Source organism: Siphateles boraxobius, unplaced genomic scaffold (assembly GCF_051911475.1).
Source record: "Siphateles boraxobius isolate OS27281-9 unplaced genomic scaffold, OSU_SipBor_1 7, whole genome shotgun sequence".
Lineage (NCBI taxonomy): Eukaryota > Metazoa > Chordata > Actinopteri > Cypriniformes > Leuciscidae > Siphateles > Siphateles boraxobius.
In genome coordinates, this window is record NW_027509197.1 from 13,493,213 (window position 1) to 13,565,301 (window position 72,089).

Sequence of the window (72,089 nt, forward strand, 5' to 3'; positions counted from 1 at the left end):
ATGATGTGTGTACACCAACTTTAATTTCCCTCTTTTTCAACATCTGTTTATTTTGTACAGGTCATCAACTTAAAAAAAATCAAGTTATATTGCTTTGAAGAACATGTTCCAAGAGCCTAATTTCTATGCAGCTCTATTAGCTCTATAAACTAATCTGTTTAGTGTGCTGGCCCTCGTGACCTGCCATTTTATTGTTCTTTCTTTTAGGGTGCCACCCTGCAATGTTGTAAGTTACTTGCGTTTTCGCTTTGCACAGCACCGTTATACGAGCAGATGGCAAGGTTATATATTTACTGTCAGATATTATTAAGGCCTGGACATGTGGTCAGCTGAGATAGCAAGCATATGTTTGTGCCACAAAACAGTGCCCTCCAAAGGAGGCTGATTGAGCTGACACCAACAAGGGCAAATTCTCCTTCGTTGTCACTTCTTTTTCACTTCAGTGCTAGCAGATAATGCACAAGTCTTGACTTCAAAAAGCCATATCCAATGTGCTTATTCAAAATGTATTTTTAAATGTCTACAGATTATAGCTAATGTCAGTCTTTATTTTCATGCTTTCATATGTCTCTTCCATCCCTGGCAAATCGAACAGTTAGGATGCTATTTTTGTTTTCATGACGATGTGGGCAAAGTTCCAAGCTTTATAGTGTGAAAAATCATATCGTTTTCAGTCATTACTAAATCTTCTTTTGAAAAGCCATAACAGATCAGGCCATAACTTGGGTTCACTTTACAAAAACCCAAACAGAATATGATTTAAAATTCATTTGATGGGGAAAGCTTAATAATTAACAGGAAATTTCGAGTTCCATTTCCAATGCATGGAGCAAATGATTTAGACAGATCACCCTCTTAACTGGCTGCATTTGGGCTCAGTTGTTAAAAATGATTCAATCTGTGATAATTAGCAAAATGGTTGAGGAGCTCCCTTCTGCTGCAGTATTCAGAGCCATGACTCATGCATTCAGACGCTGAATATGAAAATGATCTTTATGCACTGAGAAAAATGTCTCTGACAAATCTAACTGCACGTACGTGCGCGCCCAAATTCACAGTCAAGATCTCACGTCTCTCGTGTTCATTCTTACAAACAAAACAACAGAGGAGTTTGACAATAACAAAGGGAGGCGAAGACTCGCAATTTAAGATGAGCGTGTAAACAGGCCTTCGTGAATGCTGAAGAGCAGCTCACCTCCAGACTGTCAGTTTCCCAGGGGGGTTCAGATTCTCAGTAAAGCAAACCCCACTCATTACGCCAACTTCTGTTTTTACTATCTGTCCCTCACACAAACTGGAGGTCTATTTCAGCTCCCAATGTTTTCCTTCTCGAGTGCTCATGAATGCTGGTAGACTGTCGCTATGCGTTGTCTCTTTGAATTTGTTGTATTTCAGGAGCGGTGCTTGGCGAACCAAATACCTTTCATTATTGTGTACCGTCTAAGCCTCCTGGAACACAGGGCCTATTATGTGGTATCTCCCTTACTAAAGACATAAAAACAGTATGTAATGGCTCTCACATTCCAGGGTCCATTGAACACAGTCCTTTCGGAGTATAAAGTATAGAACCTCACGTCTTATATTCAGACGGGGTGTATTCTTAGAGGAAGAGGTGCGGAGTACAGTGCATTATGGAATTTATGTAGCATTACCTCCCTCTGTAATTTAAGTCGCTAGGCGCGAAAATGTTTGACAAGTGTGTAGTGTAGCGGGGAGAGCAAAGACAGACACATATGTGAATATATAGCCTATGTGATCTTGTTAGCAAACCATTTTTCATACTGTAATATGAAGTACATTTTAAACCATTTTACTGTTATTTTGTTACTTTTATGCCCAGTTTCACAGACAAGGCTTAAGCCTTGTCCCAGAATAAAATGCATGTTTGAGCTATTTTAACTGAAAGCAACTTGCACTGACATGTCTTAAAATATGTCACTGGCATTGTTTTGTCTCAAGATGCACACCAGTAATGTTTTTTTTTTAAAGGCAAATTTATAAAAGCTACTTAAAAGTCCTAGGGGCCTGTACGACAAAAAGACAAAATCGTCTGTTTTTTAGTGATGCTTATTTAGAATAATAAATTTGTATGATTTAGATATTATTTATGTAATTATTATACCCTTAATCAATCACACATGTACAATTTTAGTTCATCAATTATTATTACGCAGTTTAAATGAATACATATATAAAGGTAAAATAAATACGCTTGAGCATCAATAGATGAAGCTATAAAATAACCACATGTGAGCTTAAATGTTCAATTCTCTCTATACCTTTATCAGCTATATAAAATTACTTCACAACTTTTACTTGCACTGATATACAGTAGCGAGACTTTTTCTTTTAGTTGTCCTCTTTCATAGACAGCTGTTCCCTTTCGTCCTGGGAACTCCGACGTGTCGTCGGGGGAGTTCCCTGACGAATTGGGATCACGCTAGGGAGACCAATTGCCTTCGAGTGAATTAAAACGAGCCAATGAAAATTGGCATGCAAGATTTGCATTCCGTGACCCGCCTACCAGCGCGGGTATAAAAGGCGGAAGTAAACATTGCGCAATGCTTTTAGCTTCGGAGCCGACCGATTGTGTCCTCTCTGAGTGAGTGAGCTTTAAGATTGTATTTTTCTTACGCTCTACGAGTCTGCTGTTTCGGGAGGGGATCTCTCTGTGTTGGTGAGATGGCGTTTCAGCGACCGCGCGGTTTCCTGTCTGCCGGCTGCGTCTATATGCTGTTAATTCAAAAGCTGTTTTCACAGCTGGTAAACGGTTGAGTGCGCACAGCGGGCTTGCAGTTTCCCCGCTGTGTTGCCGCGTTGGGTCCCTGTGTGCTTCAGCACGATAGAGAGAGTACTTTCTTCCTGAAAGAGCAACACGAGTGAAGATCGCGTCCTTTTCAGGATGACGTTTCACTCGTGTGTTTCTGGATGCGATCGTTTCCTGTCCTTATTTGACGGCCACGTTCATTGTTTCACATGCCTAATCAGTGTGTGAGACTACGTTCGTGGGTAGTTCATGTTCTCTCAGGAGTGCATGACCACGTCGGCACGTTGTTCGTCTCCCCTTTCTCGTAAAGGCTTGAGCCGCTCAGCGTGCCGTGTGCCGTCGAGCGCCGGCTGACAGCGCTCAAGATGCGCGGTCAAGATCGAGACTCGTGTGCCTCTATGAGGTGAGTCCCTTTGCTTATTTCCCGATCTAGTTTCTCTTCTGGTGCACCAGAGGAGGGCTACTTTGGCGAATAACATTGGTGATCTGAGGGTTTCAGTGAGCACGAACCACTCACTCCTCTAGCGCATCGTAAACATGCTGAGACTGTGTTCGTGGGTGGTTTATGCTTTCTTATGAGAGCATGACCACGTCGGCACGCTGTTCGCCTTGCCTGAAGGCTTGAGCGCCCAGCGTGCCGTGTGTCATCGAAGCGATGGCCACGTTCACTATCTTGCATGCCTGGTTGACGGCCACGATCACTGTTTCACATGCCTAATTAGTGTGTTGAGACTGCGTTCGTGGGTGGTTCATGTTCTCTCAGGAGTGCATGACCACGTCGGCACGCTGCTCGTCTCCCCTTTCTCGTAAAGGCTTGAGCCGCTCAGCGTGCCGTGTGCCGTCGAGGCTTTCGGATGGGATTCTGGTCCTTCTCATGAGGGACCAAGCATTTCATTCGGGGCCCCAGGGAGGACAGATGTCGATCGCTACATCGGAGAGAGGGCTGTTATACTCTGAAAATGATGCTGAGTTCCTACTATAATGTCGTGTTCTCATGCTGAAGTTTCAGACTTAACAGCCACACTTTCCTGGGCTGTTCTAAAGTGCCTGGATGTGTGTGAAGAATTTTGGCAGTATGGAAGCATTTTGGTGCCAATATGGCAAGCCAAACATGCCTAAATCTGCAGAAGTTTTTCCTCTCTCACTACCACTGCACGCGCGTAGTTCTAACTCGGGGTTGAGCTGTGCTTAGTGACTGACCGTGATTAGTCACAGCGCTGGCCCTCGGTTAGACGATGTCCACACTGGTGGTCCAGAAGCACCTCAAAACCAGCCCACTCAGAGTTTGTTTTTCCCCAGCAAGGGAAGGGAAGCAACCCTGAGAGGAGCGACCAGAGTATGTGATGATCTGCTCTTTGGGAGTGCGTGTCATCACCACTCCTTCCCCCGGGGGAGGGCCGGGTGAGAATTTCGTTTCTGTTCCGCCGCTGGTTATCCAGTAATCAGCGGTACCCAAAGTTTGAGCAGTCCACTTCCTCTGAGTCGTTCACGGGCCCCAGCGCTCAGATGGCAGTGAGGGCTACGGCCTTGTCACTCTCGTCTCTCGCTGGGTGAGGGGAAACCAGGACTCGATGCCCCCGGGCCTCGTCCCTCGTTTCCCCTCACGGTCGAGACTGGCAGTGTAATAAGACCAGTTTCCTCCGTCCGAGAGGGTCAGAATGGCAGTGCGTGCCGCCCCCGAGCTGCACCACTCCCGTTCCCCTCTCCCCAGCTTGCAGATAGCAGTGACGCAGCCTCGGCTGCGTCGCTCCGGTCTGCAGCTGGGCCCGGAGGCGCAGAGACCAGCATACGAGGAGGCAGGGCCTCGTTCCTCGTCTCTCCCCCTCCCCTCGCCACCGGGCAGTCCGCAGCAGAAGGCCCACGAGCCTTCTCTGCCGTCTGCTCCTCGGTGGAAGCAGGTTGGTGTCAAGCACGCCCTGACCCCGCTCTTGGTCGCTACAACGCCACCAGACCCGGGTCCCTGTCTTCCACCTCGCTGCCCCTCCGCGGGTACGCAGGTGGTTCGGGTGGGTTCATTGGGACGCTATCTGGAAGCCTGGCTAGCGCTTCCGGGTCGGTCCCGATGGCTCATCCGCACCGTCCGGTTCGGCTATGCAATTCAGTTTGCACGCCGGCCCCCCAAGTTCAGGGGCATCCACTTCACCCGTGTGCGGTCGGTGGACGCCCCTGTCTTGCGGAAAGAGATCGATGTCCTGCTGGCGAAGGACGCGATCGAGCCGGTCCCTCCTGCCGAGATGAGGTCCGGGTTTTACAGCCCCTACTTCATTGTACCCAAGAAAGGAGGGGGGTTACGACCTATCCTGGCTGCGAGTCTTGAATCGGGCCCTGCACAAACTCCCGTTCAAGATGCTTACGCAGAAAAGCATTTTCGAATGCATCCGTCCCCAGGACTGGTTTGCAGCGATCGACCTGAAGGACGCGTACTTTCACGTCTCGATTCTTCCTCGACAGAGACCATTTCTTCGGTTTGCTTTCGAGGGTCGGGCGTATCAGTACAAGTCCTACCCTTCGGGCTGGCCCTGTCACCCCGCGTCTTCACGAAAGTTGCGGAGGCGGCCATTGTTCCCATGAGAGAACAAGGCGTTCGCATCCTCAACTACCTCGACGACTGGCTCATTTTAGCTCACTCGCGAGATGTATTGTGCGATCACAGGGACATGGTGCTTCGGCACCTCAGCCGGTTGGGGCTTCAGGTCAACTGAGACAAGAGCAAACTTTGCCCCGTGTAGAGGATCTCTTATCTCGGTATGGAGCTGGACTCGGTCGCCCGGACTGCGCGCCTCACGGAGGAACGCGTCCAGTCAGTGCTCACCTGCCTCAGGTCTTTTCGAGGCAGGACAGCGGTTCCACTGAAACAATTTCAGAGGCTCCTGGGGCATATGGCAGCCGCAGTAACGCCGCTCGGCCTGTTACATATGAGACCGCTTCAGCGCTGGCTTCACGATCGAGTCCCGAGGTGGGCGTGGCACAGCGGCACGTTCCGGGTCAAAGTGACCCCGCACTGCCGCCAAACCTTCTCCCCGTGGTCGGATCCTGTGTTTCTACGGGCCGGAGTGCCCTTAGTCCAGGTTTCCAGGCATGCTGTGGTTTTCACAGATGCCTCTGCCACCGGGTGGGGGACCACGTACAACGGGCATACAGTTTCAGGTCTGTGGACGGGGCCTCAACTGCATTGGCATATCAACTGCCTAGAGTTGCAAGCAGTACGCTTAGCCTTGCGTCGCCTCAAAGGGGTTCTCAGACACAAGCACGTACTGGTCCGTACGGACAGCACTGCGACCGTTGCGTACATCAACCATCAAGGTGGTCTACGCTCCCGTCGTATGTCGCGACTCGCCTCCCACCTCCTCCTATGGAGTCAGAAGCATCTGAGGTCTCTTCGTGCCATTCACATTCCAGGGGAGCTCAACCGTGTGGCAGACGAGCTCTCACGGATGCCTCCCCTGCCAGGAGAATGGCGACTCCATCCCCAGTCCGTCCAGCTGATTTGGAGTGTCTTCGGAGTCGCACAGGTAGACCTGTTTGCCTCTCCGGACACGTCCCATTGCCAGTGGTTTACTCCCTGTCCGAGGGGACCCTCGGCACGGACGCCCTGGCTCACAGCTGGCCTCTCGCCGTATTGGCCCACCAGGACTTGGTTCACCGAACTCATGCTCCTCGCGACAGCCCCTCCTTGGCCGATTCCTCTGACGAAGGATCTTCTTTCTCAGAGACGGGGCACTCTATGGCACCCGCGTCCAGACCTCTGGAAACTCCATGTCTGGTCCCTGGACGGGACGCGGAGGTTCTAGGTGGTCTACCACAGGCAGTGGTAGACACCATCACTTCCGCTAGAGCCCCCTCTACGAGGCGCCTCTATGCGTTGAAGTGGAACCTGTTCGTCGATTGGTGTTCCTCCCGTCAGGAGGACCCCCGGACTTGCCCGATCGGTGTCGTGCTTTCCTTCCTGCAGGATGGGTTGGAGCGGAGGCTGTCCCCCTCCACCCTCAAAGTGTATGTCGCCGCAATAGCTGCGCATCATGATGCAGTGGAAGGTAAGTCCTAGGGAGGCACGACCTGGTCATCAGATTCCTTAAGGGTGCCAGGTGGTTAAATCCACCTCGTGTTTCGCACTCTGTACCCTCTTGGGACCTTGCTCTGGTACTTAGAGCTCTTCAAAGTCCTCCCTTTGAGCCTTTGCTGATGGTAGAGATAATATCCTGTCCATTAAGACAGCGCTCCTGTTGGCATTGGCCTCTTTCAAGAGGGTCGGGGATCTGCAGGCTTTTTCGGTCGACGAATCGTGCCTAGAGTTTGGGCCGGGCCTTTCTCACGTTGTGTTGAGACCCCGGCTCGGATATGTGCCCAAGGTTCCTACCCCTCCCTTCGTGGACCAGGTAGTGAACCTGCAAGCGCTGCCCGAGGAGGAGGCAGACCCAGCCCTGGCTTTTCTCTGTCCCGTCCGTGCCCTGTGGGTTTATATTGACAGAACGCAAAGCTTCAGAACCTCAGATCAGCTCTTTGTCTGTTACGGAGGCCAGCAGAAGGGGAAGGCCGTCTCCAAGCAGAGGTTAGCCCACTGGTTAGTGGATGCTATCACCCGAGCATATGAGTCTCTGGGTGAGCCTTGTCCTCCCAGTTTGCGCGCTCACTCCACTAGAGGTGTTGCCGCTTCCTGGGCTTTGGCTCAAGGCGCCTCGCTGACAGACATCTGTAGAGCTGCGGGCTGGGCGACACCTAACACGTTCGCTAGGTTCTATAGCCTTCGTGTGGAACCTGTTTCCTCCCGAGTTCTGGCTACGGCCAGTGGGTCGAGGGAATAGGTTGTGTCGGCTTGCTGCGCCATTCCGCCTCAAACAGCGGATACGTGCGTTCTTTGCTCCGTATGGCGCCCTACGTTGGTGAGCCTCGTGAGTTCCTCCTTCACCCCTCCGGTGCTGGGCGTGGCGGACCGCCCGGCACCAGGTCTGCTACCTCTAGTAAGGAGTTGCTAGTGGACTGGGTGCTCCAGTGGTTTCTATCGTGACCCATGATGCCACGTGCAGTTCAGCCGTGTCTTCCCCTTGACGGACTCGTTCGTCGTCCCTGTTGAGTACGCTCCCACTTCCCTTGGATTGGGACTACCTCAGGGACTGCCATATGTTTCACTATTCCTTCGGGCTAGTACATATGTGTATTCCTGGCCTTCCTCAGTCAGGCTGGGGCTTCCACAGCGTTCCCTCCTCTCTTGAGGGAACGCTTTCCCAGTGTTATCCAATATCCACTGTGCGGGTCTTGCGGAACAGCAGTGTGTTTCCCTTGCTAGCTCCCGCAACTTATTTCAAGAAACTGCTGCAGGGTAGCTTTGCCGGGCGCTGGAAGGGGCCAGCACCATGGCGTTTTATTAGGGATCCCAATTCGTCAGGGAACTCCCCCGACGACACGTCGGAGTTCCCAGGACGAAAGGGAACGTCTCGGTTACGTATGTAACCCTCGTTCCCTGAGTACAGGGAACGGAGACGTGTCGTCCCTTCGCCATGTTGCTGTACCTTCGCGGAGGACTGGACACCGTTCGGCTCCTCAGCGAAAAGCATTGCGCAATGTTTACTTCCGCCTTTTATACCCGCGATGGTAGGCGGGTCGCGGAATGCAAATCTTGCATGCCAATTTTCATTGGCTCGTTTTAATTCACTCGAAGGCAATTGGTCTCCCTAGCGTGATCCCAATTCGTCAGGGAACTCCCCCGACGACACGTCTCCGTTCCCTGTACTCAGGGAACGAGGGTTACATACGTAACCGAGACGTTTTCTTCTTGCTATGTAAATTTGTTTAAATTCTTCCTATTTTAATACTTTTATTTAATAAGTGAATTGCGCTTCTTCTCTCACGAGAAATTAATCTCAGTTTCACTCTTTCTCAACGTGTGATTGACTGTTCGATACTGATGTCACACCTAAACTCCTAAACTCAGGATCAAAGCCTGAGTTGACAGAGAAAGTTGATGATCAGCATCATGGTACCAACAAAGCCTGGTTGGATTGGTTTGGTTTTGTCAACTCAAAACTAATCCTGTAACCCTGAGTTTGTTCAACTACCATCATGGTACAGGCCCCTGGTTTAGTCTAAACCCTGTCTGTGAAACCCGGCCTTAGTGTTTTATTGTTTATTTAAATAGTATAGAATTTCAATTTCAAACATTTAGCAGTTATTCACCATAAAATCTAATACATAACATTTGTTATCTTATTAGTGTTATTGGTCTCTGCCAGAGTGTTAATGCTGCATCCCTAAAATGTTTAGAGCTAACTTGATTTTTAAATAAAGTTATTATTAGTAAATTTGTCCACTCTTTATATTAAATGCCTTTAACTACTAGGCTATGTACTAACATGTAAATTAATCATCTGATGCAGAGTATTTTGCACATACAGGTTTTTACATTGCACTTATATTCAAAAACATACCTGCATGTAAGTACAGCTGTAATTCATTTCTGTAATTACATTTATAATAACAATGTTGACCCTTTCCATTACCCCTTATCACCACCCATTTTTGTATATGAGAACATAGTAGTTAATGACACCTAATATAAAGTTTGACCAGACATTTTTACTCAGGATTTAAATCTCTAATTTTTTTATTTGACCTCATTTATTACCTTTTGTGATGAATTCCCTATTCACATTATATGCAATGGTCTACCAACCTGATCTCATGAAATGCTATTTATCGTGCAATTTATATGCGAAAATGGGTTTTCACATGCATACGATACAGCGTTTTCACGTGTATGATACACACTTTATGGCGTGTAATACGCATGTATCCCACACCACTAATCCTACTCAAACGTATAAAATGCATGGATCCCACACCACTAATCCTACGCAAGAGGTTTACAGTGTGTGTCATATGCACGTAAAAACTAATTTTCATGTATAAATTCCACGATGAGTACAATGCGTGCTATAGAGACACATTTCATGAGATCGAGCTGAATGCATAATATTTATTTACAAAACAAGATCTTTCTTACAGCTGCTGGGCTTAATGTCAGATTTGCGTGTCTTTAGAAGTCATAGTCATTTTGTGGATCGTTTTGTGGACCGTCTATCAGAAAGGGAAAAGTCTTTTGTTTTCTAAGTTCTGGTCATGGTGAGCCGGGCTGCAGAGAAGATCAATGGCCAAGACTGTGAGAGGACTGGTGCTGTGTGCAGGTCAGACTGAGAGGCGGTGTGAAGCCTTTTCATAGTGACAGAACCCCTGCCAGCTTCAACAACAGAAACACAGCGCTCGTGGGGAGACAACAACAAGGCACTCACAATTTCAAGCAATACACACAGAGAAATGGATTTGTATTGTGACATTGAGGAAATCATCAATACCTGTTGTGCGTGATGGGGAAAATATCAAGGAGAGTTGTCGATACATGATGAAAGGGCAAACTCTTTGTATTAACGTCTTTCTCAAAGTCATAAAAAGTATTTGTTTCTCACTTTCTTTCTAAAAGGGCCATTTAACTTTTGTTAAATTGTTCAACATACAAAGGGTTGTAAAAGGAAACAGTGTTCTTAAAAAAGGTGAATGAGTCCAGGAGGGGCACCATTTCTCGACCTTGTTTTATTAAATGCTGATGTTCCTAGTGAAGTTAAAAAAAATGTATGTGGAGAGAAGAGGGAGCAAAAATAGAGACTGTTCACAATGACCACATGCGTACAGTCCAAATAAAAGATTGAAGGTAAAGGGCCAGACCATTGGTGAAATTATAGGCCAGAAACATGCACTACATGCCATGTCATGTCAGACAACTATCTTGAGTTTAATACTAGCAGCCAGCTAGGCTTGCCGTGTCCTTTTTTAACTGATCACAATTTTTTTGTGGGGAAATTGTTAAGGGAAATTTAACCGTAGTAGTAAATGCCATCAAAAGCACTTTGTCGTGTCTCCACTTCCTGTGTGGTAGGGAGAAGCAAGGGAGAAATACTCTGGTGGGTAGTCCAATGTTGGCACCAAACTGGTCCATTATTTAGCACTCAAAATGATCCTAGACAGACTCAGCGGCCGACACCGTGGACCGCTGAATCGAATCTCACTCAGGACAACTGAAGAGGATCTGTTCTGGAGCGCGCAGTTTGCAGTATTCACACAAACTTACACAAAAGATTATAATCTAATGAGCATAATTGGTCGCTTTAGAGTGGAGGGGTAAAAGCCAGGAATGACTTGTCATTTTACTAAAGAAACAGTTTGGAAAAAAAAAATTCTGTCATCATTTACTCACCTTCATGTCACCTTATCATGCGCAGATTCGTAAACATCACATTTTTGGGATTTTAAAGAAGCTCTGGTCATGTTGACATTGTTGCGCCAACTGTGAACAGTGGCCAATAACAGAAGTACTGCATGTGAGTTCATCATTTACGCTGTGCATTGGGGTATGTGAATAATGGTGGTAAAAATAACGTCCTAGTTGCGTATGCAACCCACCGTTCCCTGAAGGAGGGAACGGAGGACGTAGTCGACGTAGTCGATGGCTTGCATTCTGTACACGTCCAAGCGAACGGACAGAGAAGCCAGGGCTGGATCTGCCTCCTCCAGGGCAGCGCTTGCAGGCTCACCACCTGCTCCTATTACGGGAGAGGTAGGAACCTTGGGCACAATCAGAGCCGGGGTCTCAGCTTGTGAGAGTTAGCCGGCCCAGACTCCAGGCACAATACATTGACCGAAAGCGAGCAAGTCCCTACCCTCTAGTAGAGACCCCGCGAGCAGGAGAACTGATATAACAGAATTTTTAACTCACTGCCTGCAGTGGCTCAGGGGCGGTCCCTGCAGTGCAGTCGCACCAGGGACAAGGCCCAAGAGGATAAAGAGGGACGCAAGGATTTACAAGACCTTGCTCCTCAGGAACCTGACGATCAGAACGTTCTTCTGCACACTTCTGCAACACGATGAGCGTCGTTTAAACACCGAGGCAACATCATTTTGAGGGTGAAGGGAAACAGCCTACTTCAACCCATTTTGCAGGAAAGAAAGCACTGAAGTGATCGAAAGCTTTCAGGATCTCCTCTGGAGAGAAGACGCACTCAACGACTAGGTTCCACTTCTAAAGGCGTAAGCACGCTACCCATTTCTAGGGGTGCTCGCAGAAGTGATGGTAACTATCACATGTCCCTGTGATAGCCACCTGAACCTCCGCGTTCAGATGTAATACCACCCGGGATCGCCGGGGGAAGAACGCGGGTGCCATCGTGCCCCGTCCCCGAAAAAGTTCTCAGGGGAAGTCCGGAAGGCTGTCGATGGGAACCAGGTCTAGTTGGGCCAATAAGGGGCAACTATGAAGACCTGTTCCTCTCCTGACTTGGCACGTAGGTGCAAGCGACGGGCGCAAAAAGACAGGAGCATTGCTCAACAACATGTGAAGATCACTGGGCTTCAGGAGCATTTTCTGCTCAGCACTTGAGTGTGATAAGTTCACTGAGCTTCAGGAGCATTCCTGCTCAACACCTGAGTGTGATAAACTCACTGAGCTTCAGGAGCATTTCTGCTCAACACTTGAGTGCGAAGAACTTCACTGAGCACCAGGAGCATTTCTGCTCAACACTTGAGTGCGAAGAACTTCACTGAGCTTCAGGAGCATTTCTGCTCAACACTTGAGTACGAAGAACTTCACTGAGCTTCAGGAGCATTTCTGCTCAACACTTGAGTGCGAAGAACTTCACTGAGCACCAGGAGTATTTCTGCTCAGCACTGCGTGTGACGAATTCACTGAGCTACAGGAGCATTTCTGCTCAACACCTGAGTGTGATGAACTCACTGAGTTTCAGGAGCATTTCTGCTCAACATGAAGTGTGATGATTTCACTGACTTGAGCAGGCGTAAGGCGACCATGAGTCGCAGTCACTTTTAGAAGGCTCACTGGGGTTAAACGCATTTCTGCGGGCCCCTGGGGCAGCTGAGACCCAGTGTTTGTCCAAGGGTAGTCCGCTCGGCTTACACAAACACTGGCGGGAAGATGAAACCGGGGGAGCAATGAGCGGCCCCGGAATGGTCATGACCCAGCTGGACCCAGGGGATGGAGTCTCCACTTGCCCTGGCTATAACTGTCGTGAGGCTCGACGGCGTCACGATTGAGTAAAGCGGGAAGAGTGGAAAAGCGTCCCCAGAAGCTTCTGACTCCAAGGAGGAGGCGACGGGTGAGTTGTGACATGCAAGGGAAGCTTGCGCAACGGTCGCAATGTCTAACAACTCGAGGCACGAATGCCCGTGTAGTCGGGGGTCGCCCAGGCCCCCGTTAAAACACGCCCTTTGTACATGGCCCCTCTGTTGAAGAGGGTTTGGCAGCAGACCTGGATGAACTTCAGTCACACAGGGTGAGCTGCTCTGCCACGGTCACCTCGGGACTCGATCATGAAGCTAGCGCTGAAGCGCTCCACATATGGAGGAAGCCAAAGGCTGCGACTACCAAATACCCCAGGAGCCTCTGAAAGTTCTTTCAGTGGGACCCTTTCTCACTTCAACACCAGCTGAACACATTCTCATTGGAGAGACGTGTTAGACCGAGTCCATCGCCAAAACTGAAAAAGAGATACTCAGCCCGTGGGCGAGACTACTCTCTTCCAGTTGACCTGAAGACCCAACGGGCTCTGGAGCACTCGAGGGGAAGGACACTGTACTGATACTCCACCCTTACACGCCACACACAGGATGGCCTGCGGTGCGGAAGGTAGAGATCTAAAGCACATGTCTTTCAGGTCGGAGCTGCAGACCAATCTTGGGCCAAGATGGTCACGACCCACACCTAGTAGCACGAAGAACGAGTTTACAACTGGCCTTCGTACCGGCTGGAGGAGCGGCTATATCAAATCCTTCGCCAGCAGGATAAGATAAGCACGCACAAGTCAGGAGCACTGCTCCACACTCGGTGCGATGAATATCACTGAATTTTCAGGAGCACGTCTGCTCAACACCTAATGTGATGATTATCACTGACTTGAGCGGGGTAGCCGAGCCAGCAGCAAAGTAGAGATAGTGATGTTAGTGTGCAGTGCAACACTTACCTGTCTCCACTAGCGGCAGGGGGACGTGAGAAGGCGGATGACCGGGTCCTCGAACGCCCCAAGCTGCCTGCTGGCGACCAAGGGAAGCTGGGGGATGTAAGGCTATTACAGGGTCATACCGCCAGACTGGTCCACTTGGGACTCAGGAACAGAAAATTTGCTCTTTTTCTGAATATGTGGGTACCGCTGACCCCGTTTTTATAGGGGCCAGCGGCGGAACAGACACACACATAACAAAAAACTCCAGCCGGCCCTCCAACCAGCCAGAGGGAGTGGATCGGCGACCACTCCACGAGCAACTCCTCCATCCCTGAGAGCCCGTCCAGGTTCAGCGTTTCCTTTTGCGCTGATGCTTACCACCTGGCTTGGCAGCGCCTGGAGCAGGCTGGGCGCCCCTTCCGCGGCCGGCTCCACGCCGGAACCTGGGTGAAGGCTGCTGCGATGGTCCGGCGGGAGCTGAGGCGGCTGCGGGCGGACGCCCTCGGCGACGAACAGGCAGAGGATCTGACCTCGGCGGGCGGGTGAAGGCAGCAGCGTCCCTCCGAGGCAGGATGTGCCGGATGGCCTCCGTCTGTTTCTGAGCTGTAGAGAACTGTTGGGCAAAGTTCTCCACAGCGTCGCTGAATAACCCAACCTGGGAAATGGGAGAGTCCAGGAACCGAACCTTGTCCGCTTCTCTCATATCGGCCAGGTTGGGCCAGAGATGGCGCTCCTGGACCACAAGTGTGGACATCGCCGAACCGACCACGCGAGCTGCAACCTTCGTCGCCCGGAGGGCGAGGTCAGTTGCAGTGCGGAGCTCACCCATGAGCTCACGGTCCGAACTACCCTCGTGCATGTTCATGAGTGCCTGGGCCTGGTGGACCTGGAGCAACGCCATGGCATGCAAAGAGGAAGCGGCTTGCCCAAAAGCTTTGTAAGCCTTGCCCGTAAGAGCGGACGAGAACTTACAGGCTTTAGAGGGGTGACGAGGATCACCTCTCCAGGAAGCGGCCGCCGTTGGGCATAACTGCATCGCAACGGCACGCTCCACCGGAGGGATAGCCTCGTAACCCTTCACCGCTCCCCCATCAAGGGTAGTGAGGGGGGAGGAGCTACTCAGGCGGTTTCCGGCAGAGAAAGGTGCCATCTATGCCCTCGTAAGCTCCTCATGCACTTCAGGAAAGAAAGGAACCGGGGCGGCGGACTGAGAACCAGTACGGCCCGCCCCGATATACCAATCATCCAACCGAGACGGCTCGGGACACGGTGGAGGGTTCCACCGGAGCCCTACCGCCTCGGCGGCCTTTTTCAGCATAGCTGACATTTCTGGATCTGGCTCGGGCAACACTGGTCTCCCGGAGGGAGGCAGTGCAGCCGAGTCGTCATCTCCAGAGTTCAGCTCCCCCTCCGATGCTGCGATTGACATAATATCCCCTGGAGGGGCCCCAAATGACACGGCTGGCCTGTCCATTACAGAGGGACCAGCGGGATCAATGGGGAGCTCCACCGTTTGAGGTGTGAAAGAGGAGTGAGGGAGCCACGGGGCCTGGCCGGGCGGATTACCCCTCACTGTGATCCTCAGATCACCCAGCTTGGACGGCACCCCAGTCTTTCTCTGGGAAGGTAACCCAGAGGAAGAACAAGGGCGGGGCCCAGAGGTGGGGACTGCACCAACGCTTTTGACGAAGGCGAGTCTAGATCTCAACACCGAGATGGCCATGTTCCCGCAGTGAGAACATGACTCATCCACGAAAGCTGCCTCGGCATGCTGTAAGTCCAAACATGCGACACAACTTTCGTGACCGTCAGAGGGGGATAGTGCCAGACCGCACCCAGAAACGCACGGATGGAATGGCATCTTGAAAAAGACGCACTCACACCCGTGTTGCTCTTTTAGGAAATGGGACCGTCACCAGTGCCGGAGCACACAGGGAATGACCGCGGCAAACACTGAATAGTCTTTCAACCAACAGTGAAGCACTCACTAACCAACCGTCAACAAACAAACAAACAATAGAAATTTGATGCTGATAAAACAGCAGTTGAGAGCTGAGAAGCTCGCGATCACCGCTGCACCACGCTGTAGAACACCAACACTGGAGAGGTCTTCCCGTAAGAACACCGACACACTCGCTCGTTGAATACAACAGCACTCTTCAGAGACATCAAAGACGAACGGCTCCGAAGCGAAAGGCAACTAGTGCGTGCATCCACATCCGTATTTATACCCGCGCCGCGGGGGCGGAGTGTGTGATGCAAATCACGCACGCCAAATTCCATTGGCTCGTTCAATAGTAATCGAAGATGATAGGCTCTCTAGCGCGATCCCAATTCAGTCGACCGTTGACTACGTCTGACGTTATCGACTGAAAGGGAACCACAATTCTTAATGATGTAAACATCTTACTGCAATTAAAGGGGTGGTAAAACGCATTTTTTCGAAGGCTTGATTGTGTTTGTGGGGTGCACTGTAACATATGTTCATGCTTCGTTTTTTAAAAATTGCATCATTTTTCATATATTTTACCTTTATTCTACACTGCTCTGCCCCTCCTTGTAAAAACGGTCTGATGGTTTCCTGGTTCTATGAAGCCAGTCCCTCAAAACTACGCAATGGGCTCAGATTGGTTAGCTGGCCCAGTGTGTTGTGATTTGCTAACCGTCTAGTGCAAATTTTCCGGAAACGTCACGCCCTGTACCTTTACTTTGTGCTTTGGTGTATTATAAAGAATGGCATCAATTAAACCAATCGGACCCGGGGAAACGTTAGTGAAGATGATCAAGGCAGAACCTGTTCAAGAATGGCTGTTAAACGACATTTCAGAAAGGTTTGTTTTTTGTTGTTCTCTCATTACTTTTTAGATACGCTGTTATTTAATTGGACCAATTATATAGAATAAAAAAAAAAGCTTCACAAACAAGAATTTCATATAATCGTTCTAACAAATTATACTACAGTCCTCAAAGGGATTATTTTGAGTAAAGACTGCGGATCTATAGTGATCGTTTCTGACTGTATGCCACCGTTACTTTTGTATTTTTAGAACGATTGTAGATAAATATCTGTCGACAGAACTATTAACCCAAAACGAACACTAAACCTTGCTACAACGTACAATTAACAATACGAACTATTACAGGAAAACACATAGACGAAAAATAAATCATACTTACAGGTTGTGGCCCGTAAACAAAAGCTTCTGTTTTTAAAGTTGGAACTGCTCCATCTTTCAGCACAAGTCATTGTGCGAATCATGCATTGAGCTCACGAAGATTGTGAAAGCTTTCCTCCGTAACATGTGCAGCAGAGAGAGCGAGATTTGGGTCATAATTATGAAGAACCGAGTTAAAAATAATTTTTAACCATTGATCCCTAACTCCCTCGTCCCTAGGAAGGCTGAACAAAGTGGAACTGCAACCGGGATGAAAATAACAGCAGCATTTCGACGGCATTGCGACAATTCAAGGCTCTCTTGAAAGTAAAGATGGGCATGAGATTAGGCATTGAGTTGTGTGAGAATTGCACAAGATGATGACCACAATTTGTAGAACAAGTTCAGAAGTTCTCAGGGTGAAAAAATAGCTTTGAGTCTGTAGATATCAAATGTTCAAAAATCAAAAGTTAAGTCTGTGTGCATGAAATATATCTGCAGAAATTTTGGAGAAGAAATGTATGGAGAGAAGGGATATGAAAACTGAAATGCCACTGGAGAAATGGCACTGGGGAATCTGAAAATTTCACTTTAGTATGACCTGCAGTGGACAAAAGGGTGATTAATGATGCAATTAATTTAAAATCGTTGTTTATTGTCTCTACTATTGCTGGTTTACATCTACATCTGGTGTTATTGAGGTCCACGTCCAGGCAGACACAAATTGATGACTGCCTTGTACTTCTGAACTTACTGTTTTCCCTGTACAAACCAGCAGTAATTTCTGACAAGGTATCCCATCATTCCCAATGGACTTGAAGCCCTTCTTGGTCCTTTATACACCTTTATTATATCCCTTTATAAAAAACTTCTTCGAACTCTATCACCACAAATCCCACAGTGTTTGTCTTCATTATTTGTTCCACTACAAGTGGGAATGAGATGAAGTAGTCAGACATATGGACCAAAGTGACAGCAACTGGTGTGGGACAGTTTTTGTAAACAAAATCAAATTATTTTTCCATCTTTTGGGTCACAGGTGAGTTTAAGAGTCTATCATAGACATTTGATGTTGAAGGGCAGCTGGGAGCATCAGCCGGAATATTGAAATCAGCTCAGAAGAATGTCCACCTCATTCAGAAATGTGCCGAGATGGCCATGGGGACAAGGATTTTAGTGCTTTTAAAAAACTACAAATACAAGATTAAAAAAATATGTGAAATGTACAGTAGAAAATTGGCAGCTGTGGTTGCTGAATTTTTCCATTAAAAAAACAACACTAAGTTTTACAGATTAAACTTAAACTTAGAGAAAAAAACGTTTCGTTTACGTATGTAACCCTCATTCCCTGAAGGAGGTGTCTACTGATTGGTATCACGCTTCGAGTACAGAAGTGAGATCTGCATCACACACTCTGCTCCGTGGCGTGGGTATAAATATGGAAGTGGATGCACGCACCAGTTGTTTTTCGCTGAGGAGCCGAGCAGAGCCCGGAGTCAGCGGTGGTCCAGCAATACTGGTGAGAGGACTACTTCAGGGAACTAGCGTTACATACGTAACCGAGACGTTCCCTTTCAGTCGCTCACGTTCGACGTAGTCAACGTGTTGACTGATTGGGTATCCCAATTAAAACGCCACTAGTTCTGCCACCTTCCAGTGCCTAGACAAAATCCTCCTGATCCCCCCCATTATTGAGGCAGAGATGGGACAGGGCTTAGGCCAGGGAAGTCAACTGGGAACTTTAGCCTTGGATAAAACTGGGAAAGTGTGCCCTTTCGATGGAAGGAGGGACGCTACGGAAGCCACATCCAGCCCGCAGGGAGGTAGCATGTGGAGATACACATATGGACTGGGCGGATTACCGGGCAGTACAACATATGGAATGTCACTGGGGTGGCTCCAGCCTATAACAGGGGAGAGACTCAACCAGCCAGTGACGGCCTGGCCTTTCCGCAGTGAGCCGTACCATGGAAGAATACACATATGGGATCGCCGTAGGGATCACAACATATGGACCCAGCCTAGCACAAGTTCCACCAGTGCATATGAGTGGTAGGCCTAGCATCGGACGCTCCACCACGTCCAATGTCGAAGGGGCGTGGAGGAACTCAACAGGGTTCAGCTAAAGGGGAACTCAACTGGTGCAAGAATGGCGCACTTATCCAGTCCATAAGAGGGGAATGGCGAGGCAAGCCGAAACCTCGAGCGGGGCTTGCGGTGTTAACTGGCTTCTATGTGAAGAATTTCCCAGAATTTCCCAGAATTTCAGGCACGATTCGTCGACCGAAAATGCGTGCAGGTCCCCTACCCTCTTGATGGAGGCCAAAGCAAGTAGGAGAACTGTTTTTAAAGACAGGACTTTAAACTCACCTGCCTGCAGTGGCTGAAAGGGGGGTCTCTGCTCCAGAGGGTGCTCTCGCAGAAGTGATGGCGTCTACAACTGACTGTGGTAAATCACCTAGAACCACCGCGTCCTGTCCAAGGACCAGACATGGAGTTTCCAGAGGTCTGGACGAGGGTGCCATACGGTGCCCCGTCCCTGAGAGAGAAGGTCCTCCCTCAGAGGAATGGGCCAGGGCGGGGCTGTCGAGAGGAGCACAAGTTAGGGGAACCAGGTCCGGTTGCGCCAACAAGGGGCAACTAGAAAGACCTGCTCCTCTTCCTCCCTCACTTTGTACAGAGTCTATGCAAGAAGGCTCACTGGGGGAAATGCATACTTGCGGAGGCCCCGGGCCAGGTGTGTGCCAGCGCGCTGAGGGTCCCCTCGGTCAGGGAGTAAAACAACGGACAATGAGATGAGTCCGGAGAGGCAAACAGATCTATCTGTGTGGCCCCGAAGTGATCCCAGATCACGGCATTCTGGGGATGGAGTCGCCACTCTCCCTGGGCCACAGGCTGTCGTGAGAGCTCATCGGCGGCACGATTGAGCAGGCCGGGAATATAAATGGCACGAAGCGACCTCAGATGCTTCTGACTCCATAGGAGAAGGTGGCGGGTGAGTTGCGACATGCGAAGGGAGCGTAGACCACCTTGATGGTTGATGTACGCAATGGTCGCAGTGTTGTCCGTACGGACCAGTACATGCTTGCTGAGCAGCTGCGTTTTGAGGCTTCTCAAAGCAAGGTGTACTGCAAACAACTCAAGGCAGTTGATGGGGGCCCGTTCAGATCCCCGCTACTGCATGCCCGTTGTACGTGGCCCCCCAGCTGGTGTTGGAGGTATCTGTTGTGACCACAGCATGCCTGGACACTTGTTCTAGGGGCACTCCAGGTCGGAGAAACGAAGGGTCTGACCACGGACTGAGGGTTTGGTGGCAGGGCGGGGTGATTGTCACATGGAGCATGCCGCTCTGCCACGCCCACCTCCTGACGCGGCCGTGAAGCCAGTGCTGAAGCAGTCTCATATGGAGCAAGGCGAGCGTCGTAACTGCGACTGCGGCTGCCATTTGCCCCAGGAGCCTCTGAAAAGATTTCAGTGGGACCACTGTTCTGCTCTTGATAGTATTCAGGCAGTTCTGCACCGACCGGACACGTTTCTCTGTGAAGCATGCAGTCTGTTGGACTGAGTCCAGCTCCATACCGAAAAAAGAGTTCCTCTGCACAGGGGCGAGTTTGCTCTTTTCCCAGTTGACCCGAAGACCCAACTGGCTAATATGTTGGAACTGATCTCAACTGCACAACTGCTCTCGAGAGTGAACTAGTATCAGCAAGTCGTTTTTTTTTATGATTTTGACATCTAAACTTGCTCTGCCAGTAACAGAGAGAGAAGTGGGGGTTTGTTTTGCACAGATTGAACCAATCATATTGGAGGAAAATTTGGAAAAATGATCATTAGAAATATGACTTGTTATTCTTATGTCTATCCCATAAAACCTGATGTGTTCTTCTCTCTGGGTGAGATTCTCTGAGATTGTAAGAGGACTCTCCTGGCCGTAATTAAGGCATTTAAAGGGCATTTGCTGAAGTCTGTCTGGTATTTGCTGCGCAGCAAGTTAGTGGGGCACTAGAGTGTTCATAGGGGTCAAAACATTGACCGACTCAGCCCACGTCGATTAGGAGACGCGCTAGAGGATAAATATAATTATAAACGTCGAACAGGAGACATTTAGGGACGTCCATTAGGAGACGAGCCAGGTAAAACTTAAGTCAGGTGTGTAGGGGAAAAATCTACCAAAACATTCATTTAGCATCATAACATGTAACATAAAACCCAAATTTACATAATTAATAAGAAAAAACAAAGCAGTAAATAGCCACTGAAAAATCATGAGATGTCAGCTGTCACTGTCATTCTGGCAATGTCACCAGTTCTTTTTTACTTCCAAAAATACATTTAATACTATTTTAATGTAAAATTACATTACATGTTTAATTAGATCTACTACAGTTTTTCACTGTTTAGAGAAAGGAAACTTACAAGAAACCAATTAACAGGTTTTTACCATAGCAATTTAGTCTTTTACCAATAAAATTACGATATATTTTTTTTTACAATGTATAGGGTGATGACTGTAATATACTGTAGCATGAAATAATAATATGAGTAAACCTGTTCCACCACCTCAACACGAAGCCCAGAAAGTGAAAATGACATAATCCTGGCAAAGGCCGAGGTAAAGTCATAGATGTCACTGGACTGAGAAATCTCTAATAGCTAGTGAAGGATAGAATAGGTGGGATGAGATTCTTCATTTGTGGTATGAAATGATGTATGTAACAGACTGGAATAGGTAAAAAGAGGATCTTTTCTGTGACTAAAGGAGAGAGCTTACATAAAGTGCATAATAGTTGTAGGGCAGAAGAACTAGAATGTCCATTAGCTTTCCTCACTGAACTCCCACAGACAGACTCTGATGAGGCTGAGTAGGAAGAGGCTGCTGCTGCAGTGCAGATGCACTGAGCGTATAATGCTGATCATTAATGGCTGATTGGTTGGCAGGTGTGAAAGAAGAAAGGGAATTCAGGCAAATGAGAATCCAATATAATGCTTAAAGAAAACAAATAAACTAGATACTGTGCTTAAAATGGGCTATGTCAAAGCAAGTTCTTATTTTGCTGGTTAGCCTAAGACAAGCAAAGTAGGCTCAGAAAAGAGCAATGTGATTCTTACCTGTAGTCTGCAACAGGTAAGAGACCAATCCATAAGAAGTGCTTCCTTAAAGTTTAACAAAAATAATGTGTAGGTCTCATAAATTACCACAGTACTGATAATTGTTTTGATCAAATCACTGTCATTAATTAATTAATTAATTATTGTTATTCTGTATTTATGTATCTATTTATTTGCATAGGTAAGAAAAGCTTTGACTAAATATTTTAAGGTAAGCTAGGTTTAAAAGAGAAAAAAAAATACCCTTGGTTCCCTTTCGTTGTCACTCCGAGTTACGTCGGATGACGACGAATGGGGTTTCGCTTAGAAAGCCTATCAACTTCGAGTATTACAAAACGAGCCAATGGCAAAGAAATGCCATGGGTCTGCGGAATTTGCATGGCGTAACTCCGCCCCACCTCGTGGGTATAAAAGGAGGAAGCCGGCAACATGCAGATATGTTTTCACTTCGGAGCCAAGTTTATTCTTCTCTCCACAAGCCATCTCTGAATTGTCAGCTTCACATTTACATTTACATTTATTCATTTAGCAGACACTTTTATCCAAAGCGACTTACAAATGAGAAACAATAGAAGCAGTTAAACTAACAGTAGGAAAACAATACGCAAGTGCTATAACCCCTCTCAGTTTAACTTTAGTGCTTTTTTTTTTATAGAATAGAAGAGAAGAGAAGAGAAAGTGTAAGTACTACTGAATCAAGTGCTGTCGAAAAAGATACGTCTTCAGCACTTTCTTGAAAGTGGCTACTGACTCAGAAGCTCTGGTTGAGTTAGGCAGATCATTCCACCAACAGGGAACAGTCATGGTAAAGGTCCGTGAAAGAGATTTTGTGCCTCTTTGAGATGGTACCACAAGACGCTAACAGAGCGCAAGTTTCTGGATGGCACGTAAGTCTGAAGTAATGAGTTTAGGTAAGAGGGAGCAGTGCCAGTGGTTGTTCTGTAGGCAAACGTCAGTGCCTTGAATTTAATGCGAGCGGCAACTGGCAACCAGTGCAATTTACTGAGGAGAGGAGTGACGTGTGCTCTCTTTGGCTCATTAAAGACTATTCTGGCTGCAGCATTCTGGATCAATTGTAGAGGTTTGACAGAGCAAGCTGGAAGACCAGCCAGGAGAGCATACAATAGTCCAGTCTGGATAAAACAAGTGCTTGGACAAGGAGTTGTGTAGCATGCTCTGTAAGGAAGGGCCTGATCCTCCTAATGTTGTGCAAGGCAAATCTGCAGGACCGGGCAGTTCTAGCAATGTGGTCTGTGAATTTCAACTGATCATCAATTACAACCCCAAGGTTCCTAGCTGACCTTGATGGCGTTATGGATGACGAGCCTAGCTGAATGGAGAAGTTGTGATGAAGTGTTGGGTTGGCCGGGACCACAAGTAGCTCTGTCTTCGGAAGGTTTAGTTGAAGGTGGTGGTCCTTCATCCAGCCAGAAATGTCTGTTAGGCAGGCTGAGATACGAGCAGCTACCGTTGGATCGTCAGGCTGGAATGAGAGGTAGAGTTGTGTGTCATCAGCATAGCAATGATAGGAAAAGCCATGTTTCTGAATCACAGATCCTAGTGATGTCATGTAGATGGAGAAGAGGAGTGGTCCAAGCACTGAGCCCTGAGGCACCCCAGTAGCTAGATGTTGGGTCTTAGATGCCACACCTCTCCATGACACCCTAAAGGACCTACCTGAGAGGTAAGACTCGAACCATTGGAGTGCAGTTCCCGAGATGCCCTTCATCTTTAGGATTGACAGGAGGATCTGGTGGTTACCTGTGTCAAAAGCAGCAGACAGATCCAGCAGGATGAGGACTGAGGATTTGGAAGCTGCTCTTGCCAGTCTCAGAGCTTCAATTACTGAGAGCAGGGCAGTCTCAGTTGAGTGTCCGCTCTTGAAACCAGACTGATTGTTGTCCAAGAGGTTGTTCTGTGTAAGAAAGGAGGAGATCTGGTTGAAAACAACTCGTTCAAGTGTTTTCGCAACAAATGGAAGAAGAGATACCGGTCTGTAACTTGTTAGATGTCCTGGATTTAGATTGGGTTTCTTAAGCAGTGGGGTTACTCGAGCCTGCTTAAAAGCTGTGGGAAAAGTACCAGTGTGAAGAGAGGTGTTTATGATGTGCGTGAGTGTGGGTACAACTGAGGAAGAAATGGCTTGAAGTAGATTAGTGGGGATTGGATCAAGCGGACAGGTAGTAGGGCGATTGGAAAGGAGGAGTTTAGAGACATCCGCCTCTGAAAGTAGAGAGAAGGAGGGTAGAATGTGTGCGTTTGTTGGTAAAATGTGTGTGTCAGTTTGTGGATTGGTAAATTGGCCGCTGATGGTGGTTGTTTTTTCTATGAAGAATGTGGCAAAATCGTCAGCTGTTAGGGTTGATGAAGGAGGAGGAGGAGGAGGGTTAAGAAGAGAGGAGAAGGTTTTGAAAAGCATGCGAGAGTCAGAAGAATTGAAAATCTTGTTTTGATAGTAAGCCATTTTAGCAGTAGAGATATTAGCAGAGAAGGAAGAGAGGAGGGATTGATAAAGACCTAGGTCTTTCGGATCTTTCGATTTGCGCAACTTCCTCTCTGCACCCCTGAGTTTAGTACGATGTTCGCGGAGAATATCAGATAACCAGGGGGCAGAGGGTGTGGCGCGGGCTGGCCTGGAGGAAAGGGGACAGAAGTTGTCCAAGCAGGATGTTAAAGTGGAGAAAAGAGTATCAGTTGCACTGTTAGTATCTAGTGTTGAGAGCTGATCAGGTGGAGGAAGTGTGGATGAGACCAAAGAGGATAGGTGAGAGGGTGAAAGTGAGCGTAGGTTCCGTTGAAAGGTGACCTGTGGAGGAGTGTGTGTTGTGTTCTGAGGCAGTTTGAGGTTGAGAGTGAGGAGGAAGTGATCTGAGGTGTGCAGTGGAGTGACCAGTGTATTGTCCGTAGAGCAGTAGCGTGTGTAGATAAGGTCAATTGGTTACCTGATTTGTGAGTAGCCACAGTAGATACTCGTTTGAGGTCAAATGATGCAAGCAGGGTGTGGAAATCGGCAGCCTGAGGTTTTTCTAGGTGGATGTTGAAGTCTCCAAGAATTACAAGAGGAGTACCATCTTCAGGGAAGGATGAGAGTAGCACATCAAGCTCCTCTAAGAAACTGCCAAGTTGACCTGGGGGACGATATACAACTACAAAATGGATTTTTATAGGACTAGTGATGGTAATTGAATGTGATTCAAATGAGCTGTTGTCAAATAGAGGTGGTAAAGGATCAAATTTCCAGTCATTTGAGATGAGCAGACCAGTACCACCACCCCTTCCGGTCAGACGGGGGGTGTGTGAGAAAGTGTATTTAGTAGAGAGGGCAGCAGGTGTGACAGTGACAGTGACAGTGGACAGTTTGATCCAGGTCTCAGTCAGGGCCAATAGACTGAGACCTGAATGACTTGAAAAAGATGTAATGAAATCAGCTTTGTTAACAGCGGACTGGCAGTTACAGAGACCAATAGGAAAAGAGAATAAAGTATTAGAAGACACCGGAAGGGTACGGAGATTGTTAGGATTGTACCGCCTCCGACGTGTGACATTTGATTTACGTATGTTATTAATAGTAGGGATTTGAAAACACATATAGTGTAAAGGAGCTCACAAACAGAAAGATCCGACGAAAAGTTGTAGAAGTGAAAGGAAACAAACCTTCACATAAAAATCAGTCTACAGGCTTTCAAAGACAGCCTATGAAGTCAGGGAACGTCTTGTTTTTTAACTTTTATTACAAGCTGTTCACAAATTAGCAGTAAAGTTATTAAAACATGAAATTTCTTGCAGATAGCCCTTTAAAAGTCACCAAAACTATTTTAAGAAAGACAGACTCAAGTATTAATCTGTCATTAAAAAGACAATAGACAAACCCAGATGGGATTTAACAAAAATCCACAAGATTAATTTCACTAGTTGTGTGTTGCTATTTTACTAATGACATAAGAATATTTGGTCACACTTTATTATTAACTACTATGTACATCAACAACAAAAAAATAAGTACAATTTTATTATGTTCATGTTGTATTGCAAAACACTTTTGCTGTTATTGAAGTGGGATACAGGCAAGGTTAGGTACAGGTCTGGTGGCATGGGTAGGTTTAAGGGTGAATTAAGAGTCAAGGGAAGGGCCATTTGTGCAATTATAGAAGTAAATTACAGAAATTCATTACAGATGTAATTACATTTTGGTAAGTTTTAACTTTAAGTAAAATGTAAAAATATGTAAACACAATAAGTGCATTGTAATAACTTTTGGCAAATTGTGTTGTTATGCAGCAAATACTGAAAAAAAAAAGAAGAAGAAGAAGAAGGTATTTTAAAGGCCACTCCGTGCAAGTTACTCTCGAATGCTATAAGAAAACAATATCCATGTCATCTCTAAGGCTTGTTTGAGTGTGCTGACCTCAGCAGATCTATGTCTGAAGGGACACAAGCTGTTTTTTTTTTTGCAAGAAATACTTAGCATATGGTGAGATGACAAGTTCACCTTCAAAATTCAATTGAACACATTCTGTAAAAATTAAATTAAATTAAACTTCAAAAGGCCATGAAAAGTTTTGTAAAGTTTGATTGGACACCATTGATCTGAATTTGACATTTAAGTTTGCAGATATTTCTTGCATGCTGTGAAGTTCCCAAAAAGGGTTGGTGACAGGTGCTCCACATAAGCAGATTCAGAATTTTCTTTTGACATGGGCTGTACAATGAATAGAGCATATGGATGTATTTGTGACCTGCATATGTTAATGCTCAGTTATTCCTGTTTAATAATGCTTCCTCCTACTCACAATCCTAAACACAATTAGAGGTGAAAAAGCTACTTCTCTTTTCCTTTGCCCAAATGAAGTGATAATTATGTGAGAGCTTGTTATATTATTCCAGAGTGTTAGATCCGGGCAAATGTGTGGATTCAACCCCAATAAATTTGTTTTTAGAGGAGAAAAAAAGTAAAAATTTAGAACATATTCTATGAAATTAAAATGTTTTTCATACTAATTTGCAGGTATTTGACTTATGAAAGTCTAGGTTTTTGGGAATCAAACAAGGAGCACACAGAATTTTTATTTTTATTTTTTATTTACCATTCGTAATTGTGAATGCACAAAAGATACCTATTTATATAGACCATCTCGAAAAATGTATTATTTAATATGGTAATTATAAAAATAAAAAAAAGATTGTTAATTAATGCCACCTTAGTAATAATGGGAATTCATAGTCACTGAGATAGTGTCTGGCCTTCCTCAGATAATAATTTAAAACACAAAAACATGAACCAATTATTTGATCATCAAATTTGTCATTTTTCAACTAACATTACTAATCATTTTTACACATTTTATGTTGCATAATTTATTCCATATCATAATGACCTGTCATTTTTGTTCCCACTTGCCTTTCCACACATCAAGCTGTCATTGCGGACATCAGAGATGTGATCTTCCCTCTGTCCTGAATGAATTTGAACAAGACTTGGGCTGCTTTGATATTTCACTTTGTAAAGACATCATTATTATGCACTGGGTTTCAAGAAAATGTCAAATAATAAGACAATGACAGAGTGGATGTGTATAGATATATTTTGTGTCAGTCAGAGACTAGAGACGCCTCATTTCTGATACTTTTTGATGTATTGTCCTGACATGAGATCCTGATGTTGTTGGACATGTCACTAACTTGTTCTCCATCTTCATTGGCCTGTCGCTTCGTACACTGCCTGCATTATGGATTGTGAATATGTAAATATTGAAAATGATTATAGTGAATGAACTGATTGCATAAGTAATCTGCCGTTGACCTAAAACAATCCCTAAATTGGGTGTCTTGTATGCATTTGCAAGGAGGCATTAATCGTATTTTGTCTGTTTATTGAAGAGCCACATGGAACAACTGCACTCAGCTTGTTTACATCAGAATCAACTGTTTTACTCTGCTATTACTCTGACCTGTATTACTCCTGTGAGTCCCTAGTGGGCTGGATATAACACCATAACTAAGATAGGTAATTTACAATACCCTGACATTGGGCTCAAAAACTGAAGGGGCTCTAGTGTATACGTTACATAACTGCAAAATATTTAGAGTGAGAGAATTGTATCCATTGCCTTTACTTTCAATATTTTTTTAATAGTAATATATACATAAATGTTTATTGTGCTATGAGCTAAGTCAGCTGTTATTGTGAAGAATTCAATTTGGAGCAACAGACATCATTTTCCTACCAGAAATATCAATCTAGGGAATAAAGTTTTCATTATTGTATTTGCCAAAGTGTACTTGACACTCCCTTGCAGCCTGTCTCAGGGACTTGACAGCTGTTCACGAAGTAAAATGTATTGTCATTACAGAGAATTACCGACTCTAACCATGAACTGAGTATCATCATAATTAATCATGACATCCCCATATTGGGTGTCATTTGTAATCTAACTTCTCTGTTTTGGTCAGCTCGAAATAAGAACATTTCAGCATTGTGAATCAGCTAACTGTGGCGTACATGGTCAAACCAGTAATGTATGGATGCTTTTTGAATAAAGGACGTTACTGCGTTTTTGCTGATTATCTCTGTTTAAATCTGAAGGATTATTTCCCTTATTACTCTATATAGGCTTCCTGCCTTTGATCTCATCATGGTTTTGAATTCATCTCACAGTAGGCTTGATATAAAGAAATTGCATTGATAATTCTGACAAATTTTCACAGATGATAGTGGCCCAAGCTGAATTCTCTAAATAGTTAAGTATAGTTAAGGGTAAAGATGAAATGTATGCTACCTCAGAAACCCTTTTCACTTTAATTAATGGTGGGTGGCTATATGACACTTCTAAAACCACAAACTTTTTGACAGTTTTTTATGACATGAAAGCTAAGCTAACTTTGAATCCTCTTCAGATCAGGCTTTGAAAGCTCCAGCGACTTGCACCCCATCCTATTTTCCCCACAGGCAAGTGGAAGTATAGAGGCAAGTTTTGAGACAAGGAAAAAAAAGAAGTGGATAAGGTGTGTTTTTGCCACGTATAACCCCACAGCCCCATCAAGGCTCAAGTACCCCTTCATCAATACCAAATTTGAAATTTTATTTTTTTCATGCATTACCAGGGATCAACCCCATGCTGTTAATGCTGTTAAAACCCATGTGATTAATGACCGTTGCGATAAAATTTTACCTCAGACGAAATTCTGGCAGTGTTAGAAGATTTGACTCACAGTCCTGCAGTGTGACTTCTCCTACAACGACTGTCAAATTGTCTTTGTTTTTCAAAAAAAGCCATGACCAAATGAACGTTAGAGATTTCTTTGTAGACATCATTTCAATCCCGCGTGTAATGCAGCTCACTGTCACCGAACACGTTATTGATTAATGTAAAACTCCAGGCAAGTTTTCTTTTGTGCGTCCGTTTTTAACGCGTCTTGACTGCCGTACAGTCTGACATTAATGACAATTGAGATCTTACAGTGTGACATGGCTTACAGCGATGATCATGTTCGTGTAGTCGGACAAGCAACAATCGTAAAGGTCTATAATAAATCGTACAGTGTGCACCTGGCTTAACAAGCACAACAAAGAAGATAAAGATCCAAGACCATCTTTAACTGTATCCACAGGAAAATCCAAACAGAGGCAGGTAAGCAAACACAACAATAACACAGACGAGACAGGACCACTAAAGGCAGAAACACATGAATAACACATACCAGATAATGAGGGAACACGAATCAATAACCATAGCAACAAAGAGAAACAACAGCAGTTAAATAAAATAAAAAGTCCAAACAGAACCGTATGCCCCCTCCCGAAAAGGCTCAACCTCGAGCCGGCAGTTCGAAAAAAGGAATCTGGGAGAGGTGAAAACTGAGGAAACCAGGGTGGTGAAGATCATGGAATGAGCCAGGGAGAAACCAGGAGCAGGAGGAGCCAGATGGCGACAAAGGTCACAGCCAGGACGTCATCGTATGGCGATGTTGCTGGAGGGAGGAACCATGAGGGTGAGGGTCTCAAAGCCACCCTGGGGATGAGCGAAGGTAACAAAGTCAATGGAGGTGGAGCCCTTGGTGCAGACAGAGAGCCAATGGACTGGAACAATGCTGAAGGCCAATGTGGAAACGGGATACCAGAGGGCTGAGGTGGAGTGACAGGATCAGTGGCCGGATGAAGAGCCAGGGGATCCACACGCAGCCAAGCAGAGATGGCTCACTTCAGGCCCGAGGTGGATACTGACAGTAGGCTGAGGGGTAACTGAGGCATTGACGAGAGACAGCAAAGACTGTAGAAGGACAGTCTGAGGTTTGGAGAAGAGGCGGGAGAGGGAGATTGGGTGGGATAAGCGGATATGGAGATGAAGATTTTGATTTGGGTGGGATCAGGGAGGGCAGGGAATTATCCTCTCCAAAATCAAAACAACAGTTCATTGAGGTCACCAGAAACTCACACTCATTGGCGGAACTGTAGGCAGGGCTCCCCTCCGTACCCTCGTACTCCGCTGTGACTCCCACGGCCTTGGATGATGCTGCCAACTCACACACCTGGTCAGGATCCTGAGGCTCGGGCTCCCTGTCAGCGGTGGACTCAGGCAGATGTTCCGTGCAGCTGAGTGGTTTCTGGCTGGGCTCTGGGTTGGGAGTGGGGCTAGTGTCATTATCTGCTGGGCCGGTGAAGAATGCAGATCCACATGAATCCAGTACCCATTCCACGAATGCGGCGAGGCTATCTCGAGGTCCTTTTCGAACAACTCGGCCTTTGTAATGGTGTTAAGTCCCGCGTGGAAAAATGTACAAAGGCAGTCGTCCAGGAAGCGTGTTTGATAAGCGAGATATAAAAACTAATCCAAATGGTCCTTGATGGAGCAATCTCCCTGGTCGAGGCAGGGCAAACGAACCGAAGGAATGTCCATGTTGAAAAAACACTCATGACACAAACAAACAATACAATTTTCCGCAACTTTAATCACTTTGGTTCAGGGCTGCTGTAACCCACTGGCTGTAGTAACATGCATGACGAAGAAGATAAAGATCCAAGATGAGTTGACACAAGACAGGACACAAAGATCCAAGACAGTCTTTAATGGTATCCACAGGTAATGGACAAGCAAACACAACCATAACACAGATGAGACCGGACAGCTACAGGCAGAAACACATGAACTTAAATACACCAGATAATGAGGGCACACATCAATAACCATGGCAACAAACAAAGAGTGACAACAGCAGTTACATACACTGAACAAAATTATAAACGCAACACTTTTGTTTTTGCCACCATTTTCCATGAGCTGAACTCAAAGATCTAAGATTTTTTCCTATGTACACAAAAGACCTATTCCTCTCAAATATTGCTCACAAATCTGTCTAAATCTGTGTTAGTGAGCACTTCTCCTTTGCAGAAATAATCCATCTACCTCACAGGTGTGGCATATCAAGATGCTGATTAGACAGCATGATTATTGCACAGGCTGGCCACAATAAAAGGCCACTCCAAAATTTGAAGTTTTATCACACAGCACAATGACACAGAAGTTGCAAGTTTTGAGGGAGCATGCAACTGACATGCTGACTGCAGGAAAGTCCACCAGAGCTGTTGCCCGTGAATTGAAGGTTCATTTCTCTACCATAAGCCGTCTCCAAAGGCTTTTCAGAGAATTTGGCAGTACATCCAAACGGCCTCACAACTGCAGACCACGTGTAACCACACCAGCCCAGGACCTCCACATCCAGCATCTTCAACTCCAAGATCGTCTGAGACCAGCCACCCGGACAGCTGCTGCAGCAATCTGCATAACTAAAGAATTTCTGCAAAAACTGTCAGAAACCATCTCAGGGAAGCTCATCTGCATGCTCGTCGTCCTCATCGGGGTCTCAACCTGAATGCAGTGCGTCGTCGTAACCGACTTGAGTGGGCAAATGCTCACATTCAATGGCGTCTGGCACTTTGGAGAGGTGCTCTCTTCACGGATGAATCTGGGTTTTCACTGTACAGGGCAGATGGCAGACAGCCTGTATGGCAAAAACAAAAGTGTTGCGTTTATAATTTTGTTCAGTATAACACAAATCCAAACAGAACAGAACCATGACATGCCTTGCTGTTGGAAATAATTTAGGGTAATCATTGATATTATTTAAATAAAATGTTACAATTATTCATTTTTTCCCATAAATACAATACACATTTCAATAATATAGTAAAATGACCCACATTTTATGTTTGCTTTTCCCATGTGTTTCTATGCAGAAAATTGTTTATAATCATTTTTCATTTTAATTATATTTAATAAATTATACTCCTTGTAAACATACTTTTATAACTACATTTTTTTTAAATAACCCGCTAACAGTGTTCGGGTAAAAAGTAGTGTAACGCGCTACTACTGAAAATTTGGTAACGAAACGTAGTTCCTTTTTCAATTCCGCGCAACGTTACTTTTCCCAGAGACAGATTTGACAGCGACACTGTCTCCTCAGCTGCGCACTTGCAATAGTCACAAGCTCCGCACGGTACGTGACAGAGGCTGGTAGCAGAGCAATTAATTCTGTGAATTACACTGCGCAAACCAAAAGTAATACTACCCACCGGATGAAGACGAGTTGGCTCTCCACAGAACATAAAATATTCATTTTATTGTATTTTTCGTGTTCGCATTTATGAGGAAAGAATTGTATGGACATAACAGTTCTTCGGACGTGACCGCTCTGAAAGCGGCACTAAAATACTGCTTTAAAACTTTCACAGAGACCTCAAACAGGCATTTAAAACACCAAATATTAAGGATTGGCATATCAAGCAAAATAATATTCGACGATTGCACGAAAATCGTACCTCTCCCCCCACATGCTTACCGTAAGATGGCGTTCGCTCAAATCCCCCTCCGATATTAAATTTCTGCTGTAAAGTATAGCCTATATTGTCATTAAAGAAAACGATTTAGTTTCAGATTTATGTTTAAATAAAATAATTTATTTTTTAACTTCATCTATGTTGATTATATGAAAAGTGCAAAGCATGAGTAAGGGACCGTTCGGTATTTATGGAATGGACAAGTATAAAACGACTGTTATCATGTCTGAAAACAAACACAAGTAACGGAGTCAACAAAACGATATCGCACGCGTGCTACAGTGGTACATTTATTCATCGCACAGACCAGTCTTTTCGTAGATATATGTCCCACTGTACAGGACCCTTTTTAATGAACTTTTGGTGTAGGTCTACTAGTCATCGAGATATCTGAACATCTCTGCCCGGCACAAACCAGTACAGAAGTAATCAATAAATGATCGGGGAGGGTCATGCCTTTTTTCACAATCATTTTGGAGGGTCGTAGAAAAATTTATGGCTGGCAAAGGGAGGGTCAAGTCTATTTTGACTATAGATCTCAAAACTCCTCCGGTAGCCCCTAAAATAAAAAACGAACGAACGAACCCTAAGATCATAAAATGCGCAATCGGGAGACAAATGGAGTGGGCAGACATGATTTTGACCACTTCATTAAGTTTGTTTTATAGCCTTTCTTTAAAGTGAATTTAGTTTTGTATTAATTGTATCTTAATTTTAATCAATGTTACATCAACCAATTGTCTGTATTTAATAAATAAGAAGTAAATAGCAGGCACTATAATCAGGACTTCTCAGGAGCTCCGTGCCAGCGCGTGAACTGGTGCGCGTCTCATAAATGAACCAAAACTCAGCGTATAAGCTACTTGCCTCAAAAAGATCTGAGAAATATATAGAAAGCTTGAAATGTTTACTTTAAAACAAAACTATTCAAAATGAAAGAAAACAGACTACTAACTGCTTATGTAATCCGTATGAAATGTGCATTTCTCTCTGGCGCGTTCACTACTGCGAAGATCACGAGTCAGCATCGTCAACTTTATCTTTGCAGCCGACACTGACAAAGAAAACACTTGTTTATTAATAAACAATTGAAATGTCTCCTTGCTATATTTGACATATTCATAATCATTACTTTTGCCGGTTCTTTGTGACATTTTTCATGAAAACGTCACCACCGCTCAATAGTTAATATTGTTCTTTGGTGTTCCGTTTATACAGGTTTTTCAAATGTTATTTAAAAAAAAAATTCTATCTATTTAAAAAGAAAAATTCTATCTCAAAATCTCTCTTTTTTTCTAGTTTTTTTTTCTAGTTTTTCAATAAGTAGAGTTCATAGTATAATTTTATGTAGGCCTACACATTTAGGAACAGATATTGGGTTCTGCCCAAAGTCAAGCAACATAAAAGTAACGTAAAAGTAACGAGTAATGTAAAAAGTTACTTTCCAAAGGGGGTATCTAAGTAAAGTAACAGATTACTTTTTTAAGAAGTAACGAGTAACGAGCAAACACTACTTTTTAAAAGTAACTTCCCCAACACTGCCCACTAAACACAAGTAATATGCACTCATTTAAGACAGTTATTTATTTAAGACAGGAGTCATAAAATGTTCTTTTAATCTATTGTAAATTATTTTTATGGGTCTACCAAAGCAACATTTTTCCAAGCTTCCCTTGGTATAAATAAAGACCTCAGATGCAAAAACCTCTAATTCCATCTGACATTTTTCTCTTTTAAATGAACATTTGTATCAGGCTCCAGTGTTTCGGTTCAGTAATTTCACTTTAATGGCAATGAAAAGGTTATTAGTCAGTTATGGAAATGCCTCATTTAAAAAGAAATATCACTTTAATCAATTAATTGATATTTAACTCTTTTGACTGGCTTTTTAGTGACATTCATTGTCCATGTGTGCTTTTTTTCTTTTCTTTGCAAAAACCTCTAAGTCCTGTTCTTTAATGTTTATGCCTGTTTCTGTTACAGCAGTTACAGCAGCATATGAAACACTGTTGTTTTCATATGCTACTTGCAAAATCCTGTTATTGCCACTGTGCCGATTTTCTTTTTGTATTTGATGAAGGTGTACTATGTGCGAAGAGCATTTGCTCAATATCGTTATCTAATTTTTGACGGAGGTGACATTTTGCAGCTTTTGCATCTGAAGTTTTCATATGCACCCCTGGTTTAGATCATGTGATGCTGATTGACATAGATAATGTTTTGTTTTGGAGCCTCCTGTGTTAATTCAATCATATGGTTTTGGTGTCATGCCATCAGAGTTCTAAGCAAGAGCTGAACTTGTTCTTCTGTCACATTAATGGGTTGAAGATATATATGTTAGGAGAAATTGATGCCCTACCTGGGGTTTGCATTAATGAGACTTCCTAATGAATGGGAGGACACTAAAAGGCATCCTCTTTCTATTCATGCATCAACTCCTTGGCAGACAGGAAAGGTAAATGTCTCTCTTTTTCTTTTCTGCTCATTGACTGATACCACCGCCTCCTTAGCCGCCGGGGTTATTCTTAGTGGCTGCTTTTTGACTTCTTGTCTTGCTCTGTCAAAGCAAAACGCTAAATCCAAGTCCATTAGCTTTGGAAAAAATGTCATTACCACTTCGACTGACTGAATGTGCTAGGATTTTCTGCCGTCCTGCTGGTTCCTCATTTTCGACAAGAGGGAGGTATTAAATGACTTTCAAAAGGATCAGAAATTAAACCAGAAATTTGAGTTCATGTCTTCGAGACATGTCTGAACTTTAAGGTTGTGGGTTCCTCTGCTTTGATCGAGTCTAAAGTTGGCCTGGCTAATCACTGATCAGTGGCTAATCATTGATTATAAATGGTTAGAGAGAAGGGTATTTCCCCTGAGGGTGCAGCCACTTGGCCTCCGACTGTGGAAAATAGAGCCACCATTAGTGTTATTAGAGGTTCAGATTTAATTCCAGCCCATTCTTCATTAAGGCAATTGATTGAGGGAAAGATTGATGCATGGAGCATGCTAGTCATTGTGCCAGAATCACGTCGTCTCCATTGGATGTCACTCCAGTCCCTTGCTGCAGTGCTCGATGCAGGAGACACTTTTAGTCACCAAGCCTTGGGTTAAATGGACACTGCCAGCATACTGACGAGGAGAGGAGGGAACCAGAGATATATTTGGACAGGAAGCTCTGCTTTAGATTTCAGTCTCCACAGTTTTTGCTGGTACATCCTCTCCAGAGAAGCCCAGAAACAAAACAGAAGTGACTAATTTAGCATTTTTTTTCCCTCCGAATAGCCGTGTTGAGTCATTTGTGCTATGTGTTCATTCAGTATTTTTAGTGTTGGAAATTAAATGGAGAATCCTCTTGCTCCCTCCAGCCCACTTAATGCTCCTCTGATATTGCTTCATATCGTCATGTGTTTTGGAGTGCTGAGCTTGATTAGATGCTTACATTCCATTTTCTCTAGTGTACTTTTGTCTACTTGATGATTTTTAGTTAACACCAGTGCTTGGCACAATGCTCTCAGGTTCACTGGGGGTTTAGAGTTTGACTAAAATGGGAAAACGAATGCAGGAGCAATTTAGAATAGCTAATGCTATTGGATGTATAAGCTTACAGCTAATGTAAACATATTTTTACACAAACAGGAACATGTTCTACAAGCCATGCACAATTATTTGTGAGTGTGCTATGCAGGCAGTGTGCATGAGTGCAGCTCATGCCCCAGTTAGAGCTTCGTCAAGGTGTTTAGGCCCCAGGTGAGCCTCCAGCAACAGGAAAAGCCAAATCCCAATGGACCACACAGAATGAGGGACTGTTTAACCTGGGTTAACACTGGATGATGTCAAGGATGAATAAAGCAGTTTAGCCCTGGATCTCAGTGGAATCAAGTTAAAATAATAATAATAATAATAATAATAATAATAATAATAATACACTTACATTAGGCAGACATCAGAATATTTATTAAACATTTACTTATTTTTATTTTTATTTTTTTGCATTGGTAATGGAAAATTATACAGCATAATATACAAATTTAAAAATCTTATATTTATTTGAGACAGTACCACTGATTTACTTAAGGCGAGACACTACAGGTGAATAGGGACATTTTTAAAATTAGAACAGTGTTTCTCAACCTGTCGTGGATCATTCAATAGGGGTTCGCAAGACTTTCTCTGTGTTCTCGATGTTACACCAGCACAGCCAATAAGTGCACTTCACAAGGCTCATTGCAACAGGCTACGTTTCCATACAACCAAATAATTCGTTAGTAATGCATTGACGGCTCAATCGGACTGAAAAGCCTTCATGTAAACATCTTAATCAAACCTTATGGGCTCAATGTGAATGAAATTTTGATCGGATTTTTAATCCAATCGAGAGGACAAGTAAACACTTGATCGGATTGAAAACCGAAACTGAAAGGACAGCGCATAGCATAATGATGTATGATGCACTGAACAAGCTGTTTCCTGTTGAATAAAGTGTCATATAAAAGAGTGTCCTGTCATTCTATAATTCTCCTTTCACTCACTCAGCGTCAGTGAAGTGGAGCAGGACAACGTCCCACCAGGCCTTGTTTCAGACTCTCATCCACTGACGGTTTTGGTTATTTTTACTGCATGATAAATATAAGCAGCACGGCACAATGTTTCATATGGTCATTGTCTCCAAATTATGGCCAGAAATGGATAAATATTAAGTCTGCTACACAACTTTAAACGTCTGCAGATCGCTGTGCTGTTTAGGCTACATGACTTGCTCTGGAGTCTTGAAGTCGTTGTGGTGTTCACACTACGTGACAGTACGTAAACAATCTCCAACAGGGGGTTACACACTACACAAGCTGACAACAACTCTGTCACCCAAAAACTCTATCCGGTCCCCAAACCACATTTTGTCACGAAAACAATGGGAAATGATATGTAATAGGAGTTTGAAAATGGACGCCGGGACAAAATTGGCGGTGCAAAAAAATAAATAAAAAGTTGTTTGCGCAATGATCTGTTTAGAACCCTGAAAAAAAGAATATAGGTGTAAGGATGGATAAGCACACGCGGGCAGCAGGGATTGTCAGAGAGAGTTGGAGGTGAGTAAAACATGTTTACAATTAAAGAGCAGCTGCCGGCTCGTGTTGTGGTTTGGCAACGACGGTTACAAATACAAAAGGCTATTGTAATGTGATAACAAAAGCTGATCATTGGCTGTTGATCGTCGCGACATGTGACACAAAAGGCTATCGAGTCGACCGAGCTCCAGATATTTAGCATGCTAGATATTTGTCTGGCGTCGGCGAGGTGTCACTGAGCGTTTTTGATGCGTCGTTTAGTATTTCACACATAATGATTTGCGAGCGCGGATCACATGCAGATTTGCACGCAATTACAGCCCAAACTGTCGGCGAGCTCGTTAACTTGCAAATTGTACTTAAATTGGGCTTAAAATCCTGTTGTGTGAACTAGGCATTAGACTATTGATTTATTTCCCACCTTAGTGGGTCGCATGACTGGCATACAAAAAAAAGTGGGTCGTAGTAGGCAAAAGGTTGAGAAACCATTGGGGTGTGTCACTCTCTATGTTATGTTCAGTTGCTTTGAGTGTGTAGTACGTAACAATAGTTAAGGATAAGGTAAAGCCTGTCGGCATGTTGACGTGATTGATTACAAGGTAATTTGTGACGTCAGAAACACCAGCGATTTCAAACCGAGTTTTTGAGTCTTTCTTTAGATCCTTGCTGTTTTAAAGAGAAAATACTAACATGAAAAACGTCTCAGGTTACAACCGTAACCATAGTTCCCTGAGATAGGGAATGAGACAATGCGTTGATGACGCTTTGGGAACGCTTCCAGCGTGAATGCGTCTGAAGCATCTATGTCAACTAGTCCAATGGATGGAATGAACGTCACGGGCGGGTGACGTCATGACAAGGAAGAGATAAAAGCGGATCCGGTGCAACCGGCATTAGCGTCAAAAATTGCCGAAGCAAGTCAATCACAGGGATGTAGCAAGTATGGCAGGGCGACGCATCGTCTTGTTCCCCATCTCAGGGAACTATAGTTACAGTTGTAACCTGAGACGTTCCCTTTCGAGGGAACTTACGATGCGTCGATGACGCTTTGGGAACGAGAATACCCAAATCGCCAACCTTTCAAATCCCTGAGTGTCAGCATGTTGTCATCACTACACTAAGCACTAAGTACCTGAGACCCTGGGGCAGTGTCCAGGTCCAGGCTATTAAACCTGACGAACGTGAGCGGTGAGGACCAACCCGCCGCATCACAAACGTCTTGGAGAGAAACTCCAGATAATAAAACTTTAGAAGCCACTATACTCCTAGTGGAATGAGCCCTGACCACCAAAGGGCATGGCTGGTCGGAGGATTCATAAGCAAGAGAAATGGCCTCGACTATCCACTTGCTCATTGTCTGCTTAGAGGCAGGAAAACCTTTTTTGGGTGATCCAAAGCAGAACAATAATTGGTCGGAAAACCGAAAGGGCCTCGGTAGCGGGAGCTCTGGAGCTTAGAATGGTCTCAACAACCTCGGTTGAGAGACCACTCTATATGAGTTGGGCCCCCTCAGAGGCCAAACCCACAGTTTCCAAATCCCCTGCCGGGGGTGCAAATTGCGCCCCCTGCCTCAGACGGAAAGTCTCTCCAGATCGGGATCTCGGAGGGAGGGCCGTTGAGGAGAAGAATTAGGTCCGCAAACCAAATTCGTCTCGGCCAGCATGGTGCTAATAGCAGTAGGCTTATTCCATCCTGGCGAATTCTCTCCAGAACTCCTGGGAGCAGAGCAACACGGGGAAATGCATACAGACCACGTCTGCACCATAGCATCCAGCCCCAGGGGGGCTGGTTGAGTGAGGGATAACCAAAGTGGACAGTGCGTCGTGTGCTGAGAGGCAAACAGATCCACTTCTGCCTGGCAGTAAAACTCCCATATTTGCTCCACCGCCTCGGGGCGGAGTCTCCAGTCCCCTGGCCTCTGCCCCTGCCTCGACAGGGTGTCTGCTCCAATATTCTGGCCCCCTGGAATATACACTGCCCTCAGAGAGTGTATTTTCCTGAGGGACCAAAAATAAGAGGCCACCAACGTGTTGTCTGTACACCACTCCACCCCGGTTGGGGCTGCCCTCAAAGGTCTGACGCCGGTGGCGCAAAGACATTTTCTTTTGCGTCTAAGCCTTCCCAGCGTGAAGAACAGTCCTCAGATCCGGCTTCTGCTTCGAAGGCTTTGGCTGAGAGTGGTGGGTCTGTTCCCAGAAATATTGTGGAGGGGCACAAGATGCAACGCTCTCTTTTTGCTGTGCTCCGTATGAGAAACTAAACGGCTCGAGCTGTTCACGCCCAGAAGCCCCAGGGGTTTGGACATAGCAAGAGAAAGATTTGTTTAACTGCCTCTGACTGTAATTTGGCCTCCTGGAAACTCTAGACGACCGACTTAATTGCGTCGCCCAAGAGACCAGAGGAATCGATAGGAGCATCAAGAAGGAAAGCTGTATCTTTCTCCTTGATCTCCACCAAATTGAGCCAGAATTGTCTCTCAGTGGCCACAATGGCTGCCATAGACCGCCCAATTGCTCTGGCAGTCTCCTTAGTAGCCATGAGAGATAAATCTGTGGCCCGACGAAGTTCTCAAACCCCATCAGGCCCAACTCCCTCACTTCTGTCCAAATCCCCCAGCAGGTCAGCCTGATATGCTGGCAGCACTGCCAAGGTGTGCAAGCAGGCTCCGGCTTGACCCACTGCCGTATATGCTTTGCCCACTAGATTAGATGTAGTTATATTTAATGGTTTAGTGGGCAAGGCCGACGCCTTCAGGGACGATGCTGAACTGGGAGACAGATAGCTCGCAAGTGTCTGTTTTGCCAGGGGCATCACCCCATAGCCATACTCTCTCAACCCCCTAATATATGAATATACATGAACTTGGGGGCTGAAAAGACGAGACGAGTAAGGCTTTTTCCACGATCTAGACAGCTCGCTGTGCAGATCGGGAAAAATGGAAGGCCATGATGGAGGTGAAACAATAGAGGGAAGGAAGCGCTTTTCTCTGATGGCCATTCAATATTTAATTTATCTACAGCCTTTGTAATCACCTCCACCAGCTCCGATAATCGATAGTCGGCTTCTGATACTGGGGAGAGAGCAATGGATCCCTCGGGAAAGGGAGGAGATAAGGCCCTCGGACCCACCTCCAACCCCGTAAAGAGATCTATTAGCGATCCCCACGAATGCATTCTCCGCGCTGCTGGTCCTGCACCCTGAGAAAAGTGACAGGCGGGAGCGGAGCATGTGAAGCGAAAGCTTCTCACAATGTCGGCAATCAGCCCCCTCAAAGGCTGATACCGCATGCTCCACTCCCAAACACATCACACAAGGCTTGTATGTGTGCCAATCGTTAAATAACGTGAGCAGGGAGAAACACAGATTTTGCGCAATTGTTTCGCAATAGTGTTTAGATATATATATCAGACAGATATATATATCATACACAGATCGCTTGCTGAGGCAACAGAAGCTAATGCCGGTTGCACCGGATGCGCTTTTATCTCGTCTTGGTCATGACGTCACCCGTCCATGACGTTCATTCCATCCATTGGACTAGTTGACATAGATGCTTCAGATGCATTCACGCTGGAAGCATTGCCAAAGCGTCATCGACGCATCGTGAGTTCCCTCGAAAGGGAACTTGATTTTCACCTCAGGGGGACTTTGACATACATAGAATGTTCCTAGAATGTTATCAATCAATTACCAGCAAAATTGCTATATTAAATAATTTTTCATAAAAAAAATCTAAAAAATGAATGAATTAATTAATTTATAATTCCAGTGACAATGAATGAATAAATAAATAAGTAACAAAAAATTGCAATGACACTCAAAAAAAAAGCCAGTTTGGAGAGATAGATTATAATAGAGTTCAGTAATAGGCCATAAAAACATGTGAATAAATGTGATTATATATTTTATTTTATATTTTTTATATATAATAGGCTACTTATATACAGTATATAATTGATTATATATAAGAAATTATTTATACCCATATAATCGGACAGATCAAAGGCTACTTGGCGACTAAGACAAAAAATAGACATGACAATAGTCAATAGACATTTCTGCCACCATATTTTAGATAAACACATTTTTTTTCTACAATAATCATACATAATTATCAAAGATAAAAAAATATATTTTGGGGGGGGATTAAGATTACACTTCGCTCAGTGGGATGTATGTGTATGAATGGTTTCTGGTTCTAGAAACAATTTTACTGGTTGGTGCTATACTCGGTCTCATTTTTGCAGCGCCACAGGTAACCTGCTTAGCAACCTATCAACCCTGAGAAAGTCATATATACATGACCCATGGGACCTGCTCCCATATACCATACATTTGCATTGCAAAAATGCTCATACTGCAGCATGAGTTATAAAGCTGAGTTCATATAAAGCCCCCATTCATACAAATACCTATGTGAATAGAAATCAATGTACAATGTTTTAAAATGTGTATTTTACATTGTAGAATCCAGATCAACATGTCAGTAACATAAAAATGTCATGTCAACATATAAATATACAAAGATATAATACTCTCAATAATCGGATCTCAGAAAACCTTGCAGCCATTTGATTGTTTTCTTTGACACTTACCTGTCTTTCAACTGTTAATGGGTGGTTTGTCTTTTGCAAATGAAAAGGTTGCCCAAATCATACAGACAGCTTTCCTCAGTATGCTTTGAGAACAGAGGGAGCGCAGTATTCGTCTCTGTCACTTGTGAACTGCTGACTGACATCCTGTGGTCTGGCTTAAGACTAACAGGTACTAACTGTGACAGGTGAACTGAAGTTGCTCCCTGTAGAAAAGGCACAGAGGACCTGAGGACACAAGATACCGTTGAAAGCTTTCTTTTCAAACGTACTTTTCTGAAAATGTCATTTTCATTTTTCCCGATACCATTGCAACAATTGCAAACTGTAGATCAATTTGTCACCCACCGTTATGTCAAATTGAATTGCATTGAACTGCTGCTATAGCCATCCAAGTGGAAAACTACTTTTCACTACTTTGAAAGTGAAATTACTTTTTTTTATATAAATAAAAAATAAAATAAAAATTAACTTCAAATGACATTTGATTTCTTAGCTGTAACTAAGGACATTCCAGTCTCATTTTTGGCAATTTCTATGCCTCCATCCAAACACATAATCTATGCAATGATGAACTCAGTAATAGTGATTTTATCTCAGTTTGCAGGGATGAATATTATTTTGCTCAAGATGGTTCTCAAACTTTGCCATGGTTTATGAAGCAAGCAGCTACACAATTAGCAACAGATGGTGGACATAATACTTCTAATTGTCAGTGCTATATTATGTGAAATCCTCCAAAAATTGTTTTGATGCAGCCAGCTTCTTTTTCAAGAAGCTGAAATTATTTTACATTAACCGAAGAATTGTGCCAAAAGCACACATTTAGATCTCTGACAGCAAGGTTTTCCCTTTTTTATTTTTCTGAGAAAAAACACTATATATTATTCAACTTTATTATTAAATATGATTGATCTCTAACAGTGATATGTTTTAAATGTTATAAATCTACACAATTTACATACTACAACTGAAAAGTTTGAAGTCAGTAAGATATTTTTTGAAAAGGAAATTAATACTTTTACTTAGCAAGGATGCTTTGAATTGATTGAATGTGATAATTTGTCAAAAGTGACAGACATTTTAATGTTGCAAAATATTTCTATTTTAAATAAATGCTGTTTTAATTAAATGCTGATACTTCCTATTTATCAAAGAATAAACAAAGTATCATGGTTTCCACAAAAAATAGCAGATGTGTTTTAAACATTGATAATAATAAGAAATGTGTCGTGAATTTGCATATTAGAATGATTTCTGGAGGATCATGTGACACTGAAGACTGGAGTAATGATGCTGAAAATTCAGCTTTGTCATCACAGGAATAAATCTGTCATCAGGAGCGTGAGCTCCGGGAACCAAGTCCGGGTTGAGTTTACCGGGTACGGCACAACCAGCACAACCTGTCTTTGTCCTCCCTGACTTTGCACAATGCCTCTGCAATCAGGCTCACTGGGGTAAAAGCATATTTGCGTAGGACCCGGGGGCAGATGTTTGCCAGCGTGTCCATGCAAGATGGGTCTCGGTCAGGGAATACCACGGCGGGCAGTGTGAGGATTCTTGGGGAGCAACCAGGTCTACCTGTGCTTCTACGAAGGTATGTAAAGGCAGGCATACACTGTGCGATGTCTGTGCGATTTCAGCAAGGTGCCTACTCACACTGAACGAGTAGATCGCATGCAATGTAAACCTAAATTTACGAATTATGTGCTCACACTATACGGTCCGAACCGTATTTGATTGGTATGTATTTACCAATACATACCGTATTTGATGCGCGACAAAGCTGAAAATCGTCCCGACCCGAAAAAGAGTTGCACAAGTCAGAATTCGGCTCAAAATCGGACGAAAATCTCATAGTGTATGACCGCCTTAAATCAGCAGGAACACCTGGGGATGGAGTCTCCACTCTCCTTGAAGCATCACCCATAGACCAACGCTACTTTTGCGTCATCGAAGGGTAACGATTCTTTTTTGGGGAAAAAAAACAGATTCCTCTGAGAACATTACTCCCTCTAGATCTGCAAAGTTTCTTGATAGCAAAAATGGCACAAACATACACACTCTCTTTGCGCAAACGCAAAAACTATTATAGCCTAATCTATCCTGGCATCTCATCTTTTCTCATCACTTTAGGTTTGGTTAACATCTTTAATATATAATTTCACAAGCTATCTTGAACGAACAGAGGCATGGTCTGAGATAATAGTGTATTTACCGGTGTTGAATTCTCGGGAGATGAAGAAGATATCCGTCAGATAAACAAAAATGAAAAAAAGAGTCATTTCTTCACCAAAATACAAACCGCCACAATGGAACATCCCTCATGGCCTCATCGTCTAGTTTGTCATACTGTGAGTGTGTTACCAGTCGCCCCCCTTTTTGGCAATCGAGTGCAAAATGACATACCCATAATAAAATGGTTGTTGCTAAGGAGTCCTTCTGACTATACACAAAACCAAGGTATCATTTAAAAGCTAACACTTGACAGTTTACTGTGAAAAACTCAGAATTGCTCTAGCAATTACTAATAGAGAGATAAAGCAGCTCAAAAACAATGCACAATTTTTTTGAATGTAAAATTCGGGATCACCAGGGATCCCTGCGGCTCAAGGGGTTAATGACAAAAGAAATAGGCTACTTACTTGGTGATTCCACGAGATGGTAGATGTCTGAATAGTCCATATTTGGCCACTGCGTGGGGTCATTAATCCAGTTTTCGACCATTTCAGAGGGACACCTCTGTAACCCCGTATCCAGTAGCTTTTTTAAATACCGCTCACGGTCCTCGGCTGGCAAAAAGAGTGTTTATGTTTGTGCCATTTTTGCTATTAAGAAACTGTGCAGATCTAGAGCGAGTTCTGTTCTCAGAGGAATCCGTTTGTTTTCCCCCAAAACGGGGCGTTACCCTTCGATGACGCAAAAGTAGCGTTGGTTTATAGTGACAGCACATCTGCTGCACGATTGAGTTTACTCTAAAGGAGGAGATGGTGTTATGACAATCGACGTGAGCGTAAACCACCTTGGTGATTTATGTGCCATCATCGCTGTGTTGTTCGTCCAGACTGACACATGCTTACCCTGGATCAACGGCTGAATCCTCAGCAAAAACAGCCAGCAACTTGAGGCAGTTGATGTGCCAATGCAGTTGAGGTCCTGTCCAGGACCTTGATGCAGCAATGCCCGTTGCATATAGCGCCCGAGCCTGTGTTGGACGCATCTTTTGTAAGCACAACATGTCTGGACATGTACATGTACACAAATACAAGGTCTGTCCAAAGGCAGAATGAGTGAAGGCAGATCGGTGCGATTGACACTCGATGTATGCCACTGACCAATGCCCATCTCAGAACTCAAGTCTGAAGCCAGTGCTTACATGGTCTCCATTACTCGAATGGAGTAACCACCACCAGATCGCTCTCAGCACTTGCTGCCGAGGCCTTGTGAACAGAAGTAGAAGAACCAGGAGAGGGAGCAAACAATGTGACTTTCTGCTTATAAAAGCATGATATTCCCATGGCCACACTCTAGCAATGAGTGTATGTACTATCCACAAAAGCTGATCCAGCATGGGGATGGCCCAAACTGCAGCAGCGATTGAGGCTGTCTGATGGAGACAGGTGTCGACAGCATCTAGAAATACACGGGTGACAAAGCATCTTTAAAAAGACATTATTTGTCCGCGTTTGCTCTTTTAGAGGAAATGTATCTTTTATAGAGAAACTCTTGGTAACACTTTAGTTTAGGGTTCAATTCTCACTATTAACAAGTTGCATATTAACAACAACATATTAACTAGTTGCACATTAAAAGGATATTGACTGTTTATTAGTACTTAAAAAGCACATATTAATGCATTATTCTTCATGACCTTATTCTACATCCTTAATTTAACAACTATCTTACTAACTATTAATAAGCAGTAATTAGGAGATTATTGAGGCAAAAGTCATAGTTATTAGTTATAGTGAGAATTGGACCCTAATCTAAAGTCTGACCAAACTCTCTTGTAAGACAATATTCTCTTTTGAAAATGTCTCTTTCTAGTTGCTCGTTGAAGCACCCTCTTGAAAACTCCCTTGCACTTATCTGTGTGTATGGGAAAGAGAACCACTCAAATGCGGGCATAGGAATCCAAGGAAACTTCTAGGCTGTGGTGAATGGAGAGAGACGAGTCTTCTCGGCTCCGAAGAACAAATCTGAAGTGGAAACAAGCCATCTCCTTTTATACCTGTATGTCCGGGAGAGTGGTATGCAAATACCACTCGCCAATTCTCATTTGCCTTTTCTGAAGTATCAGAGTTGTTTGAGGCTACCATGAACAACCCCTAGAGTCACTACAGTGACACAACGTCAAAGTGGGTGACAGATAAGGAACAATACATTTTGTACACATGATGATACATATTACTGTGGCGAGCAGGACGAGGCCGAGGGCCGTGAGAGAACGATGAGTGGCCGGTGGCGTGATTGATGATGAGCGACACCTGCGTGCCGCACTGGTCTCATATCTCTCACGGAGGAGCGGAAGCATGGAGGAACGACATGGAAGCATGCAGGAAGCATGGAGGAACGACAACTGTGAAGGACGAGAGAGGACCAGGCCTGGAAGTTTATGTTCTGTTTTGTTTAAATGTGAACAAAAAAATAAACAAACAACAAAACTAAATTAAAGGCGGCAGTCGTCCGCGAGGGGCTGCCACCTTTACTTTTGTTTTGTTGTTTGTTTATTTTATGATTATTAAAAGTCCTTGATCGTCCGCCGGTTCCCGCCTCCTTCTTGAAGAATCAAAAATATAAAAACTGGTGTGCACATCCCAACACCTAGATTGGGCTCAGGTGCAGGACAACAAAGTAACATAAACGAAAAAAAGAAGCTTAAAGTCCGCACACTGAAAATAGCTGCTCGAAATTAATGTATTAATAGCACACAAAGATTGTTTTGACATTTAAAAACCAACTTCGGACCATTTTTAAAAACACCTGATAATTTAGGATCACTTGAAATTATTTAAGACTCTACGGAACTCCGCACCTAATGCTAAAAGTTGCGTATTATTAATTTTATTATATATAAGTTGCTTAGACATCTGCGATGTCTCATTGAATTTCTTTTTGGCATCCATTGATCCATTCATTACAGTAGCCACGATTAAAAAATCTGTTAGTTAAATCAGTGGATTGTTGAGAGTAAGCTTCATCTGTGCTACAAACTCTACGTACACGCTTAAATTGACTAATGCCTGGTTCAGATTACACGATTTTAGCCCGATTTTGGCACGATCCGTTTGACGTAGGGTGTCGTGGGGATTCGTAAACGACAACGGGCGTCGGGTCGCAAGATTCGATCTTATCATCTTGTGTAGTGTGTCATAGTGGGCGACAACCTACGTCGCGTCTGCGATGCTTCACGACATCAAGACAAAAAGACGAGCATGTTTAATTTTTTTAACGGTCGTCCACGACGGGTTCCGTCACATGTATGAGGTTGACCAATAGGAGCACAGAAGCTTTTCCATACACAACTTTCAAAAATGGCGAAACGAAAGAGAGACGATGGTGCTACTAGGTGGAGTTATGACATGGAGGAAAGGTTTCGTAAGAAAACAATATTTTACCTCAAGTTCTCTTTGGAGGATTGACAGCCCATACTGTCCTCTTCGAGCAATCCAGGAACGTGTCCATTCTGAACGTAGGACAGCCAATACAACACTCACCGCTTCATCCATTGTTTGTTTACGTTCGTTTCTGGAAGTCACTCGCTACTAGTTTCGCCTTCTCAATGACATCACGCGCGTCGTTAAGGACGGCACGGGATGACTGGTCAGGAAGCAACGTGTAGTCTGACATGTTTCTTGTCCACCACACGACAAGATTTTAGGAGTCAAAATCGCTTAATCTGACACAGTGACTATCGTAACAGACAAAAAAAATCGTGTAATCTGAACCAGGCATAATAGGCAAACTCTCAATTAAAGGTCTAGGATGGAAACTATCGCCTCTTAAAATAGTATTATGATTCGTTGGTTTTCGATACAGATCGGTATGGATTTTCCCATCATATATGTATACTCTAAGCTCAAGAAAACTGATGTTTACTGGTTTGCATTCCATAGCATTCATCAGTCCTTGAGTTAAGATAATTCAAAAACGTCAACAGCTCTGCAGGTGTAGCCTTAGTAATCATACAAATTTCATCAATAAAAAAGTGTTTGTAAAGCAAAATCAAAGGGAGAAAAGAATTTGACTCATTTGGGATCAGTCAGAAAAAGTCATTTTCAAAAATTCTCATATACAAAGCAGCATAATTAGGTGACATTTTACTACCCATTGCAGTACCTTTCACTTGTAAATAAAAATCATCCTGAAAACGAAACAAATTGTTAGTCGAGACAATACTTGCTAAATCCAGTAAACATGCTGTACTAGGTTTAACATCCACAGATCTTTGTGTTAGAAATTGTTCTAAAGCAAATAAACCTTCAGTATGAGGGATGCCGGTATATAAACTCTGAACATCAAAAGTAGCAAGAAGCACATCATCAACAGAAAAGTCAACACCATGTAATGATTCAATAAAATCCTTAGAATCTCTTAATTAGGTTTGACAACATGGGCACAAATGATTTGATATAAAAATCCACATAAGTAGAAATGTTCTCAGTGAGACTACAAATACCGCTCACAAGGACGACCTTTCAAATGGGTATCTAGTCCTTTGTGAACTTTGGGCAATGTGTACATAATGGGTGTAACTGGAAAATCTACTTTAAGAAATTCATATTATTTTTTACTAAATTCGCCGTTTTCAAAATGTGACAGTAACTTAGAATGAATACACGTTTTTAATTTTTTAGTTTTAAACATGAAATTCCACCAGTCTACAATAAGTTTCTAAGGACAAATTTATGTTCTTAGATGGAATACAGGTAGATTTCCTTTTAAAAGGAAGACAAGCCATAGACTGTTAAAGAGTGGCACTGCCCTGTGTGGTAGCAGGCGAAACATCATTCGATAAGAAAGACTGTTCATTTGTACCAAATAACTCCCGAAGTCTCTGGGTTCTAAAGAATTTGTGAAAGTCAATCATAGTATCAAAATCATTAGTTTCAGTAGTAGAAATACATGAAAGTCCCTTGCTCAGAGCAGTGATGCAAGGTTTTGAGAGTGACTTATCTGAGAAGTTCATTAACCCACCCCCTGCTTGCTCCTTGTCATCCGTGGAGGTAGAGAAAAGCCTTTTCCGCTTGCCCCTTCTGCATCACTTCTTGATCGGTTTTTCCTTCAATCCATTTCCTTAATGTTGTGCTGGGTACTGCCTAAAAAAATTGAACCATTTCGCTGTCGTCCAACAGGATCGGAGTTAGAATCACATGAGGTTGAAGAGGCCCAAGTTCTGTTATCACCCAGTTGTCGGCACCTACGAAAACCCGCAGTAGCAGCATGACTGCGATGGAGCATATTAGACTCCGGTTTTCCATCCCTCCGAAAATATACCTTTCCATGTTGATAGTCACCATTGTCCCTTGGAAACTCTGTACGTAATCGCTCTGGGCCGGGTTTCCCGATAACGATGTATCTTAGCTCTTAAGAGCGCTCTCTATGTGCAAGGTTACGAACCCTCGCCGCAATTCCACGTGCGTTTCCCAAAACTGCAGTTAACATGAACGTGCTACTTAAGCGTCGCTGTCCATTCGCGAAGTGCTGAAATATAACCTTATATGGAATCGTATTCTGAACGTTTAACCTAATAATCGTCATTTGTTGTGGATTCGAAATCAAGACAAGTCTATATGGATATAAAACACCTATACAGGCTGACAAAATGGCTGAACAAAAACAAAAAAACAAGAGAAGAGACCTTTCAAAAAGATAAAATTAATGTCCTTTTAGAGGAGATAGAGGGAAACAAAGATTTTATTTTTAACAGATTTAAAGGACACCATACAAATAAGGAAAAACAAAACATCTGGAAGGACATTGTCACATTGCAAACTAACTGCAACCGTGTTCAAAGATCAGGGAAGGAGGTCCGCAAGAAATGCCCAATACATGGCTGGTTTTCGTGCACGTCAGCAAGTCATTGACAGATTTTTTTGAATTCATCCCTATTTTGCCCGGTCTTTAAAGCATATTTCCCAGATTACTTATTTTATGATTTTTTGTTTTTTGTTCATTCGTTTAATTTAGATGTGTATTTCTATTTTTTTCTTCCCTTTTTAATTATTTCATTTATTCATTTAAACAAAACGTCTCAGGTTACGACTGTAACCTATGTTCCCTGAGAACAGGGAACGAGACAATACGTCAACGACGTTATGGGGAACGCCTCAGGCGTGACAGGTGTCTGAAATCACTATCAAATCACGTCAATCATATTGACCGGCGACAGCCCGTGAATCATTAGCGTGAATGATTAACGTGCGACCTGGAAGTATAAAGGGGCGCCTTGCAAACATGACAAATCACCTTATCGTCTGAAGGGACTGTACGGTAGGCAAGCCCCGAGGCATGGCAGGGAGACGTATTGTCTCGTTCACTGTTCTCAGGGAACATAGGTTACAGTCGTAACCTGAGACGTTCCCTTTCGAAGGGAACTCAACAATACGTCAACGATGTTATGGGGAACGATATACCAACGCCGCCATGCTAAGGGGAGTGCATGCCAAGTGGCAGTGACAACTGTCAGAACCAGCAACTTAAAAATGAAACGCTAGAACCACTCACCCTCAGGTCACACTGGGCTGTCAGTGACAGCATTCCCTACGGTCATAGCCCAAGCTACAGCCTCACAGAAAAACCTTCATAAACATGGTTAAATGAAAGGTCTACCTGGGCCGGCTCCGGGCCTGGAACCTCAGCTTCCAATTAGAAGGGGTCCCTTCTAGGGAATGTGGCTAGGGAACCCAAGGGAACCCCAGCCAGTCACTATTCAGGGGAACGTACTCACCCCGAAATGCCACCAGGACGGCCTGACCTGGCGCCAGTACATAGACAATTAGTCTGGCCAAATCCTGTCTGTCTGAAGACAGAGCCTCTGGACAAATGCCTTAAGTAAGGCATCCAACCCGAGGGACTGCGAAGCTGGCAGTGAACCACTCGGCCCGGATCTCAGAGACGGGATATCCCGGAGAGTATGACTCAGCATAGTGCTTTCCGACCCTTGCTAGCGAGGGGAGTTTCTCTACTCGATCCACGGATCAACCCAGTGTCTGTGTTTCAAAACACTGAGGAGGCCTGTGAAGGCCTAAGGGCTGATCTAACTGGGAGGCCTCACGAGAGGCCTACGACCGTCTGACCAGACTCAGGAAGCCGCATGCTCATAGAGACCCTCGTGAGGGGAGCACAAGGTCTGCCTGGTAGGCAAACCAGGCTGTAGGCAGAAAAGGTTCCGGGAGGGAACCTTTAGCAGAGAATGAACACTTTAGCGAGCCAGGGCGCAAGCTCGCCTTCAGCAGCTGCCTATTAAGGCTAGCTGAAACTGATAGCAAGAGACCACTAGCTTCATAAACCCAGCGCCACTAGGGAGCGTTACAGGGAGGCCCGGAGAGGCCTACTACCTGATAGCAACGTAAGTGGGAATTCACCTTTAGGGAGGCACGTGAGGCCTACTACCTGATAACCACAGTACGTGGGAACTCACCTTCAGGGAGGCCCGGTGAGGCCTGCTACCCTACGACCACAGTATGTGGGGAGCTCACCTTCAGGGAGGCCTGGAGAGGCCTACTACCTGGTAACCACAGACTGTGGGAACTCACCTTCAGGGAGGCCTGGTGAGGCCTACTACCTGACCGTTCTCAATCAAGGAGGCCTGGAGGAGCCTACTACCTGATAACCACAGTATGAGAGATGCTCACCTTCAGAGAGGCCAAGAGAGGCCTACTACCTGATAACCACAGTACGTGGGAACTCACCTTCAGGGAGGCCCGGTGAGGCCTACTACCTGACCGTTCTCAATCAAGGAGGCCTGGAGGAGCCTACTACCTGATAACCACAGTATGAGAGATGCTCACCTTCAGAGAGGCCAAGAGAGGCCTACTACCTGATAACCACAGTACGTGGGAACTCACCTTCAGGGAGGCCCGGTGAGGCCTGCTACCTTACAACCACAGTATGTGGGGAGCTCACCTTCAGGGAGGCCTGGTGAGGCCTAATACCTGGTCACCACTATCTGTGGGAACTCACCTTCAGGGAGGCCTGGTGAGGCCTACTACCTGACCGTTCTCATTCAAGGAGGCCTGGAGGAGCCTACTACCTGATAATCACAGCATGTGGGAACTCACCTTCAGGGAGGCCTGGTGAGGCCTACTACCTGACAGCCAAAATATTTGGGAGCCCACATCCAGGGAGGCCCAGAGCGGCCTACTACCTGACAGCCACAATATTTGGGAGCTCACATTCAGGGAGGCCCAGAGAGGCCTACTACCTGATAGCCAACGTAAGTGGGAATTCGCCTTCAGGGCGGCCGGTTGAGGCCTACTACCTGATAACCATCTTAAGTGGGAATTCACCTTCAGGGAGGCCTGAGTGGCCTACTACTGATAACCACTGGTAGCTTTGAGCCCTGAGTCCGGGTGAAAGTATAAGGTGGCCTGCTAAGGCCAGCCAGCTGGGGACTCGCCTATCAGGGAGGCCTGGTCGGGCCTACTAGCTAATAGCAAGTCATATTCTGCCATAAAGTACACTGTTGGAAACCATACTACACAGCATCATTTACTAATGGGCTTCCAGTAGCGCTATAAGGTATGTCCCACAATGTTGGGACTCACCTCCGAGGAGGCCTGTTTAAGGCCTACTACCCATCAGTGAGTCAACTGCCCGAACCACCAAGGCCAACCACGTAAAGTGAGCTGGCCTACAGTGCCCTCTGGGGGGCTGTCCAATCAAGGAGGCCTGCTGAGGCCTACTACCTAATGGCGCAGCCTTCGTTGGCAGAAAAACTGTTTACACAGCGCCTACAGCATCCTGGTGCCTAATCACATTGCCTATGGCAGTGTACTCCGCAAGAAAGCTAGCACCCTTAAAACAAGGGGAGTACAACATACGCCACTCTGCCTCAACGGAGGCCCCAATTAGTCAGGGGCCTACCATCTATGCATGGGCGTCAGCTCAGGGCAATGCTCTGGCTTCAGGGGAGCGTACTTCGACCAAAGAAGAAGTGAAGCTTACTTCATACTCGACCCGAGCCATAGTGGTGCGAGGTAGGATAAAACAGAACTGGGAGTGAAGTGCTCAGACCTACCCTGTATCACAGGGGAATACTCACACCTCACCCTGAGGTTACCAGGGTGCGGGCCTGCCAGCGGCTCTAGGGGTGACAGAAATGTATCTGTGCCCAACCTAGGGGAGTGGGGCTTGAATGAAAGCCAACCACCTACAACCTAGCGCTCGAGCAGTAGCTCAGCGAGCTGAGTGAAGCCTAAACTGGCGGCCTAAATCCGTAGGCCAGTTCTGCATGGCAGGGTCGGGCAGGAAACCCAGTCTTCTTTGTGAAGCGAAAGACGGCCTAACCCTGCTCAATAAAGACATATATACCACGGAGGCCTGTTTGAGGCCTACCATGTCCTTACAAACCATCCTCTGCACCACGCTGCATTACTCTAGTCACCCCAGAATGCAGAGAAGGGGGCGGGCCTTGGCCTAACGACTCCCACGGGAGGAGGCTGTTTATACAGGGATGCTAGAAACCAACATTCACACAGTGAAGGGTCAGAGGAAGAAATGCTAAAATTTTTAGCAGAGCGCCTCTATTATCCCTGGCACAGCCTAGGCTAGCTACAGAGGCGGCCCTGGTGAGGGCCAGCCTGCAAGCATAGATCTATCTGAGGGCTCGGAGGAGCCACAGCCTTACTAAAGAATATAGTCTGTATTATTCCATACAAAGGGCTGCAGAATCGCTCAGCCTAATGAAAACCCAAACAGAGCTCAAGGGGCGACATACTCAGGAAGAAGTCAAACGGACCCGTGGGCCGGACATAAGATCTATCTGAAGCTCTAGCGTCAGTCAACACTCTAAGTAAAACAATTTAAAGAGAGAGACCAACCACTCTACCCTGAGGTGGCTAGCAGCCCGAAGGCTAACACAGTTACCGTTCTGGCCACCTAACGGGGAACTTCAGGGCCCTGATAATTCAATAAAGTTCTCTTACCTTATTACCTTGACATGACCCCATGACTCTATACAGGGAACGAGGTCTGTAAAGAGAAATATGTTATTTTTTAATCACAAAAAATACTCTTTGAAAAGACCAGCAGCTCACCTGCGGCGTGCAAAGTGAAGACTCGCCAGATAGTTCTTTACAAACCTGGGATCCGCCACTTTACATGCCTGAAAGGGGCGTTTCCACTAACCAAGCCTAGGTGGGCCATCAGAACATAGTTCTCATCATAGGCCCATCCCCAGGCCTGATGTTATGAACGCCTGGGGGTCAGAAGAGAGAGGGCAGATTTCGTGACCCTCCGGGGAGGTTATCCATTACCGACGCTGTGTGCGTTTGCGCTGGATAACCTCCCTCAAATCTCTTCTGTTGCGGGAACACGCCTTCTCTGCGACCTGCTCCTCAAGGGAGGGGGCGCACGAGAGGCGACACTGGCTCGCCGACCCTGCCTACGGTCCTCAGACGCGGACGCGGATCTCAGCGGTATACAAGTTTTAAACGCTGCTGAGCGCGCCTTCGCCTCCCTGAACTTCCCCACCACCGCCTCTACGGAGGTGCCGAAGAGTTCGGAAGGCGAAACCGGCGAATCGAGGAGAAAGGCTTTTTCTTTCTCCCCGATGTCAGCTAGATTTAACCACAGATGCCTCTCCGTGGCCACCATCGCCGCCATCGACCGTCCGATCGCGGCAGCGGTTTGCTTGGTGGCCCGGAGAGCCAGATCTGTGGTGCGGCGCAGCTCAGCCACCGCCTCAGGGGACATCCCTGCCCCCTGGTCGAGATTCCCCAGCAGGTCAGCCTGGTACGCCTATAATACTGCCATGGTGTGCAGTGCAGCACCGGCCTGACCTATTGCCGTGTATGCTCTGCCATTCAAACGAGCCGTTGTTTTCAGCGGTTTGGATGGCAGGGTTGGAGCTTTCAATGTCGCTGCCCGCCCAGACACGAGATAGTTCGCGAACGTCTCGTCAATGGGCGGCATTGACACGTACCCATGCTCTCCGATCCCCTCGACATCAGCGAAACTGGCCCGCTGATGTCGGTGAATACGGGCAGAGTATGGGCTCTTCCATGCCCTCTCGATCTCCGTGTGAAGATCAGGAAGGAATGGAAGGCTCACCTGAGCTGGTGGTGTATGGCCGGGGAGAACCCGATCGTCGAGCCTACCGCGAGCGATCTCTCCTCTAGCGCGCTGCCAAGGCAGCTGCAGCCTATTGACAGCGCGCTCCATCACATCCACCAGCTCTGCATACACGGGGCAGGATGGCTGAGGAGGTTCAGGATCTACCTGATCATAAACCTCCTCAGCCATCTCCTGCGCGTCCTGAAGAGCATCAACTGCAGGTACAGTCGGTGAGTAATCTTCCCCATCGACCTGCAGTTCGCCCTCGTCAGCCGTCGAATCATCTGAGAGGTTAACAGCCCTCTCGAGGCGATCGACGAGCTCCATCTGGGAGCCCCATGATGTAAGTCGCCGCTCGGCCTCGGCACGAGCGGGACCCGCGCCGTGAGGTCCAGACGCTGAACCCCCTTCACTCGAGAAGAGGGCCAGACGAGAGCGGAGCGTTTTAAGAGAAAAACGCTCGCGGTTAGCACAGAGGGCTCCCTCGAGAATTTCCCGTGCGTGCTCTTCACCCAAGCAAAAAAACGCACAGCTCGTGTGTGTCGGCCGGTGTCAGAAACCTCGGACACGGGTCGGCACACTTACGAAAACAATCTGCCTTAGCTGTGCGTTTCATCTTTCTCTTACCTTCGTATACTTGAATAGCGTTTCAAACAAACAGTCCCTGAAGACGATGAGATGATTTGTCATGTTTGCAAGGCGCCCCTTTATACTTCCAGGTCGCACGTTAATCATTCACGCTAATGATTCACGGGCTGTCGCCGGTCAATATGATTGACGTGATTTGATAGTGATTTCAGACACCTGTCACGCCTGAGGCGTTCCCCATAACGTCGTTGACGTATTGTTGAGTTCCCTTCGAAAGGGAACACGAGTACAACAAAGTGTACAATAAAGTACAATCAAAACATGTATATTATACTTACGTTGCAGTGTAATCTGTTAAATCTAGATAAAAGTGTAATCTGCCGGTTGTCCTGCAGGTGACCTCATAAATCTGTCTTCTTACGATGCACTTGGGGATGTACGATTACTCCAGAGCACTCATACTTCTACGAAGATTTTCAAGTGCTACTTAAGTTACGATGCTTTTGGGAAACAGACCATAATATTAAGATCAGTCGTACGATCGTTTTTACGATCAATTTAGGCTTACGATGCTTTTGGGAAACGCAGCCCTGATCTCTTTAGACAGCTCTGCTCGTTTACATTCAAGATCTTTTTTGAGTTCTGTGAGCTTACTTTTTGTCACCATTTCACCAAATTGAATCTCCATTTTCTTAAAATCCAGCCTTGTTGACTCAAGTTGTTTTGTAGTCTCTTTTAATCCCCAATCCCATCAAGTTGAATGAGCATTTGTTCAATATCTCACACCAGCGGGCACAGAAGTTCGAGTTCTCCAGACCAAATGCAGGAGCTCCTTAATGTAATTTTCTGGCAGAGATAACCGCTCAAGGTAACTGCATGATAATATTGCTTGATTTTCCATTGAAGATGATGCTGAAGTTTATCCATGATGCTGAAGTTTATCCAAGTGGCTCGACATCCATCACGCTCGAAGTATCATTTTCATCAAAAATAAGAGTCTTTTAGTTGAATCTCAGAATAATCTGCTTCACTGAATTTAAATGTCTTGCTCAAAGAAGGAAAATCTTCATCTGCCATAATGGAGCCGGCAAGAGGGAATGCGACAACCAAAAAATCACAGAAGAATCAAAAATACAAAACTGGTGTGCACATCCCAAACACCCAGATTGGGCTCAGGCGCAGGACAAACGAAAAAAAAAGAAGCGTGAAGTACGCACACTGAAAATAGCTGCTCCCACCTCCTTCTTCCATAGCAACATACCTGCATTACAATTACGTTTCAACGTTTGCAACTAGCCCCAGTCTACCCATATATATGGCAATAGATATTTTTTGGAAAAGATTCTGGCTGAACAGCAGATAAATGAAAGTAACAGAAATAACACTTACATACTGAATTCCTGCTCCTTTCATTGTAGCCTTAATGGCATTTTCTCTTGGATGGCAAACCTCCCATGAACATTTTAATTAACAGTTGTCTGTGTGTCTGGCTTTCCAACTCATGTGCTGTGTCTGCTCTCAACCTGACAACCTGAGAACAAGAAAGAACCACCGCATGTCTTTTAAAGAAGGTGTTGGATTAAAATAAAAATAAGTGGTGGTTCCTGCCTCACTAAACAAATAAAACACATAAAAATGCAAAAAGCTAAAATAATATCCTACATTAGGTAATGATTTAGTTTAGATATATTTATATTCCCAAAGCTTGTCGCAGAAAACAAAATCATTTCACATTAATTTCCATTTCCTTAAAAAAAGAAAGAAAGAGCAAGAGATTCTTCTTTTCAGAGAGTAATGATTATGCTGTCCTTATATCGCAGGAAAACTGTATATTATTGATAGTGGATGCACAATGCCAGTGCTTAGTGCTGTGTGATTAAGACTGAATACAGAAAATAAACCACAATGCTAAAGCCAAATCTGAATGTAGAAATAATCTTCAGATATTTTAATGAGGACTGGAGGATAACAGAATGCTAGCTAAAACACATTTGTCTATTTTAAAAAACTTTCACAATAGCACATCAAAACTGCATTTTGGAGATAACTTATTTTTTTCCCCCATTATTTTGATGTCAAATATTTCTGACAGAGATAAACTCTATAAAGAATCCAATTGCAGAATAGTGAAGTTATCGTCAGATTTTAAATGATGGAAAAGCATGCAGGACAAGACTCAAGATGTTTTCCCTCAACATTACCAGCGGTCCTGCCAGCACTCTCCTCCTGTTCCTCATGGGCCATTTGTTTGGCTGGATGAAGCCATGTTTCCAGTTGAGGAGCCAATCAAAGAGCACAGAGGATCTGGGCCAGTGATGAGTTTTTTTGGCCGGCCCTGTCTGACAGCTGTCCTATCAATCCCACTTTGTGTTTCCTAATTTGAAGTTGGTATAGAGCCCAAAAGCAGATGTGCAGGGAAGACATAACTGGGAATACTATCTCAGGGCTCACCCCAGGACAAGAACAACAATCCCGTATGAACATACAGTTACTTGGGCTCGTTTTATAATATTGTGTCTGTATATCTAATACATTTCCAGGAAAAATGTCTGGAAATAATCATTATATAAATTCTAAAGATTAAACATGATGCGTTTTTCAAAGTAACTTTGTTAGAAATCTGCTGCCAAATGACTAGAAGGGGGAAGTAAAAAAAAATCCTTCAGATAGCAAACCAGGACCAAACCAAAGGGTAAATAATTTACCCTAATAATACGCTATAAATACTTCCCCTGATCATGTCCGCCTATTGTGAGACTGCTGTCTAGTGCACTCTTTTCACATTTATCCAACAGGTTTTTCATAAACAGAAGTCATCATTCAGTGCGTTTACATGCACCCTCATAATGCAATTATAATGGGATTTTTGCCAATATTGCGATTAAATTTTACCTCATGTAAACGCAATACTCCGATCAAACTAATGCGATTAAGCTCATTATCGTAGTAACCATACTTGCATTAAACTCTGTGGCGCAATAAGCAGGCATGTAAACACCTTAATTGCATTATTACCACACTGATCAATGCACATGTGCTCGGTTCTGTACGGATGCCGTGTGTTGTTCACACAACTTCATGAATGAACTCCATGAAATTATTCTGAAGTTTTCACTAGAATTCCAAATCGCTAAACTATGTCAACAACTCACTGCGCAGTTACTGCTTCATATCTTATCATATCAGTATGATTAATATGCATACTGCCCAGCAAACACAGAACGTTGGCACAACGTACCCAACCTTCTAACAAAGTTTTAACAACAGGCCCAAAAGGTTCCTATAACTACGTTGTGTGGTGAAGGTTACAGCGTTGTCACAATGTTGACATTAAACCAACGTTCAGGGCCATTGCTTAAGGTTGTGCCTATAGTGTCTGGACAACCACTGGACTACATCTGATCTTTGCTTTTTATGTTTTATTTATTATACTTAAAATAAATAGTTTATTTATTTTTTATTTTTTTCACAAATATGACTTTTGGAAGTGCAATTTGATTACCATATGCAGTTTTAATAAAGTTGAATGAACGTAACCTTCTGTCATTTGTACTCTTAGAAGTGTACACTTGCAGGTGTTGATTATAATTAGGCTAATTTACTGATAGCCCCATTAAATAATAATAAGTATAAACAATATTTATAATTAACTAACATCTGGCTAATTCAAAATTAACCTCAAAACATAAAATGCTAAATGGGGGATATCTATAGGCCTATCTTGCATTCAAAAAATTTTTTGTCAAAACGTCATCTCTCAGTTGCTGAATGTCACGCAACAACGTTGCTACAGCCCTGACGCATCTCACAATTCTATGTTGTTACAAAGTAGCGAGCACGTAGACAGCGACGTTCCCATAGCAGAAATGGCACGTGCCACAGACGTTGCCACAACGTAAATGTGTTTGCTGGGTGTATGCTTATCTGAGTTTGGTATAACCATACTTATTAGCGAATAATCAGAATAATGAAAATTGCATGTAAACTGGAATAAAGAGTTCTGCTCCTGTCATGTAAACAGCTTACTGAGAATAAGACCTGACTATGATTATTATAAATAATTGTATTATTGGTGCACATGTAAATATAGTCATTGTGGGTACACTTCTATAGTGATGAATGAAAAAACAACAGGTACAACAAACATAATTTTTGCATTTCCATTTGCCCCAATACCAAAAGTGTTTCTATGACTTTCCAAAAGCCAAAAAAAAAAAAAAAAGATTGATTACATTTATCAAAAGGGAGAAAGATGTCAAATTTGCCATCACTCCCTCAGCCGCTGTATCAGAAACACTCAGTCAGCATTGCTAACTAGTTTTTTGTAATGCAATACCAAGGTAATAAAACACAAAGTATAGTGTTATAAATGTACAATATATTTTTTACAAATGAAAATATATTAAAAAAATATTGCTAGATTGTCTGTGAAAAGGATCCATAACTGACTTTTACAGAGGATTTTTCTCTTTGCATATTCACGTGGGGGGGACATACATAGAGCCAAGGATGTGTTGGGATTTGGGGGTGATTTTTAGGTCTGGAGCGATGGCAGCTAATCAGAGAGGGACTCATTACAAGTAGAGAGGTGAGTGTCAGCGTGGGGCTCAGGGGCTGTGCGGAGGAAAATGGCCACTGAGCACTGGGACTCGGTGGCCGCAGGCGGGGGCATTAATTGAGAGAGATTAAGTTGCTCTCGCCCTCGCCTTGACAACAGCATCAATAAGGGCTCTCGAAGTCGTCCCTAGACTGATGTTCTCGGTGTTGCACAAGGAACTGTGCGACAGGGAGAGCAGCTGGCAGAGGACCTGTCCACGAGAACGCAGGGCCAGCTAAATTGAATATGGAACAAGGTCACCTGGGCCGCCCGTATCCTCGCCACGTCGCTGCAATCGCATCAGTTTGAGGGAAAGTGGATGCGTTTGATGCTTAGATTACTTTGCGAGGAATCGCGTAGACAGGTGAGGCCAAGAGATTATTGACATGGAAGACAATATTGAGAACTATGGAGTGACAAAAGGGTTTCAGATACCAGGAGAACTGGGGTACAGTTATGACATTCAGAGAAGACTTTTTGAGTTTTATCAAAAATGTTTTTTTTTTTAAAATAAGAATTACTACAATGACTACCATTCTTATACGGATAATAAAGATGATCTGTTAGAATAAGATGTATATGTCGTCTCAGGTGGGGGATACTTGCATATGTTGTATACATTATACAAATCTGTGGCAGAAATGTGTGAAATTTACAGTATAGGCAAATAGAAAAGGACTCAAATGATGTTCTTTGGCTTACGTTGCATTTATTCAATTAAAACGCACAATATTGCTGCAATATTGGGATAGACTCATGAAGTTGGACTGAGTCTTTGGTATATGTTTGTTCTTCACAGTCTGTGTTCTTGGCATCTTGTGAAGCGACTGAACTTATGTGAAACTTAGTTTTTTTGACTAATGGTTAATGATGTGTGCTGGAAAAGTGCCAGATAAGAAAGTCAATAATTCATCTCAATGCTGAATAATTTAGGGGGAAAAATTAAAACTCATGATGGCAGATTGCCTCAGGGCTGGAATCCCTCAGTATCTGGCAATAACTTTGATTATAAAGAGATTAAAAATAATTAGGACAGACAAAAACAGTATTTATAATTGTTCGACTATTTAGGACGGTGATAAAAATTATATCTCATCCGGATGAAACAGCTGTATTTGAGACTAGCATGGTGCTGTGCTGTGGCCCTTTTCACGTCTATAATTACATATCAAATCCATGTAATTGTTTCTTTTGTTTGCATGCCAATTTATTAAAATTGTTACAAATGCAAAGTGCTGAACCAGTAAATTAGTTAGACTGTATCTGAATGATGAATACTGACTAAGAATATCCTCTTTTTTAATTACTCTATTCAAAATATCTCCCTTATTAAGAACACACTCAAGAAGGCATTGTTTGTTGTTCATCTCTGTTTTTCATGTTTCTTTTTCAAGTTGTCTTTTTCTCTCCATTGCATAAAAGCTGAAGAAACAGCACATACTACAAAAAAATGATTGAAGTTTTCAATTATTCTTTCAGCTGATTAAGTATAACAGCTGCAGTTACCAGATATAGTCATCAAATATTCAATCTGTCGTATTGCACAGACTAGTGGGCTGATCTGAATTATTATATATAAATGTCCATTCCCATTCAATTGGCAAATAATTAATATTAATAAGCATGAGATAGGAACATGTCTTGGAAAGAAGGCAACCTCAAATCCATTGACCTGTAAATGAACCTGAATGTGAAATGAATTTAGAAGAAAGACAAATAAATCAATGAAAAGTAAAAAATATTGTGCATCTCATTTTCCATCTATAATGGCACCTGGCATGTCATTCAAAGCTCCATTTGAACTCCATTTGGACTTTATGGATTTCCTTTCAATTTATTTTGTCCACCAGCTATAATTAAAGAAAAAACTAACAGACTACAAAACATTTAACAATAGTATTAAACCATCAAGTCAGCAACTCCATGAATGTTGCCCTCTTTTCTGTATCATTCCTCAAGTTAAGAGTTTTAAGCAAATATAATAATATAGTAAATATTGATATTTCAATGTTTAATTGGATACTACAACCAAAAATAAAAACCCTGTCATCATTTACTCACCTGTCATCTGCTAAAGACAAAAGATAAGAACTGTTGTTGTTGTTTTCATACAAATTTTGTTTTGTAATGGGGTCCAAAACTACATTGTAACTACAACTCAACAACAAATAAACAACTCAACCTAAAAAGGGTTTCATTTTTGGGTGAATTATCCCTTTAAAATCTTATTTAAAATGTATTCATTGAACCTTTATCATGATACACAGTCAGAACAAATGTATGTGTCAATTGTAGAGCACTGTTCAAAAGTGTGGGGCCGTAAGATTTTTAAAATTGTTTCTGAAAGAAGCCTGTTCTGCTCACTAAGGCTGCATTTATTTGATCAGAAATACAGTAAAAACAGTGAAGCATTGTGAAATGCTATTACAGTTTAAGTTAAACAATCTATTTGAACGCTGAAAAAAGGCTACATTTTCAACTGCCGTTACTCCAGTCTTCAGTGTTACATGATCGTTCAGAAATCTAATGTGCCGATTTGGCTTTCAATAAACATCTTTTGTGACATACATTAATTTACGGTCACTTTTGTATTTAATATGTCCCTCCTGAATAAATAAATTAAATTCTTTAAAAAAAAAAAGACCCCAGATTTTTGAATGGCAGTGTAAAACTGTTCATGTATAAAATGTCCATTTGATTTAAAAAATGTCCATGTACAAATGGATTTATGAAAGATTTACACAGAAATTTGTTCTACTCCTGCTGAATGAATAAGGCTCATCGACGTTCAGACAGTATATTCAGATAGACAGGTGTTTATAAATTCATTCCTGAGACATCTGAGGTCATATGTTTATCAAACAAACAAACAAACAAACAGGCTACCTCTGGTCAGCTCTAAATGATTCACAAGCTACAAGTTTGCAAGAGCTATTTTAGTTATGTAGACTTTCTGTAAAAAATCCCAGCATGATGTAGCATACAGCAATGTTCCACACGACAGCTTTCCTCTGACCTCTGTGCCCACCTGACAGTCTCTGGAGGCGGGCACTACTTCTGAAGAAGTCTGCTGATTATGTTTGTGATGGGAGCTGTCATTCCAGCGGTTCCCCACATGTGGAGCCCAGGTGCAGCGCTACATTCATTTACAGCACACTGAGAATTAGTCTAACAGCTCTGGCCAGGAGAGGACAGACTCCACAAGCCATCGTCAGGGCAGACCTGAGTGAAATAAATTACCATTTTCACACAGAAGAATTGAGACGGAAGAGAGGAGTCAGTCCTCTGCACGTGCCTCCTCAAATGAGGTGCCACCTGTAATTCAGTTACCCACAAATCTTCCGCCAGAACCGTTGCCTTTGAGGCTAGCATAGTATTAGTTATTAGCCACAGGAGCTCTGAGAGGACAGTGCTGGAGACGGGAAGAGACATATGTCAACTGTCAGGGGAATGGGTGCTCATTTCTGGGTCTTAGTTGAGTCTGACTCGTTGGAGAAGATGCATCTGACTTATGGTGACAGGATGCAATGCCAGAACTATAGGTCTTCTGTTGACCATAACACACACAGTCTAGAGCACCACAGGGCAAAGGAGAAGCAGAGCTGCAAAGACGGTGTGTAATAATACACTTTAACTAAACTAAAAACAAGCCCCAGCAATGAAGGAAAGACTGACATGAACATGACAACAAACTGAACGGCTGATTGAATTGACAAGACAATTAATTTCAAGTCAAAGTCTCAGTCGCTTTACTGTCATTTCTCTGCTGTGTGGTAGGAGAAGATATGAAACACTGTCTCGTGGAGCCATGGTGCAGACCATGTAGCTGATATTTACAAGACAACCACTAAATTACCATAAATACGAATACAGTTTTGGGGCAAAGCATGGAAAAGTGTGTAACGCAGTGCTGCATTAGAGAAGGTATTGTAGTGCAGTGAACACTGCATTAAACACATATTCAGGTAAAAAAAAATATATTGAAGAATTACAGAAGTTACAGTGTATTTATTATATGAATAATGTTTATTAATTTTCCCTCATACATTACCTGGAAAACAAAACTCATGACTTGCCATTGTTAGCATGCCTTGCTGATTTGGAGCTTATACAGGATATAATTTAGCATGAAATTAGGACAGCCCGATTAATTTAAATGAAGTCAATTTCACAATATGCCTTTTCACATTTCGGTTTCTCAGAAGCAGAAGTCGTCATAGTTGGGTAAACGTTTATAGTGGTGAATGAGAGACTACATAAATATTTTTTTGTGTGTTTCCTTTTGCTCAAATAGCAAAAGAAAAATTTCACAATAGTTTTTTCACAACTTTCCAAAAAGGGTACAAATATAAATAAAGAGAGATTGATAACGGCAGTCAGAAGAGATAAAGATGTCAATTACCGTCACTCCCATAGCCGCTGTATTAGAAAGACCCTGATCACAGTTTTTTTTTTTTGTTTAACATTTTTTATTTAGTAATAATAATAAAAACAACGATAATAATAGTAGTACTAATTATTAGTTATATTGATTTTTTTTACCCCACCCCAATGTCAGGTATTTCGTTATGTTTGTTCTTCACTTTCATCGACTTTTATAGTTAGTATTCATTGGTTCCTGTTTTCTTTGTTTCAGTTGCCCGCTGATTGTTTGTTGTCATGGTTAATAATATGATTTGTCATTCATTTCAGCTGTTCATCCCATTACCATCAGTATTTGTCACTCTGTTTCAGTTCTCAGTTTTCCGGTCTACGTTAGCGCCTGTGTTTCTTCTGTTCCCTGCATATGTACATGTCTTTGAAGCTTTTTAAAGCATATTTTTCTAATTTGTCATCTTCGTATTCCTCCTTGTCTTGTCATTAGTCTGTGTATTGAAGCCCTCATGTTTGCCATGTGTCTTTGTCAAGTTTTGTTTCCCTGTAACCACTGTTGGTAAGCGTCATGTTCATTTGAGTGCATACCACGTCATGTTTTTGTTTTATGTTTTGATCCTGTTATATTTATAAATGAACTTGGGTTCTCATCAAACTTGCCTCCAGTGGATCCCTTTACAGAAAACTTGACCTACTATGAACCCAGCAGTTGCTCTCCTAAATCTAAGTCAAGGAGACCTCACCATAGATGATTATGTGGCAGAGTTTTGTGAACTCCCTCACCTGTTGGACTTTAATGATGTGGCCTTCAAGGACATATTTAGGCTAGGTTTAAATTAACCTATCCTGTCATCTTTGCCAGGTGGGAAGATTCACTTTTCCCTGGCCCAATACATTGACTACGCCTTGTTGTTAAGTAGCTCATCGTTCACGGTGGGTTTTGCGGATCAGGAACCCCGCAACCCAACGGTACTGTCTAAGTCTGAGAATTTGCACATCATGTCTGCCAAGCCTGAGTCACTTCATGTCTTCCCTACCAAGCCTGAGTCTCTTGCGTCATGCCTGCCGAGTCTGAGTCTCTTCAAGTCATCCCTGCCAAGTCTGAGTCTCTTCACGTCATGCCTGCTGAGCCTGAGCTTCCTCACGTCAGGCCTGCCGAGCCAGAGACTGTTCACGTCAGGCCTGCCCAGCCAGAGACTGTTCACGTCATGCCTGCCCAGCCAGAGACTGTTCACACCATGCCTGCCCAGCCAGAGACTGTTCACGTCAAAACTGCCCAGTCATAGACTGTTCAAGTTATGTCTGCGGTGCCTGTGTCTTCGGTCAAGTCGGCCACCACCACGCCAGAGTCTCTTCCCAAGATGGCCGTCACTATAACACTGGCCATTATGGTGTGTGTGTGGGGTACACACACATCAGAGCCGGTGTCTGTTCCAGCCCATAACTCCATAGCTGCCCCCAAAAAATGTTGTGGGGGGGGGGGTAGGTCGCTTGATGGGACAATGGAGGCCGTAACACCCTGGCTCCCTGCACTGCCAGCGCCGCCCTGGCTTCCTGCACTTCCTGCTCCTGGCCCAGGTCCGCCCACGTCATGCCACGGCCCAGGTCCGCCCACACCATGCCACGACCCATGCCGGTCCACGCCATTCCACGACCCATGCCTGTCCACGCCATGCCACTTCCCATGTCCTGTCCCCATGCACGGGCCTGGCCCACCATCCCTCCCCCAAGACCTCCTCCGCTCCACCACCCTCCTGGAATTATGTTTTGGTTTGGTTTTGCCGGGCTTCGGAAGCCACCCTTACAGGAAGGGATCTGTCACGATTTGGTCTTGTCTTTGTCACGTTTTGGTTTGTTCATGTCATGTTCCATATCTGTCATGTGACTCCCTGTTTGTCATGTGATCCTGCCGTGTGCCATTGGTTAATCGTCTGTTCATTGTTCACAGGTGTCCCTTGTATTGTCATTAGTCTGTGTATTTAAGCCCTCATGTTTGCCATGTGTCTTTGTCAAGTTTTGTCTTCCAGTAACCACTGTTGGTAAGTGTCATGTTCATGTTCATGTTCATGTTCATGTTTATGTTTGATTTCATGCCACGTCATGTTTTTGTTTTATGTTTTGATCTTGTTATATTTATAAAAAACTGCACTTGGGTTCTCTTCAAACTTGCCTCCAGTGCATCCCTTTACAAAGCCCGTTCATCTAATATGTCAACAAATAGAACCAAGAATTTTAAACCTGGTCCTTTCCAATTTCCAGATTTTGTTTATGGAAATGTATGCAAATGAGTGTATATTTAAGTATATAAGGCCTCATTTGCATATTAAAACATTAATTTACACAAAACTTGTAATAATTTTTTTTCTTATGTTTATGCCAGTAATAAGCTGGAGAAGTTTCACAGTGATATCTTCTAACACACATAGAGACGTAATGGAGTCTCAAAAGATGCCAGGTTATCCAGTTTTTTTTATTATTTTTTTATATGAAAAATCAGGTAGATTTAGCCATCAATTGGGTTTATGATGTTTATCACGATGTTTTGATGAACGATATGCCTTTCTCCACTGACATTCTAAGTTGTTCAAAGCGTTTCTAAGGATACTTATTGTTAGAAGGCAGCAGTCTGACTCTGAGATGGTGAACAAGAACATGGTTTGTGTAACATTAGCAACACATTATTAGCTATTTGATAACGTAGTCAAGCAAATGGATAATCATATTAATTACTGTTATGTGTCCGAATTTGTAAAGAGCGATACCATTGTGCAGCGTTTACCTCAGTAAGTTGGCCGAGTGGATCTCACACACCAAGTGAGTGGAGGCTGGGCTAATTAGCATTTTAATGGTTCCACATATACTAAATGAAGCAAGGGTGTAGAGTTACATTCAAGCTATTTTAAGGGATCAAGAGATTTTTTCACAGGAGAAAAGTTTAAATATGTAATTTTGATGATGAAAGATGAGTTTTAAGGGATACAATTATTGACTACAGGGGGACTTTAAGCAGATTTGTCGTATTGAGAATGAGGAGTCACGTGCCGATTTGGGCGGGGTCTGAGCCGGTCGGCCATGATGGTAGGAGACGCTATCGGTTGCCAGGTGCAACGCCTTCAGAACTACACAGAGGCGCGACTAAACATTCCAGAGCTCTTTAATTTCCGCCCATTTATTATTTTCGCACATTTATTATTTCGGCTGGACAGAGACGGATCTACGAATACGAGAAAGAAAAGGAAGAAAGTAAAGCAATGCAAAAAGATAAGGCGAAAGAAAAGGGACCTTACAGGAACAAGCTTACACCAAGTGCTAAACAGTGGTATTTGGAGATGCAGCATCAAGATATTTGTTCTTTTGCATTAATAACAGTAGTATTATTTTATTATTATTACTTATGTTGTCCATGAAACTTATGTTGTCCAAAAAAAAAAAAAATATATATATATATATATATATATATATATATATATATATATATATATATATATTCAGTTCTCAATAAATAAGCATTTATTTCAAAGAAATAAAAAAGTAATGAACACGGCACTCAAACAACACTTTTGCACATGTTCGTAAAAGCACAGCAATCAGTGACAATCTTATTAAAGGCATCAGCCAACCAAGCAATCCGGCGTCTCCTCGTCAGGTCAGAGACTTGCTCTCCCTGATGCTGTGTCCATTTCGGTAACCTAAAAAACTGTATTCCATTGTTCCTATGTTTTCCATATGTATCGTGTGAGGTACTGGAACAGTTTTTAACGCAGCAGTGACTTCCAGGCATGGTAAAACAGTGCGGAATTGCGAGAACCTCCTCTACTACCGAGTTAACAACACACGTAAACAATCATGTTTTGCCACCGGGATCCTACCAACATCGCAAAGAGGGGAGGGGCTCTGTACCATGACGACAACTCCTCACTCTCAATACATTACATTCTCTAATTTAGCTTCAACTAAACTTTCTGGAAACCAGAAATCATTTTTAAAAATCATCTGGTCCATGCAAATACACTGTTCTTTAGGTTGCATTTGAAAGGCCTTCTGTTACATTTATTAAGACCTGTTAGAGGCTTTTCATTCATTGTCAAAAACAGTGCAAGATATTCCTAAATGAAGCTATTCAAACCAGTGAATTTGCTCAATAAGATGCTTGTTCTATGTTTTTATGAGGTCATGATACATCACTATGGTTCTTCTAATAAATATTGGAGATGTGTGAGACATGTATTCAGAGAAGCATGGCATCTCTACGAGTTATAGCGCCTCAATATTTCCCATTCCTAATGTGGTTCATGTCTGATGGTTTTAACTGTGACCGTCTCAATTAATGCATCTTCAGTCCTTTAATGTATCAGCTTTTACTGGTACTAATACACGCTCTGTGCTCTAATGTCATATTTACTGGAAACCCGTCAGCGACGAGACGCCACCATCCATCTCTCTTAGATCCCTCTATCCCTCATCCCCAGGGGGCCATTTGGTATCAATCCGGTGCATTATAGTCATTGAGCCAGCCGGCTTTTTCTTTTATCGGCATGACTTCAACTCTGAATGTTAGAATGTTCTTGTCAAAGTCCATTATAGTTCAATGCTTTATCAAAAATGCTGATATGGGGTAAAGTGGCTGGTTGCCACTTGCTGCTTTTCTTTGAGCAATTGTCAGTTGCTGAGTGAAAGCTCTTTTCAGACCAGCTGCTGAAATGGGGTTGTTAGTCACTTGGTGAGATTGTTCATTAGTCGTTGAGGTGAGAAAAAATGTGGCAGGAAAAAGAAACACAATGAAAAGGTTCTGTCTATTCCTGTTGATTGTCTCACATAAGAATGCAATCAAGATGGAGTGTTATTCTTTAGGTGTCAGGAGTGTGTGTGACAGTGGGGATGGTCAGAGGGAGTAGGGAAGTGGGGGATAATGGGTATGGTTTGTTATATTTCTAGAATCGGTGGTTCTGCGCTGGAAAAAAAAAAACCTGTAGGATTTTTTTCCTTTCTATCCCTCCAAACTAAGACAGCACATCCGAATATAAGATTGTATGTAATTGGGGTGACGCTTTTTTGTGTGAACTCCTATAGGTAAGCTCATTAAACCATAATCCAGCAGTAACACACTCGGCGGGTGACCTGATAATTGAGCTCAAGTGATAATCAGGTTAGACATAGTGCACCATGGGCTCGGATCTGCAGTAGGGCTACTGCTCACTCCTTTGAAGAGGACAGAGAGGGTTTAGAGAGAGACTAGGGAAAAAAAGAGGTTGCACTTTCGCGAGTGCCACGGCATCGCACCACGGCATCGCACCACGGCATCGCACCATTTAACGACAAAACCGCAGAGACTGGAGTGAAGATCTTGATTACGCAGATGAGAGCATTCCTGGTATGACAGCAACAAATCATACCTACCTGTTAATTATCCACAGTTTCAGCAGCTGAATGATGCTAGCGTCGCATTCGCTGCCAGCCACAATTTGTCTCCTCCTTGTTTATTTCTGAGTTGAATGTGGAAAATGTTGTAATGTCAAAGCGTATTTGTGTGTAAGAGTAATGGCCGTTACCATAATAGCATAATAACGTCCATTAACATTTTCAGAATTGCAACTGGACCTGATAAAACGTCCTAATGAGTGCTTTAGCAATTAGGAAAATGGATTGGCCACCAATAAGATTGTTTACATGGCTGCCTCCGTTAATGAAATTGTTATCCCAGAGGCTGCAAACATTGACGTTTCTTAATCATAGCGTAAGGAGGGCGCATGCACAGATCATCAAACATTAACTGATATGTGAGAAAACGACACAACGCTGCAAAGTCACAAGAGGGGACGACATTCGGGTAAGTTTTGCATCTGTGAACATATGCCTCTTTCACACATCTGATTTAGTTCAGACTTGATTTAGGATGTGAAAAACTAGTTGACTAATCAGCCTTGATGTCGCAATAAAACAGAAGTAGCGACAGACTAAATGATCGGAGAAATCCAGCATACATCAGCAGAGAAGTCTGTCATTTCTATGGAAGCAGGGCTGAGTTGGCAATTGCCTATGACTTTGGGCTTTAAGGCAGGGCCTCTATAACCTTAACATCCCTATATGCTAGTTCACCAATCAAGATGGGCAGCAAAAGACTAGCTCTTTGTCTGTTGGATATAGATGAATTGTCACTCACCTGAAGTGAAACCAATTAACGTCACCGTTTCAAAGTATAATTGTTTCACCTTCTGAATGTACAAAGAGATAGGATACGAACATGCAAAATGCACATTTTCTGCAGCTGACTAGCTTTAAGGTAGTGACTTAAGATGACGCCAAAACGAACGTCGGGGCTATACTCAAAACGTTACAGGCATGCAAAGCTTGTAATGTAGCAGGTGTGTGATTTTTTTCATCTCTTTTGGAGTAATTGTAATGTATTCTAAAAATAAACCCATTCTGTAGATCAGCGTCATTTTGGGATAGATCATCTGCCGGTTTATTCTGAGTTTAAAAGAGCATGTTCGATGCATCCAGACTTCTAGACACTTTAAAAAACACAGCACTTGTACAATGAATGACATTGCGTAAAGAGCTGACTAGCAATATCTTAACATTGTTAATATTATCTAATAATTAAATAATAATATTTAATAAATTATTATTATAATATATTTAATATTTTTTAAATATCTTAATAATTTTATTTATATATAAAAAACTTTGAATACAAGAGTCTTTACTTTTACTTTAAGTAAAAGTAAAGACTCTTGTATT

General features: G+C 43.8%; 1 long non-coding RNA gene across 1 annotated transcript; it reads left to right on the forward strand.

Moving 5' to 3' along the window:
- The first annotated feature begins 23,934 nt into the window (after positions 1-23,934).
- LOC143723342 (uncharacterized) lies at positions 23,935-24,414 on the forward strand. The gene is made up of 2 exons (XR_013197090.1): positions 23,935-24,038; positions 24,096-24,414. It is a non-coding gene; the product is annotated as an uncharacterized LOC143723342 (long non-coding RNA).
- The last annotated feature ends 47,675 nt before the right edge of the window (positions 24,415-72,089 follow it).